This window comes from Lachnellula hyalina, assembly GCF_007821495.1.
Source record: "Lachnellula hyalina strain CBS 185.66 chromosome Unknown contig00135, whole genome shotgun sequence".
In the NCBI taxonomy this organism is placed as follows: Eukaryota; Fungi; Ascomycota; class Leotiomycetes; order Helotiales; family Lachnaceae; genus Lachnellula; species Lachnellula hyalina.
Window position 1 is genome coordinate 1 of NW_022157249.1, and position 69,541 is coordinate 69,541.

Sequence of the window (69,541 nt, forward strand, 5' to 3'; positions counted from 1 at the left end):
GTTGGAGGGGCTGGTGGGGAGGTTGATGCTGGTGAGGTTTCTGGGAGGGAAGTTGGATTTGTGGCATCGGAGACTGAGGAGGAAGAGGGATGGTGTTGGAGAGCTGTCCATGAGCTGTTTTTGTCAGTCGGATTCTCGGATGTTCTGATGTTGCAGGTTTGGGCTTACATGTAATAAAAGAGCAAACACAGACCCATAAGGAGTCCGCCATTCAAAAACATTTGTGTTTTTCTAGACTGCATTGGCCATGGAATTCCTGAGGCTTTGAGCATCTTGGTAAACCACCCGCCGGGACTTTTCAAAATGAAGGGGAAAAGAAAGAGAGAAAGAGAAAGACTGATACAAGGCTGCAAACGCGGCTGGATATTTATATGACGACAAGGGAAAGAGATACTCGTCGAAGGCTAGAGAGTGAAAACATGAGAAAGACAAACAGCAAGAGAAACAATGAGGAAGAGAGAGAGAGAGAGAATATACTCAAGGAAAGGTTACGTGTCGCACCCCTTGCTTCTGCTCCCACAATATTGAAACCCACTTTTTGTAGTGTCGATCCCTCGGGGCTCACGCAAGCATGGCGAGCATGGCCGCCATGGCCTCCGCTCCGCCTCACATGGCTTGGTCACTTGGCAGCTTGGCAGGGCAGGATGGCCCCTGCACGACCCCCTACACTGCGGGGAGACTAAGCTTCCAAACTGATGTCTCGTTTCAAATGACCATTATAGTAGCATATTTATAGCAGAGAAAGCGAAAAGGATTCGAGGAAGAATGATAGGATTATATTGGAATGGAATGCGGGAACGACATCTATATTGTATGATACGAAAGGCTTTCCTTTATTTCTACTGTATTTCTCCGCAGCGCAAGACATTTGTAGATACCAGTAGTGCGCGTCGTAATCTTGTACCTATGTAGGTAATAACCGTCTCTCAATATCTACGGAGTATACGGGTATCTGTGGAAGCAACACGTGATTCTCTTCATGCTTGAGTTATATAGTCAAGTCACATAGAGACGAGGACTTTATACGGATATTCCAAGATAAGATGCAGAGACTTACGCCAAGCAGAAAACAATCCCCAATGGCTTTCGGTTGTGACGCAGATGGAGTATCACGTGTTGCCTATCCTGGCAACCACACGTGATGCGTATTTACATGTAAACAAATCGCATGCCAATCGCGAAGATGGCTTGCGATAATCAACACCTACGACAAACACCACAACATCAGATACAATGTCTGTCACCGAGGACCTCATCGATTTCGATATAATCGAAAGTCAAAAAGAAAATATACAATCATTACCTAGTGGAAGATCCGCGCGAAGTCTCGCCGGCTTATTTTCCCCATCTCCCCTCCACGCCCTCTCAACACCAACACCCTCAGATACGAAGAACCTCAACGATGCAATTAGACAGGAATACGAGATTGAGCTGACCAACATATCTGAGTCCGACGACCCCCTAGACATCTACGACCGCTACGTCCGGTGGACTCTCGATGCGTATCCTTCCGCCCAAGCAACACCTTCATCACAACTCCTTCCCCTCCTCGAGCGCGCAACAAAGGCATTCCTCACTTCGCCTCAGTACAAGAACGATCCACGATACCTAAAATTGTGGATATCATACATTCGCTTCTTCTCAGATACCCCGCGAGAGACATTCGCTTTCTTAGCTCGTCATAACATTGGAGAAGGGCTTGCTTTGTTCTACGAGGAATTCGCTGCATGGCTAGAGGGTGCTGGCCGATGGACACAGGCGGAAGAGGTCTACAAATTAGGCATAGACAGGGAAGCTCTACCGACTCCCCGCTTACTTCGCAAATACAACGAGTTCCAGCAACGTTTCTCCCAAAAACCAGTTGATGCCAATGAACCATCTTCACCGGCGCTGCCAAGTGTACGACCTGCACTCGCTGCAAAAGTCGACCCGTTCGCCGCAGCTGCCCCCAGGGATCCACAAGCGCCACGACCAAACTCTGGAGTTGGAGGTTCGACTACGAAGAGTGGAAAGCAGAAGCTGACCATTTTCTCCGACGGTGATGATGCCGCACCTGCATTGGCATCGGGCGGGACTAAGGGCTGGGAGAGTATTGGAGGACTGGCAGATCGTAAAAAAGAGAACGTGATGGAAGCGAAACCCTGGGTTGGTGAGACTCTAAAGGCGGGAGGAAAGAAAAGCAGCACTAAAATACCGGTATTCAAGGATGAGGTAAGTCACATTTTTCTTCCGTCCCTTTTCATGCACATATTGATTATCACAGGACTAATAATTGTCGGTTACGGCGTTTTGTATTCCAGTCTTTACCTCATTACGAATATGCACAAGTTACCAATCCCAAGCAGGAACAAGTGACTATTAATCAAAAAGGGAGAACTGAACGTATTTTTGTTGACCTTGAAGCTATGTACCATAGCCCAGAAATTCTTGGATCTGAATTGAGTCTTGAGGAACTGCGAGCTGGGCACCGCGGATGGCTATCGAAAGTCTGGGACCCTGAGATTGTTAAGCAGCAGAATAATGAGCCTCTAGTAGAGGTAGTGCAGACAGATGAAGCTGTCGGAACTATCACTAGGGAAGTCCCTGATAAATTCGTTATCTTACGGGATCCGGTCGCGCTGGATGAGAACGGGGTGCAAAAAGAGTCTAGCCGAGAAGGGCGAGGGCGAAGGATGAAAATTAAAGAAGTTAATGAGACCCAAATTAGTAGGTCTCAATGGGCGCTTTCTTTTACTGAAATGCTAATACATCACAGTCAAAGCGAAATTGTCGTCACCGTCTGGTCCGAAAATGACCAAGCGAAAATCGACCAAGGAACAAACTATGACACTTCATACTCGAGCCGCCACTGATGAAATCTTTGACTTATTTAGCCAACCGCTTAACCAGCCAGAAGAAGAGGAGGAGGAAGATGAGAGTGAAGATGATGATGGGGATATGACAGATGGAGATTATACAAGTGGTGGTGAAAGTACTGGAACTGGTCGGCTTACTACAACCAGCGAAGCGGGAGACGATGAAACTGGAACTGGTCAACTCGTCACTACAAGTGAAGCAGGAGATGATGAAACATCAGAAGCCAAGAGTGTTAGCGAATGGTCTGAATTCACGGCTAGGAAACACATTCCTAACATGGACGATGAGGATGAGGATGATGATACTCGGGTTTCGCGCTTCACTGCCGCCGACGATGAAGGATTCGAGGCTATTGAGGTCGAGGTACCCCAAGATACGGAAGAAAATGACTACAGTACGCCAGCATCGCCAGAGCTGCCACCTTTAAGACGAACTATATTTGTTCCTATACCACCCGAGGACTATGAAGCACCACTACGACCCTATCGGGATCCTTCCCAAGCATCCCAAAACCGTCTTCCCTTTATGACACCTATTGCCGAGAAGACTGAATCCTCTCTCGGTGTGCCCACCGCCCGACAAGACAAAAACTACTACAGCTCCAAAACACCTAGCAAAGGGAATAGTTCGAGGCAACCGCAGTCCGTCGAATTCGGAAGTAGTCCGTTCAAAGAGATTGTCAACGGAGCCAGGCCTGTGGAAAAGATTGCCCCGCCACAGCTAGGGAAGATTTCGAAGACCAACAAGACCACTGCTATTGCCGCAAAGGTGCAATCGGGTGGAGGCGCCCTCGCCAAAGAGATCGCTCCCAAGGGACCAATTATTAAGGATGCACAGTGTAACCCTATCGATGATTATATTCGAATTATGATTCTTGAAAATTTACAGCCCCCATTGTCTACCTATGATGGTTTCTTCGAATACAAAGATGAGACACGAGGACGGACGGGAGAGATCAAGAAGTTTGCAAAAGCCATGTCCAAAATGAGCAAGAATGCAAGCGACAGGACAACGACCAATATTTCCATGCCACCCACATTGCGGTTCCCAGGTACCGACAGACAATACATGGTCAAACGCGAACTCGGTGCCGGCGCCTTTGCTCCAGTATACCTCCTCGAGAACGTCGCCGAAGACGAAGAACAGGATGAAAACACCCCTGCTGTAATGGGCAAAGGCGCCTTTGACGCCTACAGCCGCAAAACCCACGAAGCCCTGAAAATGGAAGACCCGCCCACAGCCTGGGAATTCTACATCATGCGACAAGCAAAACGCCGACTCGGAGTCTCCCGAGCTTCGGAATCAGTAATAAATGTCTACGAAATGCACCTCTACGCAGACGAATGCTACCTAATCGAAGAATACCGCGACCAAGGAACCCTCCTGGACGTAATCAATATCGCACGCTCAGAATCCACAGCCGCGGGCCCGGGCGTAATGGACGAGTCCCTCGCCATGTTCTTCGCCATTGAACTCTTCCGCACCGTCGAGTCCCTACACTCCAAAGGCATCTTGCATGGCGATCTCAAAGCAGACAATTGTCTCGTGCGTCTTGACGCTCTTTCAGACACAGACGTCTGGTCTGCCAAATACCGCCGCGATGGCACGGGCGGCTGGAGTAAGAAGGGTGTAGCGCTCATTGATTTCGGACGCGGGATTGACATGAAGGTCTTCCGACCTGATGTGGGCTTTATCGCGGATTGGAAGACGAGCCCACAGGATTGTGCAGAGATGCGGGAATTGAGGCCCTGGACTTATCAAATTGACTACCATGGTCTCGCTGGTATAATCCACAGCATGCTATTCGGTAAATACATCGACACGGTCGCTGATAAAAGCGCTGATATTGGCGCCACGGCGAAGAAAATCTGGAGGATTAGAGAGAGTTTGAAACGGTACTGGCAAGTTGAACTTTGGGGCCTCGCGTTCGACTTGCTGCTTAATCCGGGTATGCATGTTGAGGGCGAGGAATGGGGCAGGATGCCGGTGCTAAAGGGCATGAGGGAGTGTAGGGAGGCCATGGAGGCGTGGTTGGAGGGGAATTGTGAGAAGGGCGTGGGGTTGCAGGCTGGTATTCGGAGGTTGGAGGCGTTGTTGGGGGGATAGGAGGAAGAAGTAACATGGCGTGACGTGACGTGAAATGGGTGTTTTGGTTTCAATATGCATTTTTCTTCTGGTGTTGTGTTGTGTTGGGCGGAGTTGGTGCTTGTGTACGGTGTTTTGTTTTATGATGAATTACGAGACGAATTTGATATTAGACATATTTTCAACGATAATCACTTTACACAACAGTACAGTACTCTCCTAGCTTGTACACTGGTGGGGTGGTATCGTATACAATCTAGATTACTTAAGCGTAAATTCACATGTGGTAGAAATTAAGTTTGAGGTGTTTCGAGAACCCACAGTTGGCGTCTCAAAATGACGATCTTGTCTCGATGATCCATAATTTCAAGGGTAATGGCGAATTTAAAGAAGGTTAATCCTCTTTCTTATTGCTCCTTGGAATTGCGGATTGGCAATTATATGGGCCGCGGCAAATACGATGAGCATCCAACTGGCTCTTACTCGAGTATGATAAGTTAGTGGTCGATCCGAACCTACCGTTGAACCCCCTTTTCCACTATGACACACATAGATCTTCAGGAGTTTCTGTTTCGAAAATCCATAGAGCACAATTATATCATGCCTCACATAGTTAAAGAAACAAATAAATCCCATTGATTGCTTGAAGCATCCGAAGAACGGACGGAGGAATCATACAGTAATTGACCATGTTGCGCGTACAAAAAATAACAGCAGCTGCCATCTTCACAGTAACAATCCTCTACCTACTAGCCTCAGGCAAGGTCAGTCTCGGCCCCCTGTTCAACACCACCGCTGGCGGTCTCTTCACAACAACACCAACATTAAAACCCACCCTCATCGGCGCCCCAGCCCCCCTCTTCCCACGGCCAGGGAAACAAACATACCCACGAGCCATCAAACTACGCTCCGGCGCCCTCCTCGCCTCCCTCACAGTCTACGACCCCGAAAATGCCATCCAGCTCTCCATATCCCACGACGCCGGCACGACGTGGAGCCCGTACGGCACCGTGATTTCCAAGCTGGCCAGCGAGGCTACGGCGCTCGATAATTCCTTCCTGCTCGAGTTACCGTCCGGACGCATCCTGTGCGCCTTCCGCGCGCACACGCAGGAGCCAGAGGCGCTAGGGAAGGAGGAGAAGCCGGGGGGGCTGAATGAGGGGTACCTGTTCTTCCGGCTACTGGTGTTCTGTAGTGATGATGGAGGGAAGACGTGGGTGTACCTGAGTACGGGGGCGCAGGAACCGGGGCCTGCGAATGGGGTTTGGGAACCGTTTTTAAGACTTGTGGGTGGAGGGGAGGAGGAAGGGGGGGAGTTGCAGTTTTTCTTCTCCAGGGAGATGGGGGGTGGGAGGGATCAGGATAATTTGGTGAGGAGTTCGTGGGGATGGGGGGGTTACATGGGGGGATGCGAGGACGGTGTCTGGAGCTGGATTGCAGACTAGGGATGGGATGGTGGGTATTCAGGAGGTTGGGGGGGGTGGGGAGTGGGGTTCTGATGGCTGTTTTTGAGACGGTGGAGGAGAAGGGGGATGGAACGGTTTTTGAGGCAAGGTTTGAGGTGTGGAGTGTGATGTCCAGGGATGGGGGGGTGAGTTGGGGGGAGAGGAGGTTGATATATGATTCTTGGTTTGGGGACAAGGGGGATAAGAATCGACTTAGTATGTATCTTCCTTTCCTCTCTATCATTCATCCATTCCATTCCCATTACTTTCCCTTCCCTTCCCTCACTTTTCCTTTCCCCCCTCTTCAAATATTACCTTCCCCTCCTGGGCAACCACCTAGCTAACCATCCCCCACAGAAAGAAACGCAGGTGCTCCCTCCGTAGCCCTAGTCGGCCAAACCCTAATCGTCAGCTTCATGACCGACGAAGAGAAGCTGGAGGGCATGTGGCACCGCAACGCCTATGTCAAAATCATCACCAGCGACGACGGTGGCGCCACGTGGGGCAACAAGCTTATCATTGCTGAGAAACCAGCTGCATGGGCTGGGTTGTTACCGCTAAACGCTACGAATTTCTTAGTGCTGTGTGAACATGAGGATCGGGTTGAGGCGAGGCAGGTGGCTTTGGTTTGATTTTGATTTGAGCATGGGGGGTTTGTATTTGTACTTGTACTTGTATGGATATTACCTAGCGAAAGAATGTTTTAAGGAAGAATATAGATTTCCTTTAGATTGCTAGAGGATTTAGAAATTCAACAATTATAGTTAATACATCATTAAATGTCAAGAGGCATTTAGTATATTTGTTATTAGTAAGAAGGGGACTCTTGATCTACCTATATACTACGTGCAGAGCTATTCGTTCAAATGTGAGTGTAATTGTCATATAATTACGGGACTCAATATTATGCAAAAGTGTTGGTTACACGTAATGCATTGGGGTATGTCCCAACAAAAAGTGTTAATTATGGCAGGTGGGATACCATAAGAGATCTTCAACTACGCAAAGTTTGTGTAATGCTACCAAAGAGTAATCACTTAAGTAGAAGTACGTGATTATGTAAATATTTTATATTCGTAAACCAGACAGGGCGGAGATACAGAGTACCAGAACATTCGGCGATTTGGCTCTTTCTAGTGGCGTTGATATGTGTTTCTTAGCAGAGAGAGCCGGGATTTGAGTGAGTAAATGGGTAGGTGGATGAGGGGAAGATGGATTGTTACGTTACGTTTGAATTAGATTTGATTGAGTTTGACAGCAAATACTTTCTTGACAGCAAGGAAACCGCTACTATACTGCCTACAGAGTGAAATCCTGGATTAGAGAGACGTGCAGAATGGTTTAGATATATGCGTGGAGTGGATAGTTGGGAACCTGAAACGATGTAACGTCTTGGTTATTGGCGTAGCCTTTCCACGCTGAGAGACTGCAGTGACATTGGAGTTCAAATTATACTGAAGTAGACCCGGAGAGTTTGTAAGTATATAGTTACCCCTTCCAAGCCTTGGTTCAAAAAGAATATTGCCCGTTTTTGGGGTAGGAGTAAGTTGGGTGAGAGGTGAATAAAGGTCATTGCTTCACTTTCAGAAAAACAATAGCTATAGGATGTATAAATATGACATACTGAGGCTGAGGTGTAAGAACAATTATCCTTGATCAAATTATGGGTTGGCAATATAGGCCCCCATACCTCCAAGTGCACGTCTGCGACAAATAGTAATGGAATCTTCCTTGCTTTTATTTGAACTTACATTCGGGGTTATGGAAGACGTTATTGTTATGTTGAATGAATGAAGAAATGAATGAATGAAGAAATGAATGAATGAAGAAATGAATGAATGAATGAATGAATGAATGGATGAATGTGTCGGGGTATTGACAACAAGAGCTGAGTTGACAGCAAAGAATCTGTGAAAGGGCGAATAATGGAGATTTATTGCTTGGAGGAAAAGAGGAAGGAGGACAGCGCGCGACTTCGAGCGCTGAAGCGAAGATGGATTAGACAGAGAGCTGCTCTGCGTGAGGGTGACATTTGCACGATCATTCTCCGACATTTGCGGATGCAGGTAAGGGACGGAGCACCGGGATACTGTATTTATAGGAGGCTGCGTCTCGGAGAGCGAGGACAATGTTAGGGGTTTGGAAATATCTCATGTCTTGCAGGAAGCTGAATGGGAAGCCCTTGCTGCACGACGAGACGACAACAGCGCATTGGGATTCCAAAAGCTGAACGATGATTTGGTTTCGATTGCAACAGAACAGGATGACTAAAATTAAAATCCCTCTAAGGCCCCTCACGCCTAGCCGCAACCCCCTCACGAGCAAGCTCATTCCTCTGCTTTTCACCAACCCCATCATCTATATCCATTTCCCACGCCTGCGACATGGCTGATAACTCCACAGCATGCGGGTTATTCTTATAAACGCTCAGTTCGGCGGGCGGCACGAATAACTCCTGGCTTATGGACCTGGCTTCCGGCGCTTGCGATTGTCCTCGTCCTTGTCCTCCTCTAGAGAAAGGATCAGCATCCAATTCCGACACAGGTAATTTTGGTTGACGACGCCGCCGGCGCTCGATCAAAACGTACCAGGCTAGAACGCCAGCGAGGATTGCAGCGACGCTGACGCTGACTGCGATTCCGGCTTTGGCGCCTGCGGAGAGGAATTCTTGGTGCGACGGCGTGGTGGAGTTTGTGTTTGTGCCGTTGGTGGAGTTGCTGGTTCCTAATGGTAGAGATGAGGGTGTGGATGAGGATGTTACTACCGACGAGGACGAGGCCGAGGGCGACGAACTCGCTGCTGAGGAAGAGCTGGATACAGTCTCACTACTCTCTCCACACTTCCCGAAACCCGCTTTGCATCCATCACCACAATAGTCAGAAGTCCCCCCGCAATAGCCTAATGGCGAACAGCAGTCACCAAACGTACTACCGAGACAAGTAATGTTGGCTGTCGAAGTCGCACCACATGATCCAGATGTGCTTATACTCTGAGATCCCGCCGTGGTTGTACAAGTGCCGAAATCGCTTTGACACCCAGCGCCGCAATAGGCGGAGGTGGAACCGCAGAAGCCTTTTGAAGAACAGCAGTTTCCCCATGTGCTTGTGAGGCAGGTGGAGTTTGTGTCTGAGTTTGAGCCACAGTTGCCATCGATGCTAGTTGGTGATGTGCGTGTGATGAGACTGAAGTTGTTGTCAGTTAGGACCTGCGTAGGGAGTTGAGGGAATCCTACACATTGTATGTTGAAGGAATTAAAGCATTAGTTTGACCTGCTATGAATAAAAGAGTGATCCCGAACTTGAACAGTCCCATCTTGAATATCTACACTCAAAAAAACCAAATCATTAAATTCCCTGAAAGTTTGAACGCAAAACACAAAGCGAAGGAATGTTTGCGCAACAGAAGGTATTTGAAAGGATCCATTAGATCGAGGCTTACTTGGATAGACATGTCAGGCTAATTGATATAGCTCCGCTGCCTATTGTTGCGACCAGCATAACGATCCTCCAAGGACCGTGGAGCCTTTGATTGGCCCAGGTGAACGAGACAAGAAACCTCTGATTGGGCATTTGAAAAATAGGGTTTATATAAGCATGTTATTTAAGGGGTTTTACGTGAAAATCCTGACTAGGCGAGAGGAGCCGCAGTCATGTGGCGATGAATCTGACCAGCTGAAACGTGGATAAAATTGGCAATAACGAAAGTATAGGTCGCGCCCTGAACAGAACAATCGCAGGTACGATCGCAAATTTCTACTTACGACCAGGATATACTCTTAAGAGAAGATTGCATGTTTCTGCTTAGAAAATGAACGAAATACGGTACTGTGACTTCTCGGATACCTCCCCGCCGCACGATCTGTATGCCTTACCTTACTATCTCACCCCTCACTTAAGAAATGTTAATTTATGGATTTTTTCCATAAAACATGAAATCCTATAGAAATGAATGGCTATGGAAGATGACTTGAGTGAGAGGGAGTACAGAGACATAGCAGATATCTGCCCCTGATAGGCTTGTATAAGCTTAAATTTTATTGTTTTTCCTAGCAGAGCTGTATACGTGAAAGGCTAGTAGATAGCTGATGGGTGCCAAGTATCAGGACACTCGCCCCTCGTATTGACGCTGGCGCGAACGATCTAACATTTATCAAAGGGGGAGGGTTTGAAGACCGCCAAGAAGATATTTATATACTCGAATAGGAACTGCTCGATCCCATACAAACCCTGTAAAAGCATAAATTGTGGAAATATAGTGGGTTAACGGACCTTCATTGTCTCCGTGCTCCGCTCTCAATTTCTTTTGGTGACTTGGCAGTTTGAGCCCATGAGCGAGGCTAGACTGGATGTGTTGGTATACAAATAGTGCACTGGTTTGGCCTAGAATCTTTCGTGGTTACGTAGTTGCATTTCTAGGTGTAGAAGAGGTTCTAGCTAAGGTTGCAGCGATAAAGTGAAAGGCCTTATCGCTACTTAGTCATCAAGACGAAGGTCATGTAGCACACGTGATACATATCCCAACAGGATGCGTGATATATATGGTCCAAGCTCACAAAAGAGAAACCATGAAACATGGCGTCGAGGGCGTATACTGTAACACCCATCCAGGCTTAAGCGCTTGCCGCAACCCCTCCCGAATCGTAAAACCATCTAGACATCAATGCGATGGGTTGATGGAGACAAGATCTTCTGCATATACGATCTAAGCAATGCCAGGAAAATAAATATTTTATAAGAATGTCAGTGTAAGATACAGGGTGCTATCAAATGCGCTCAACATATTCCAACAACTAACAAGGACAGAATTTGTGAGAAGTGATAAATATGAATATATGAAGAGGGATGAATTCGACATGATATAAAAAGAGATGTGGATTTCAAAGCACGATCTGCGGTTGTAACTTCAAGCCAGATGCCTCGAGGTTTCAGCAAATGGAGTCACTCTCTAACTTTAGATTCTCAGCCTCGACTTCGGTACCAAGCCTGCGGAGTCCTTAGCGGGTAGTTGTAGATTTATATCCAATATTGCATGGGTAAATGAGTGGTTGTGAGCGAGGTCCGGGAGAGGAATACTATCTTGCAATCATCTCCGATGCTTGGAAATGCCCCATTTGAGATGGAAATGAACCCGCGGTCGTCTCCATCCCACCTCACCAACCATTACTTGCCTGAATATGAGATGCGATGCAATATTGCAAAAAAGAAAGAAATGAAGTGAAAGAAGATGTCATCCTCAGTTATTAATTCTTGTGTTTGGGTTGACTCCGGTCCGGTTCCGGTTATGGGTAATATGCGCCAACGCTAATACCACGCTAGTTCCCAAAGAGGATTGGTGGCAGGTGACCACCTCTTTCTTCAAATCGATTATCATCAACCCCTCCGCCTCTGGTACCATTCATTGCGCATCTGCGACTTCGTATATCCACTCCCCATCACCAAGACCAACATCAACATACAAGTCAGCCAAGCTATGAGTCGAGGCGGCAAGCTTGCACCCGAGGTCAATCGGTACGTTGCGCTCCACGCTTCTTCGTGAGGTCCATGGCTAATCCGTATCCCAGTGTATTGTTCGTCAAGAATCTAAGGTTCGTCCATGCTTTGTGAAACAATCCGGGGATATGAGGAAGGCGATGGCGCTGGGATATGAAACAGCTTACTGACTGGAAACAGCTACAACGTTACTCCAGAGGAGCTCTTCGACCTGTTTGGCAAATTTGGTCCTATTCGGTACGCCCCCATTCACCACCTTCCACGTCCTTTGAGCAACATACTAACCCCGAACCAAGTCAAATCCGCCAAGGCATCGCCAACCAAACCAAAGGAACCGCCTATGTCGTTTACGAGGACGTGATGGATTCCAAGCAAGCTTGCGATAAGTTGAACGGCTTCAACTTCCAAAATCGCTATCTCGTTGGTAAGTCCGGCACATTTCCGAATTTACCTTCCCATTTTAATGACCTTCCAGTGCTCTACCATCAACCAGAGAAGATGGCTCGATCGAAAGAGGACCTAGAATCCCGCAAGGAGAATTTAGAGCAGCTCAAGAAACAGCACGGCATCGAATAACAAATAGACGGGCTTTCGGAAGCAACTGTAGTAGCATGGCCCTCGCGTCCTCGCCGCTCTACTGTTCGACGAACAAGCAACAACCACAAGGCTCCTGTGAGCCCGTCTTCAAAAGTGTCTCCTGGTCGGAAGGGCAGTTTGGGAATACCATCATCGGAACGGCGTCAAAGTTCTACTGCTACCCCGGGCTTAGGAGCTTCTTCTTCTTCTTCGTTCTTTGACTTTATGCGCGGGCTGTTTACCAAGTAGGCGTTGAAGGGAGGTTACGTTCATAACATCTGGTTGTCTATTTTTCGGCCTTGGGCTAGGATGGACTGGATAGGGTAGCTTTTTTCTTTATGGGGTGTTGACTCTCGTTTTGAGGATATAACTGCAACTTGCAAATGATATGCTTGCTGCTCTGGTTGAGCACAGTACTCTTCTCACTCATACCCATACGCTTCTTCACTGTAATACAACTTCTGGTTATTGACATGGTATGCTCATCCGGATCATCGTAATACCGTAAACAGCACGAGCCCCCAATCTTGCCACGTGCAGGCGTAGCATTGGTCCCTGCAACAGGATCATCTACAAATGTAGCCCTGTCGGTTGGTCATACCCCCCCCCCCAAGTAAACCCCTCCATCTTTACAGTACTTCCCTTATCTATCAACAACCCCTCCTCTCCTCCCACTTCTCAACCTCACCACATCACATCAACACAAAGCCAAACAACTACCTTCACCGACCACTCAAACCCCCAAAATCATCTACAAGAAACCAACCAAACAACCAGCCCAACAGCAAACATGCACGGCTCAGCCTGTCCCAAATGCGGCGCCTCGAGCGACGGTGGAAAGACCTGTGGATCGTGCGGCGCTGTATGCCTCCCCCCTACCTTCCCCTCTGCCTCTTCTCCATCTTCTTCCTAATAGAGATTCCTCTTCTTGGTTTATTATTGCTGTCGATTCATGCTAATGATACGACAGAGCTGCCCACAGTAAATCCGTACCCCGCCTCGTCCCGTCACTGGAGTTGAGCGGCGGACGGCAGGCAGATGGATGGATGGCTGATATGTGCGGTTACGCGAGACTGACATAAGATACGGCTGGGTGGATGGATGGGCTGGAGGGTTCTTGCGTGTTATTATTAGGTGGGGTGGGTTGGGAGTGGGGGGTTCTCTGGTGCATAGCGAGCATGGGTTCGTAGGACTGGGTATGGGTGTGGTGATGGGAACGGGAGATGGATGGATGGATGATGAATAAATGAATGAATGCATTGGTTTCTTTCTCCATACTTGATGTCTATCTATACATGCCCTGGTGACACCATACTACACTACACTACACTACACCACTCACTCCTTCCCAAGCTGCTATAGATATAGCAGAGCCGTAAAATGTATGGAATACGGAGTAAGCAAGCGAGAATGATGTTCTATCAAGGTCGCCGACGAATTTCAGTTTTGCGGTCGAGGAGAGGAAAGGAAGTTTATGGGTCAGCCCATTCATTTTCTCGGTGACTTGCAATATCCCAATTATGTTCTTCCTATCACAGTGCTGATATTAGTAATTAGACTCCAAGGTCAACGTAAGCTCCCACAGGTCAAGTAAGCAATTTCTTGCATTCTAATCAATTCAACGACTGGAAAACGAAGTTCGGTCTACGATGTTGTGTGTGTTGGTTTCCGGACCCGTTTTCATTTCCGCAGGTATATATCGAGATGAGTCCACTGAACTCTCTTTTTGGCATTGCAGTCTCTTGTGTGTAAGAAGCCTCCTACTAGCCAGCCATTCAGTCAGCGAATATGCAATTCTCAAACCTATTCGGCATCGCTGCTCTCATCCTCCCTGTCTACATCTGGGGTGCACCAGCAATAGCCTAAGACGGCTCCGGCGTAGTTAATGATCTGGGCGATATACTTGACGACCTACTGGCGGAAAACGGGGGCTTGGGTCATCTACTGGGCGACATACTTCGTAGACAGACAGAAGACCAGAACGTGCAGCCTGCACCCGTCGATGACATTACTGCCAGCGTACTTGATCGAGATACAGCTCAGCCTCTTTCCGTGGTTGAGAGACATGACAAGACGCCGTCTCTTTCCGGCTAGTCTCATCAACAGCACTGCGCGGGATGTCAAATACTGTGGGGGTTTAGATATAATACAGGATGACCTCTTGGCTGAGGTCCGAGGGCTGGGTCTGTGATAGAATGATGACTTCGGGGATCTAGGACATGCGACTCAGGTCGACACGAATGGCGCCGTCCTGTCCTTCACAGCTCGATCCGATTAACGTTTTGGACCTCTGTCTTTGTGATTTCTGCTATACTTCCACATGTCTTGGGTGGTACGTTTTGGTGTGGTTACTGATGGGGGAAGAGTTTGGTGGTCTGCCTTTGTATTGATAATGTAATATTACTATACATGGGTAGGAAAAAAAGTATGTCTCATGTCGAATGAATAACTGAGGTGCTAAAGGACAAAAGGACACGAGGGTGACGCGCCGCTCCATTGAAGCGCTGGCTACAAGTGGGGTGCTTTGAGTACATCCTCCCTCATGCGAGTATCTACGTGCCACCTGTGATAGATATTGCATTGTTGAAGGTGATTTCGCCAGAACAGAAAAGCGCTTTTCAACTTTGAACTTCGGTCGACTTGTGCAAAGGAGAGGTAGAATTCTGTTTCGTATTTGACCCGTTTTCGACGGGAAGAACAAAGGAAGCGGCTTGAGAGACGATGGTCTACAAAAAAAGAACCGAAATCTCAAAGCCTTACCGAATGGGCTATTCTTCCAATTTAGGTAGATTGGTAGAAGAACGAAGATCTTGAGGACGTCGAAATATGCAGATATCCATTTAACCTTAAGACCCGTAATACCTGTACCTTTCATTGGAGGACAGAAAGAAACATCGCATTAAAGTGGCGTTTGGGTCACAAGCCACTATCTAACCTAACCTAACCTCAACACAGCCACATCCTTGTAAGGAAGGATCATGATGGCTTCACTTCTTCCTTGATATCTCGATAACATACCTGTTCTGTTTCTAAATTCTTCACTTCAGCCTTGTATCTGTGTTAAACAATAATCCTGCGCATTCTTGTATCATACAGTAACTGCTTGCGTCACATACAGGGCCTTTGATCCACCATCTCTCGGGCAGGCTGCACTTCACCACCAGTCAGATCAACCCTCTCGACAACTCCCACGAACTGTTGGGTGGAGAATCATACTTTATTCTTACCACCTTCCTCTAGACATATACAAATCCAACGCCCCGTCTCTCCACACCCAAGCTCATGCTCCCTCCACCGGGCTTAGAGCCCTCACTCTCCTCCCTCCTCGAAAATGCCACACCCACAAGCATCCTCTCCTCTACGATAGCAACACTCTCCTCCATCCTCCCTATAGGCGTTGATATGCCTTCCCCCACCAGCATCGCTGCGTTCGCATCAGCGACCGCCACCGCCCTCTCAGACTCCATATCCTTCGAAGACAAGCCTAAACCACCTCCCGACAACGGCGAATGCAGCCTTCTAGGTCCCTTTGCAATACTCGTACAAGCCGCGTTGGGATGCCTGGCATTACTGGCACTGGTGTACAAGAGATGGAGAGAACGGCCTCAACGACCCCTCAAGATCTGGTCCTTTGATGTCTCGAAACAGGTCGTCGGCAGCGTGCTGGTGCATATTTCGAATCTACTCATGAGCATGATGTCTTCTGGGCAGTTCAGTATTAAAGTCGATGCGACGAGCGTTGCCCATAGACGGATGGTGGATGAGAATGGGAAATACAGGCCAAATCCATGTTCGTTCTATTTGCTGAACTTAGCGATCGATGTAAGTTGCTTTCCACTGGCCCTTTTGAGAGAACAGGAGAATATTAATGCCTGTGATAGACTACGATAGGGATACCGATCCTTATTGTCCTCTTGAGAATCCTCACAGCTCTTTTCGCCATGACGCCCCTAGGCAACCCCCGCGAATCAATAGAATCAGGCAACTACGGCTCACCCCCGCGGGCCTGGTGGTGGTGCAAGCAATCCATCATCTACTTTATAGGACTTATGGGCATGAAGATTTGCGTCCTAATCATCTTTCTTGTACTGCCATGGATATCACGCATTGGAGATTGGGCACTACGCTGGACGGAAGGAGACGAGGCGCTGCAAGTTATCTTCGTGATGCTGGTATTCCCCGTCATCATGAACGCGACGCAGTATTATATCATTGATTCGTTTATCAAGAAGCAGGGTCAGGAGCAAGGGCATGAGAGGATTCCGGAGGACGATACGGATAGTGAGAGGGATGGAGAGATGGATGACGAGGAGGTACATTCGGATGAAGAGGATCCCGAGGTGTTGGCAAAGGCAAACAAAGCCAACAAGGACTCAGTCACTACGAAGACATCGAGCGAAAGTGGAACCAAGAAGCCTCGCAGACTGCAAACGGGGAGCAAAGACTACGATCCTCAGTATGACGGCGAGAACAGTCCCACAGTAGTGGGAAGTGCTAGCACCACCGAGCGAGACAGACTCGTGCGGAAGGAGAGTGGTGATGAGGACACAACATCCAACAAGTAGAGAGGTCATGAATGGGAGTCTCATTACAAACATGTATTTACCACACAGAGTGTGCTGGATTGATTATATTATGGAAACGAATGGCGTGGCGCTGGGGCGTTGGTATCGATATACGGAGTACATTGCATTTGCATAAACATAGCGAATTGGTCAAATTCGAGATTCAAATCTTCGTTCCATGAATCATTTCAATGTGTGACAATTCATGCATGCGAAATTCAGGGAAGAATCCATCCAAGTGGATATTAATACATACGTCACCGTTTTCCATCCATACTGTACCTTCATCTCTTATCTACCCAAATTGAAGACATTTCTTCGAGACTCAAGTGCTCGCTCGCTCGCTGGTAGACAGTCCGAACGAAGCATATGGGCTCGTCTGCTATGGTATTAGTGGCATAGCTATATACGCTGCTGCTGTGCTTTTGTTTGTCGGGATTGCTAATGAAGCTGTTTTACACATGTCGCTGGATTGGATTGAGTTGAGTTGAGGTAATTTCTGGCAATGAATGAAAACAGGAGGGAAGTGTTGGAAGATCATTCCCTCTCAAACTTCTACACTCTTGAATTATATGTGCCAGTGGCTAAGTACCAGTAGGAAATCCGTCTTCATTTCGAGAGCGAGATTTCTCCCGCATCAGTTAGCTACATCGGACGCGCGTTTTCGTAGGTTGACTTGTTTCATTCGGATTTGGTGTTACTGTTCTACTCCAAGCGTTGAAAAGAGCTGATTGGACGAGGAGGATCCCAGAGGAAGGAATCTCGTCGAGGCACTGGCGGAGATGGATGGGTATTTTCCACGGGTCTTTCCACAGTCGCAGATATATGGAGTAAGTCTTATACGAAGTGTTTACCGTCTTCTGTATGAAATGTCGCTACTCGAAGCACTTTTAATGTCTCAACCTGCCTGGCACTTCATAAATCGGTCGTAAAGATTTTGGGGGTTTATACCCGTGAAGCACTATACGAGAAGCAGCTTTTGATCTAAGTTCGAGATACAGAATATAGAATATATATTAGGGAACTTTCAATGGTTTTTTTGATGATTCGAGTTCTAGCTAGTCCCTAAAGTCATTTTTCTGTCATATTTGTGCACTTTGTTCCAGTATAATTGAAATTGTGACAGGTGTTTTTATTCTTACGCGAGGCCCCTGATTCTCAACCGAGACCCTCTCTTCATCAACTCCAAACGCAGCCCAGTGTTTCAGCGTCGAGTCGCTTTCCACAATACATTTCCGGTGATTAAGCGTTCCACAACTATTCAGTCAGTAGACTTGGTACCCAAAGACCAGCTCGGGTTCTTGCATGGACCGCCTGGCCATAAAGATCTGACATTTATTGCTAGATTTAAGATTTCTCCGCGCTTCTGTTATAAGAATGTTTAATAATTCCCGTTTTCTTCTGACTTCCAATCCAGCTACATCCTCGTAAACAACTCAAACCATCCATCAATCAATCAATCATCACCGTGAACATGCGCTGCAACATATTCCTCACCATCCTGACGGCCAGCTCGCTGGCTGCAGCAACACTCGACCCCGCCACATCAAACACCCAAGGGAAATGCCCCGCCACATACAACTGCTCTGGTATGATATAACGCCCCTGAGCTTTATTTGCCCCATGACTTGCTTGCCTCTCTAACACACACACTCGACACAGCCACGAAAGTGTCCAAAGCCATCCAAGCAGCGGAATGCTCCCACAACACCCGCACATCTTCCACCCAAACCTTCGCCGTCTTCGTCACAGATCACCAATATGACAGCTCTCATGGCGCTCCCTATGGAACATGTAGCGCGTATACATGTACTGCGCCCACGACTGCGCAAATGACGGACGTTGATACGGATTGCTGGACCTTTTTCTGGAGGTGAGTTTCTTTTCATTTTACTTCCGCTTGTCCTGTGATACTGTAGCACGGGGGAAAGATAGATCGATGGATGCTGATTCCAGGACTGTGTAGCGGCACGGGCGCATCAAGTGGATATGGAACGAATTGTATCGAGAGTCCGACGACGGGGGAGTGCGGATGTGAGAATTCGGATGGGACGTTCGTTGCGGGGAGTAGCTCATGCACTTAAGTGGTGGTTGGACTGGGTGATGTTGGGAGTCTTTCCCCGTCTGCCTCAGCATTTGAACCATCTCGGCCGTGTTGTCTCAGACAGGCGATCCGAATTTCTTTTTCAACTTCCTTGAAGGGTTCTGCTTCCCATTTTTTCTCTTTGTTCCGTTGGTCGAAATATTCTTGGCTCGCTATAAGTAGTGAATCTTATCCTAGTGTCACGTGGGGTGAGCAATTGTACAACAAAAGTTCTTCTCCATCCACCACTGCAACCCTTGACCCTGGGACTCAAAAATGTTAACCTCTGTTCATTAAGTTTGTCCTCAAGCGTGAGAGCTTCAAATCCAGGGAGTCCATCCTGGGTTAGAGGAGAGACGATAGTGGTTTTTATGCGTAATGACTCCGAAGGCGTGAAATATGGGCCGCTGATATACAATTTGTCGATCGTGCAGAGGGTATGCGCTTCGGCTGTGCGATCCTTGGTGATGTTGCGGAGATCGTAGAGGATGCAGACTCTGTAGCAGAGGTCCAGGTTTGATTGAAGGTCTGATAGTGTTGCGTTCATCTCATTATGTGGTGTGTTTTCTGCATGTCTAGCGGGTTTTGTGGGAGTGCGAGTTGGCGTTGTTTTTGGCCATCTTGATTGATTTGATGTTTGGAACCGTGGTATTAGATTGTCTTAGTGATTTGGGATGATGTTTTGCTTGCGTGGAAAGGTTTGTTTGGTTTTAAGTAAGGAATAAGTGCTTGTAAAACATATCGACGATAGTTATTTTCAAGTAGAACTAGAAATAAAGTTACAGTTACTGTTTTCAAGTCGCTTTAGGGTCTACACTTTTTGAGTCAGTGCGCCAAGTCGTGGTGCCAGGAAAATTGCCTTGCAAACCTTTTGAACTCGTTTGAAGGTATGGTAAACTGTTGTGATATTTTCACAAGTTCATATTTTAATTACTAGTTCCCACTTGGTCCTTGGACACTATATACCGCGAGAAAAGGATCGTCCTATTTGATTGGATTCCGAACATTTCTTCTTCTGTATCTCATGACAGCCCCAGATTCTTTCAAATTCCTATTATCCTTCGCGCGTGACTAAACATTAGTACAATATTACCTGCATTTTGTTGAAACACTTCATAGCTGGGTCGTATGACTGCAAAATGCATGCAAATGAATGATTATTATTTTCAGATTTAGTGAGGGTATATAGAGTCCTTATGAAGAATGTGCGGAGATGATGAAGTGTTCGCGAGCCTGGTGAGGCTCACTAATCTCCCTTCTTTTTGCCTTTCTACTAACGAACCCAAATCAATGACCCAATCCTGATATGAACGTCCCAAGCATGCCTTCAGTTCCCAGCTCCATCAAAGTCCCAACAACGATCGTGATCATTAATTGAAGGAAACCATCCCGTCGCCAACCGCCCCCTTGTTTCACCCATATGTCCGAGTCCTCACTCCGGTTTTGGTTCTTCGTCGCCCGTAAGGCCAACTTCCGGATCCGAGATATTCTTCTTAGATAGTGCATCCAACTCCCTTGACTCCTCGCGAATGGAGGTGTATAGATACCAGGAATCGACGACAAGCTGAAGACAGAATGTGACTCCTGGAACCCAGAACGTCATGGCACCATTGTAGGCGGTTGCCCCTCTATAGGAGCAGTGTATGCCGACCGCAGGTGTGAAGAGAATTGGGGTGACGATGTTAACAATAGCAAGCTCCTTTGGAAACAATGGCTTCTTGCGGTCATCGACGATAATGGCATATGAGAAGGCAAAGTTCTGCGCTATGAATGTTGGCCAAGGCATGAAGGCACAGATCCAGAAAAAGTCGTTGAACATCTGGGTTGTCTCCACTGGTCGGTAAGGTCGGTAGGATGTAGCAGCAAGAATAATACCAGGCAAGATGAAAGTCCAGATACCTGCAGCAGCAGAAGCAAGTTGCAACTGATGGACCAGGTAGTGGAGATTGGGAATGCGTTTCATTTGGTAGGAGATGACGGCTGAGAATGGCAGATAGAACATGCCGGACACGACCAGAATTGCGGCACCCGCTCGAACTCGAGTTGTGTTTACTTGGTAGTGATGTGCCGTCCGTTCAGCATCCCACCACGGCTTGATTGGGGAGATGAAGTCTGCAGCAACGAAGGCCAAACAGAACATGATGGAGCAAATCACTCCACAGAATGCACAGTAATATTGAATGGCGATGTGTGAGAGCCATCTCGACTTGGCTAGGTTTGCTGTCTTCTCATCGAGCCATCGACTCGGGCGGGCGATTGTCTCCATTGCTGTATTCTTTTGAGGAGGCGATTCAGTGAAGTCAAGAAGAGGAAGAGAGTTTTGATATTGATGGTTAGGTATCTTCACATAGAGAGAAATGCCTGATATATATACTATACTACAACCCTGTACTTCTCGCAGCAAGTCCGGGGTAATTAGCTGTATATGGTACTTCGTCCCAGACTCCTAGGCTTAATATTCCACCAAGAAGACCAGGGCAAGGGGGCCTGAATTTCCCTCGCCTTGGCCTTAGTGCGTTTACCACTGTTCTTTACCCCCTGCTATAGAATTCTTGATGGAAGCATTTGGCCTGGGACGAAGTATAATCATCCAATCTCTATGGTGCCATGATATAATCCTTTACTAGAGTTAGATTTAACTAGAGTTATAAGAACTTTGGTACCGTAAATGTTCCTATTCTAGTATATAGACAGTCTGTTGGCAATTTCATGTCCAACTAAAGCATTAGTGGTGATAGATAATAAAGTATTCAGCCAATAACTACCTTACTGTAACCATGTAGATCCTTGTAATGTAGGTTTTGCTGATAACACGTTATATGAATTTGCATTCTAGACACGCGGCAGTTGAGCAACGAGGTTAAACGAAGTATCTTCGGCAGGTATACGCTTGAATCGTACGAGGTTGCATTTTTATATCTTTAGTGTCTGACCTTGACAGTACTTGCAGTGGGCTGCAAGAAGTTTGAACACCCCCCCTTCCCCCCCAGCTAGCGCCCGCTAGCTCATATGTGCTCAGGGCATTTTAAAGCGTACTTTAAATCATGACACACCGAAAGTACGTGTTTGACAGCACGCTAGCGGGCGCTGCAGGGGAGGGGGTGTTTGAACTTTTTGCACCCCACTATACAGCATGTCAGCATGCCATTTCAACGCGGCACTTGCCTGTTATGAAGATAGGTCTGCGGCAGCTGTGCGGGGTATTCGCCTTGATCGTACTCGCACTTGCATTTGGAAGTTTATGTAGCCGTTCCGTCCCGCTATTGTTGCTCCAGCTCCATAAAAGAATATCTTGCACCACTTAAAGAGCTTGGATCTGACGACTACATTGTAAATTTACTCGCTTTTCTTTCAAGTCTAATCACGGAGACAGTTTTTACTTCACAGCTTTATACTCCCCGCTAATAGAAAGCTTAATCCACAAACTGAGGCTCTAAATAAGAGGCTTCATTTTACCAGTGCCTTGGCTATTATCTTTCTTGTAGTTCTGCGGATCTATACTAGGGTAAAGATCTAGTTAAGATTTAGACGATCGTATCTATTCACGGTAAGTTGTGGATTTGCAGTGGGACTATCATGCAAGTATTCTGTTGCGTCTAGCCGTTAGCAGTGCTACTGCGTGCCACGGAAAAGTAATTCAAGCCCGCTTTCTCTACAGTGAGGATTTACGGTGAATAATAGTGATCGGCTGGATGTAAATACCCTTCCGAGCCAATCGATTGGGAAAATAGGATGTGCACTGTGTAAAGCGTATTAATTAGACTCTGAAAGGGAATCAAAATACTTTGGGGGGAGCGGTACGGAGCATACATAGGTCCGGTACTTGACTCGTCTATGAGCTTGTTTTTTCAGTCGTATGTAAAAGTTTCATCGGAGAGAGATACGATGAACTAGATAAGTAGCACCTAGATTAAGTTTTGTGGACCTACCCGTTATTTATGGATTTAAAATCTCTATAGATCACCAGATGAATTAATTATATGGACCGATTTCTGGACTGATGTCGGGGAATATTTTCATGTGACATTCGTAGCCGAAGTCAGTCCGCCCCTCTTCCTCCGCAATATGTGGGGAGACTGCATCACATGTAACATTTACATATTCGCATGCATAGGGTGCTGTAAAGAATCAATAATTAGTTTCATTTCCCATAAGATAGCAGATTAGAATTACAGGGGATTACCATTAAAAATTTGCCTTAGACCACAATGGCTAAACAAGCGCTCCAAGTCATTTTTATTCCCCATCGCCCAGTTCCTGACGATGCAGAAATCAACAAAGATCTCTCGCCAGCTTTTGATATCTTATTGCAGTAAGTTCTCTCAATCCGGGAAAGTCATTGGTGGACGCTGAACGTCTTTCCCAGAGCACCTGGTCTCCAGGCCCTTTGGCGCGGCAAGAAATATGAAGACCGCTTCACTCAAATCGCCATCCTTCTTTGGTCCTCGCAAGACTCCAGCCATGCGTTCTTCACCTCCCCCGCGTATGCTACTTTCCATAAAGTCCTGCAACCAGCGATGAATGGGCGCCACATCACATGGCAAAATCATGCGCTGCTCAACACTACAGGCATCGATGATGTAGCGCACCTGAAAGCAACGCTCAATAGTCCTGCCATTGAAGTTGCACTTACGAAAGTTGTCGAGGGTGGTGTAGCGGGATATTATGAGAATTTTAGCAAGGTGGTAGTTGGGATTCTGAATGAGGACCCAGGTTGCGACGGGCATTTCATAAGCCCGTTGATAGAGAATCCGCAAGACCAATTATTGTTGATCAATTGGAAGAGTGTAGATGTAAGTTCCTTTCCCCTAAGCTCTCATCTTGTGCTTTATGAAAGACGGAAAAGAATGTGCTTGTACAGGAACTCTGCTGACTTATTAGGCACATCATGAGGAATTTGAGAAGAGGCCTGGCTTTAAGGCGTGCATTGATGCGCTTTTTACGTATTATAAGGAGTTTGTGGTGCCGTGGCACATTGTAGAGCTTAAGCTAGTTTATGGATCGCTATAATAGTGTCCTCAAGTGAAATTTGAATGGAAGACACTTAACAATATAACAACCTTGATATAAATTTTTAATGTGTTGTGAGTCGAGCGCCATAGCTTTATCTGAATTGCAGAGGCTCCACCTGCTACCACAAGACTAAAAGATTGGTGACATGAATATGATACCTTTTTGTGAAGAGGTACAAGTGGCATAGTAATTGGCATGAGACTCAAATATTGGTCAAATCAAAGGTGAACGATTCACATTTTGAAGTTGCTCCGTCAAGTAAACCTCGAATAAGAAGCGTTGTTCAGCTGAGAGCCTTAGCTAGCGTACAATTTACAGGAGCTAAAGCTCCCTCAATTACCCCGCCGAGTACCATCTTCCCCAGAATCCCCACAAACCATCACCTACATTAAGGATCAGGGTCATATGTTCGAGCTACAACAAGATTTCGACAGCCTTTCGGGCGAATGTGAAGCGGTAACGTCCCGGGGTGGAGTCTAATTGGCCAAAGAGCACGCATTATGAGATCTCAAAGATCTCTAGGAGCGAAATTGGCCCGAGAAAGTTCGCCCCATTAGGATCCCATCTTTGAAGCTACACCCGAACCTGATCGATCTACTAGCTAGGATACTAGTTGAGCCCTACATCATCTATCCATATCAACTGCAATAAGTAATTTTTTCTTTTCGATTGTGTTCCCAAATCAAAAATTAATAAATCATTGTCCAGAGTCAAGTATCATCCAGATCTACTAGACACGAAATCAAGCACAATGGCAGCCTGGACTCACTTGGTACGCTTCATTGCTGAAGAGGATGCGCAAATACACTTCGGCAACGTTGACGCCTCCAAATACCCTGATGTGGGATTGTCACTTTTTAAGGGAGAAAAGGTTGCCGCCAACCTGATAAACGGTTCTGCTTTTTCAGGAACAGTCACTGAGAAAGTCGTGCACATCAAGCAGGTAAGCCATTACCATTCGTCTTTCAAATATCTCTTGATGATGGCTTTGTTTGGGTACGTACTGACGCCTCAGGAAGCTCCTCTCACCTCTTGCCGCAAGTGATGTTCCAATAATCCGATGCATGGGCCTCAATTATCGAGACCACGCAAAAGAGGCCAACATGGCCATTCCAAACGACCCCGTCCTGTTCATCAAGCCTAGAACGGCGATTGCAGGACCTTTCCCCGGAAAGATTGCGGTCCCCAAGTTTGCACAGGATGGCAGTAGCGATTACGAAGCGGAACTCAGCCTTGTGATTAGCAAGGATGGAAGAGACATCAAGGTAGAGGATGCGCTGGACTACGTTCTCGGCTATACGTGCAGCAACGACGTGAGCGCGAGGAATGCACAGTTTTTAAACAGCCAGTGGTGTTTTAGCAAAGGTGAGCATCAGTACCTCGCTCGAGGATGTAAGACTAATGCTGATTTTCTAGGCCTGGATGGCTCAGCACCAATCGGACCAGTACTTGTGTCACCCGCTGCCATTGGAGATGCGGGGAAGTTAGCAATCAAGGCGATTCATAATTCTAGTGTGGTGCAGGATTCAAACACCAAGGAGATGATTTTTGACATTGCAACCACGATTTCATATCTCTCGAAAGGTACGACACTGGAGAGGGGTACGATTATCATGACTGGAACGGGGCCAGGCATCGGTTGCATGCGGAGTCCAAAGGTAGTGTTGAACCATGGTGATGATATGAGGGTCGAGATTGAGAAGATTGGGACACTGATCAATGAGATCTATTATGAGTAGTTATGCCGTGTATAAGTTCTGCTGCTATCTAGACCGCATAACAAATTATACATACGTATTATCAACGGATCCTGTATGTTTCCTTTTCAACCAAGTGACCTGCCTCATGTGATTTGACATTGGGGACGACTTTCCTGAACAGCCTCAGTTTTAGATCTTCTAGCATATTAATGAGCTCCAGATTTCTAGTTTCATTGTAAATCTGGCCTGCCGTATGAATACAGTACGAATGGTGGTAACCCACTTTCGGATAGTTGGCGCGGCCGTGCCGTGGAGGAATATGTGTCGAAGATAGACCGAAATTCGTCCATGCGGAGTATGCGTTAGTGGAGGATTCCCGGCCAATGCAAATCACAAGCTGCTTATCACTGGGGTTTCGGTGGCGTCGATGACAGTCCGGGGTATGGTCACGGGGCGTCAAGGTTCTTCTACGGAGCACGAAGTAGCTTCTACTTCGTATACTCCGTACAAAGTAATTTCAACGTTTTTCTTCTGATTCCGAAGTAGCCGGGCCCAGAGGATGGATCCTTAAATCTGATGTGCCAAATAAAGTATTGAGAATCAGGATGGGTATAATTGATTGTTAAGTAGCGCATGACCAGCCAAATACGACTTTGCCATTGGTTAGCAGAATGATGATCGACGCTTGTGCTTACTACTGTAGATGTGGCAGGTTTCCGGTTGAGCTATCCGAGTTCCTCATTTATCTAACTAACTTTTCTTCTAGTCATCAAGCATTAAGACCCGCTTCTTATACCAACCACAGTCTTTAGTTATGCCGTTTGGAAGAGCTCTGGAGTACAGGTAGTCAGAAGCGTAGATACCATCCCCGGAAACGGATCTGCAATCTCCAGACTCGAATTTTATGGCTTTAGTATAACGTAATGCTCGCCTTCAACCCTTTTGGAAACGTGAAGACGTCTTAGCCTCTATATCGCGAAAGGACGGCCCAAATCATACTCGGCATCGTTTTATCAAAAGAGGAAGGAAGGCTTTGGAGCTTGTACTGTACGAATAATCAGGTTCGGTTTTTCTGTGAGGACCCACTTGGCTTGACTCGACCTTGACTATATCGCTGGTCGCTAGCCCCTTTTCAGACCAGCGTTCTGTCCGAGCCCTGGAGTCTGTTGTTTCTGGGGACCTGCCCCGCTGACTGATAGGTTCAGGATTCGTGAGTACGTCTCCATGCAGCGAGCTGAAGTCGTAGTGGCATTTGGAATGTGGGGAATGCGTCAAGAATAACACCTTCAACCCGGGGCCCCGCAGTATCTCGATTCTGAACTTCTCAATCACGCTTCAACGTAACCATTTACACTCCTCACCCCGCAGTAGCAATCAACATCAACGGCTTCAATACCTCCCAGTATTGTACTTACGTGCGTGCGCATCATGTCGACCATTGACGATGACAGCTCCAGTTCGAGGGAGGAGGAAATTCGCCTGTCACACATTGCCTGTCACATGTGTCGGAGGTATGTTCAGTACAGTATGATTAGATGTATATTACTCGACTGACATTGATTTCTGACTTTGTAGGCGCAAAATTCGATGGTGAGTCAGATGCTACAGTTAGAAATGATCCTGTGTTAACGATGTGCCATAGTGGTCGAGAACTACCCTGCTGTGAAGTGTGTGAGCGAACATCGCAAGTCTGCGAATACCCGGCTCAAGTATTGAAGCCAGGCCCTAAAATAGGTATATTACTGTCTGTACACAGGACAAGTCCTGTAATTGACGTTGCGCAGGCTCGACGCAACGGAGTCGCAAGAGGCGGCGTACGCATCGAGACAGCGACGATGGACCAGCCATACCCCCCCATGCGAATTTGAGTGTGGAGCCGAATACCATATTTGAGGGAGAAGTAGCAAGCACGGTAGCAGCTCGTAAAAATAAAAGAAAACCTGCACCAAAAGAAGATGAAGGCAACAATGCGCAGGCGGGTGTTCCTACCACTGGAAGTAGTCAAGGTCAGCGGCAGACTTTGTCGAATAGAGAAGTTGAGAGCCAAGAGAGTGCGAATGCACGCCGTAGCTCGATAAATATTCAAGATCTCTCCTTCATATTACATCCAGCACACGAAGCATCCACGCCGGAGGAGAAGAACACGACGCCACGATCTGCAGGCGATGGTCTTGACAACGAAAGGACCTTCATGGTCAATCGTGCTTCGTATGCGCTAAGTGTGAGACCAGATACACTGGAGAGAATGTAAGCCCAAAGCAAGGTGGAAAAGTCGAGAAAAAAAGCTAAATTTCGGTCTAGGATCCACATCTACTTTGAAAATATGACCGCAATAAGCATTTTGCATGAGCCAACTTTTGAGGCAAAGATCCAAAATATTGGCACTAGCTCTGTAGCTCAGGTGCATGCTCTTTTGGCAGCTGTGTTGGCATTTTCGGCGAGATTCTACCCTCAAGAAGACCATGGCGGGCATAGGTACGACTTTAGTGGTCCCGCGGAAACAATCCACCAACCTGCCTTCTTCCTCGACCTGGCTTCGAAGTTTGCCGATGAGGCTCTCAAGGAGTGTGATGAAGAAGCACCCCCTCTTTGTGTCGTCCAAGCACTGGTCCTCATTGCACATGGTCAGCTCACCCAGGGTGTACGTGGCAAGGCATGGAGGTCTCTTGGGACGTGTGTGCGCCTCGCATACGAATTAAATTTGCATCTCGTGGACGCTGCACATCCACAAGAAACCGTAGACGTACAACAGTGGTGCGACCTCGAGGAGGAGCGCCGGGTATGGTGGGCTATCTGGGAAATGGATGTCTTCGCCAGTACAGTCCGGCGATGCCCAACAGCTGTGAACTGGTCCCAGATTGAAACATTGCTTCCTGTTGAAGATGAGCATGTAATCAACACCTTTCATTGTTATTCCTCTCTTAATTCGCTTCGTCGAGCCTCTGAAGAGCGCTTCATATTATCGACTCTTGCTCTTTACATGAAACAATACTAATTCATCATAGTGGTACACACGCAAACCTCAGGCAAGTTGCTTTTTGGAACCAGATCCAGTTCGCCGATGGAAAGTGCTACAGGATTCTGGGAATCAGTCCCCTAAAGCATGGTACATTATTATCAATTCCCTGATGAAGGATGCGCAGTCTATATCAAGTCCGAGAGGTGTTCCGAACCTGTCCTCGCCGGCTGCACATCGTCTGTCCCCCAAATCTACCAAGGACCAGAAGCAAAATGCTAGAATAACGGAACAGGCAAAGGAGAAGATGGAAACGCTTACCAACTCCGTCTACTGCTTTACTATGGCGCTACCATCACATTTGAAGTACCGAAACCAGTACCTAGGGTTTGATGCTCCACAGCCCGGCCAGCCATCTTCCTTACGACAATCTCATTGCGGGTTATATAACATCCATATGATGACCCAACTCGCAAGACTCATGATACACCACTACGACATATTCAGTGAATCCGCTCGGGAGGGTCGTATAATCCAAGACCAACGAAAAGAAAATTCGGGCGGGTGCTCAACACCAAGTTCCATGAACAGCAGTGACAATATTGCCGAGAATCAGTACTTTGAGGCCGCCGATGAGGTCCTGAATATCATCCGTCGCAGCAGTGAGAACCATATCCAGTGGATCAACAATTTTCTTGCCAGCACAATATGGCTTGCTTCGGCAGTACAGCTAGTTCGTAAAGAATTTGGCCCACCGGGAACAAATATATCCCTTATCAAGTCTAAGTTCGAAGTACTGAATATCACATACAAGAAATGTGTTTCGTTCTGGAATATCCAGACCGCGATGCAGCGGAACCTTGAAACCTTGGAGTCACAACTGGAGCAGATATGCGTTTCAATCCCAAAGAAACCAAACAATTTTCAGCCGAAAGTGCGTCGTAGACAACGGATATGCAAGGATGACACGCATACTCTAGAAAAGGAAAACGACTTACAATCTGAAAATAGTAAATCAAGTCTCACTTTAAATATGAAGTTTACGTACTAATATACACTTGTCGCAGGACAGTCCCTTCAATCCGAGAACCTCAATGATCGCACTCCCCGCGGGTCTAGCAATTTATGCAGTCAACAAACGCCTCCACTTACAAACAGCTCAAATTCTAGCAGTAATGCTGCGATAAATCTGGGGCCAAGGTGTCAACAATCCCGAGACGAACGATTTCAAAGTCACGAGCAGCTACAGGCGTTGCCACAGCACAATTCACACCATCAGCCTCAAGTTTCCCGGGACTACCTAGCACCGCTGTCTCCCGCACTTTCTACTCTTGATTTTATGCACTTTTCGTCACAAATGGACAAAGATGCGCACCAGCAGGCGCAGTACTCAGACGGTGGAGCGTCGGTCTCGCCACAATACTCGAACGACCAGGGAGAAGCTTTATTTTCGGGGCTACACGAGGGCCAGTTTCTCGGCTTGGGACAAGATCCGCTACAAGGCCAGGCGTTTGGGAAGCATATGGATGGGTGGAATTCAGAGCTGCCGAATTATATCGACGAATTGCTAAGTGGAGCCTATATGTACTAAACCGTGTAACGAGTCACTGCTTCATTGTGCATCACGACTTGGGCGCTTGCCATGTATATAGACACTTAACGCTATTCGGTGATTCTCTTGCTATACATTGATTAATGATAAAATAAGGTGCTTTTTTGCCCTCCTTGCTCACTTAGCCTCTCATGTCAAGAACGACTCTGGGAGATCTGGACCTGTAGTGTGATGAACCGTTAGCCGAAAAATTCAAATCATCTATCGAAATCAGAGCCGGAAGAGTTTGAGACTACTCACCCCACACGGCCAAATCATCATGGCTTGCCACACCAACGTTAGTCGGTACTTTGTTGTTCATCAGGTCGCCATCAACATAGTGCTCCAGGATGAATTTCGACGGGTCAAACCAGTAGTCGAAGATTTGACTCCCCATGATATGTCTTCCCACACCCCAGCATATCTCATACTCTTTATGGCGCAACCAGTCATGGCCGAGTACTTGAGTGTCAAAGTCGTGTGTTTCGAAGGAAGCGTGGTGTACGTGGCTAGCGGGCCCTTCGAAGAAGAAGAAAGTGTGGTGGTCGACAAGGGTATCAGGGCCTCGATCAATGCGGTTAAAGGCTGTGACATTGTGGCCCGTGGGAGTATGAAGGAGCTGAAGGATATCGTGTTAGATTTGATTCATGGTGGCTTGAATGTAGACCCCGGAGACTTACATCGCTAGCTATGAGATTGAAACGGGATTGATAGAACTCGTATGTCTTGGCAAAGTTTGTCACTACCATTCCAAAATGGCCAAGTTTGTGGACTGGAGCCGGTCCTTTGGAACAGAAAATGGTCAGTCATCTTGTCAAATTAAGTCTATGACAGCCTTACTCTTCTCAAATCGTTGGAATTTATTTGCTGCTCTCGTCTTCACCCGAGGCTACACAAAGATAAACATAGTAAGTAAATAAAGAGGTGACACAGCAGCTCTTCAAGATAGATAAACTTACGAAATTGAAATCTAACTTTGGAAATGAAAGTTGCTCATCTGAATCCGGGGTCCTCTCCTCCTGACCCCACACCAAATGCATTGGGAACCCATCTACCGGATCCTTGAACGTCAAACCTTTCCCCCCGCCTGGGGAATCTTTCAAGTCATAAATAGGCGTTGCTTCTGGCAGCGTCTTTGCAGCATACTCTAAATCGTCCAGGCTCTCGACAACAAAGCCCGCACCCCCGAATTTGTTCTCTTCGCCGGAGCTTAAGCAGTATACCCAAGGATCGATGCCATAGCCGCGATAGTAGGTCTTGTCGGCGCTGGGAGAGGGAGACGTGCATTCGAAGAGGCCGAAATCAGCGAGAAACTCCTTCTGCTTGGCGATGGAGCTTGCGGCATGTGTATAGTAGACATGAGAAATACGTTTAAGTTGGATTTTTCGTAATTCTGGCTCGGCGGTGACCATGTTTGCGAAAATATATGTTGATAACTACCGACCTGGAATAAAACTTGATAGATAGGATGCTAGGCTGGTGAGTCGAAACGTAGCAGACAATGTTCAAAACCTCGGTGGCACTAGATATAGTCACGGTAGGCTTTCAATTTTCAACCAAGATGAACCGTTGATTACCAGTTTCTTACAAAATATTATTTACTGTTTGTCATGTATGTTCGGATGAATAGGCCATGCGGTATCGCCCCATATTGCATGGCGGGGAACGGGCGAATTGCCGAATCTGTCTCCACATGACTTGACAACGACGACCTCCGGACCAACTTCGCTACAATCCAAATATCCAAAATAATTATTCTCACTCTTGGACGACGATTTTCTGCTGCGGATTCTGATCACGGAGAGACGTCTGGCTGGATCTTCGTAACTTCGGAACTATCCCGCCCTCTGCATATTTTACCGGCCCCGGCCGATCCAACCCCATACGGAGCTATGTTTTGTTTACTGGGGAAAAACATGTCATTCTTCTGGAACTCGAGTAGTTCTTATAGTTCTTATAGTTTCTGTCATCCTACTACTATGAGGAAGCAACGCGGAAGATGAGTTCTTTACCACCCACTGTAAATGGCACTGCTGCCCATAGCGAAAACGGACAATCAGAAATACCCCCCCAGGGTGCGAATAGCAATACAATCCATAGCCAAAACGGAGAGTTAGAGACACCTTCCCCGGCTGTCAACAACTTTCTACCAAACGGCCTCCCAGGCGGTGCCTCACAAACACATCAACCCGCTGTCAATGGTTCCTCGCCACAGGAACTGCCAGGCGATGTCCCTACGAAATACGACGTACTCATCATTGGTACGGGGCCAGCAGGAGCCTCTTTAGCTTCCTTTCTCACTTCTCATGGAATCACTGGTCTCATGATCAGCTCTGCCGCCACCAGCGCAGATACACCCCGCGCTCATATTACCAACATTGCTGCCCTGGAAGCACTCCGAGATGTGGGCCTGGATGAGGAATGTGTGAGGCTGGGGAGTTTGGGAGACTGCATGATGCACACGAGGTGGTGCCATAGCATGGCTGGCGAGGAATACGCTCGCATCTACTCTTGGGGGAATGATCCCCAACGAAAAGGCGATTATGAAGCTGCCAGCCCGTGTGCACCATGTGACTTGCCTCAAACGTTGCTGGAGCCAGCGCTTATTAAATATGCAACAACACATGGCTTCAAGTGCCGTTTCGATACCTCCTTTGTCTCGTACCAGGATAACGGACCATCTGGTGTTGTCACAACACTTGTGGACAACTTGACTGGAAAAGAGTTCAAGATCCAGTCAAAATATCTCTTTGGGGCCGATGGAGCGCGTTCTCGAGTTATGAAGCAGCTGGCATTGCCTCTCATTGCCAAGCCTGGTTCAGGGGTAGCAATCAATGTGCTCGTGAAAGCGGATCTGTCACATTTGATCGAGCATCGGCAAGGAAATTTGCACTGGGTTATGCAGCCCGACCGGCCACATTGTGATTTGGGATGGATGGCAATTGTTCGAATGGTAAAGCCCTGGACTGAATGGATGTTCATCTTGTTTCCTAAACCTGGAGTTGAACGGCCCGAGCCATCTAGAGAAGAATACCAAGCCCAAGTCAAGAACCTGATCGGCGACGACTCAATTCCAGTAGAAATTGTGAATATATCTCGATGGACGATTAATGACATTGTGGCATCACAGTACTCTCAAGACAACGTCTTCTGTCTTGGTGATGCGGTACATCGCCATCCTCCTTTCAACGGCCTTGGCTCGAATACCTGCATTCAAGACGCTTTCAATCTCGCCTGGAAAATTGCCTACGTCCTCAAGGGTTACGCATCACCGAACCTTCTGTCAACTTACAGTGTGGAGCGGCAACCCGTTGGCCAATCCATCATCAGCCGTGCCAATACGTCTTTCCACGAGCATGCACGCATCTGGAAGGTGTTGGGAATGTTTCCAGAAGAGCTTTCAGAGCGTGTGGCCATGCTGAACGAACTCTCAGCTGCGACTCCTGAAGGACAGAGCCGCCGGAAAGAACTCCAAGCCGCGATCAAGGGAACATCTCACGAGTTCCATGGATTGGGAATCGAGATGAATCAGTTTTACTCAGGCCCCGGCATCTACGTAGCCGATGAGCCAGTACCATTCGCGTTGGAGGGTCGTGCCGCCGAGGATCCAGTGCTTTACTACATGCCGAGCACATACCCCGGCAAACGCCTTCCTCACGTTTGGCTCAACCAAAAAACCCCAGGTACTCCTATATCGACGGTAGATCTCGCTGGGAAGGGAAAGTTCACTCTCCTCACTGGTATCGGCGGCGAGGCTTGGAAATCGGCAGCGGCTGTAGTTGAGAAGGAGTTGAACATCGAGATCAGCGCTTACTCTATTGGTTTCGGACAAGACTGGGTAGATGTGTATTCGGATTGGGACAGCGTGAGGGGGGTGAACGAGTCAGGTGTCCTTCTAGTGAGACCCGACCGTTTTGTGGCCTGGAGATCTAGCGATGTCTTAAGCGGTGAAACGGCATGCGCAGATAAGTTGGTACAAGTGATGAGGAGTATTCTAAAGAATTAGTTTCAGCTGTATGGAGGATGTTACTATGTGTTAAACTAGCGAAGTTTAAATATGTTTCTGGAGTTTCAATGGAGTTTCTATCGACTTTTTATGTTTCGCTATGAGTTATTAGAATGCTCGAATTAGAGGACGTCTTAAGAAACATATTACATTGCTGCTACAGTCCCAACATCGTGCTTATAATAGAGAAATGTCAACATAAACGCTATTGGGAACTCCAATTTGTAATCCTAGTGTGCAACAAATTGAACTTTGTGCACAGGACTCATATTTGGCGTTTTCACCTCAAAGACGGAAACTGGCTAGATGGCTTCATATCTCGGTAGATCTCAAGCTATACCTATTTGTGGCGTCGTATTGAATCCGATAAAACTCTCCGAGGCGGCAGATCTCGATTTAGATCTTGCCGTATAACTAAGTATGAGCCTTCTACTTTTTAAAGGAGGTACCCTGAAAATAAAGGTAAAACCTTCTGAGGCTCGTATGTGCTAATCATACTTTGAAGATCCAAAGCCCATAGGCTATAAGACCGAGTTGGACAACCGAACGCTAGCGAATGGGCATATATGTGATGACCTTCTTAGTAGACAAGACAGGGTAATATATTTTAATCGGAATCATTCGGTAGCACAAGTTATATTCATCCGAATCTGTGACTGTTGTTTCATAATACTACTTGTGCCTACTACTGAGCAGCAAGACCAAACTCCGCAATGGCCTCCATGTCCTTTCCGGTTGCGTTCTTTACTATATACTGCACATGATCCAGACAGCTACTGGCGGCATAGGGCTCGTCTCCTACTCCAAAGACTTTATTCCAATCACTCAACCAGCCTTCAGTAGTTGCTGCATTGCTTCCCGGGTAAGTTGCGAACGTCTCCCTCGCGGCCCTTCCGGCAGAGACGGTGAACATCTCCCCAGAAACCGGACATTCATCACTCGCGAGCAATACAACAAAGGGGCTGATCTTTGCCGGATCAAAATACGTCCTCGTGACCAGCTTTGTCCCTTCGCTCATATCACCCATTCTCGACCATCCACTTGGTAATATTCCATTGATCTTGATCCCATCTCTCTCGGAAAATCGTCCTAGATCTCTGGTCAACGCATAGATCGCCCCCTTCGAAGCGGCGTATGCACAGTCGCCCCCAGCACCAAATCCGTATATTGAATTGGAAGAGACGTTGATGACACGTCCGTGGCCCTGTTTTCGCATAAGCGCGTAGGCGGCGCTGGTCATGAGTGTCGTGCCCAGGACACCGATTTCAAGAACCCGCATAAATGCCTCACCGTCTACATCGTCGTGCGAGGAGGGCTTTCCCGCGATACCAGCGTTGTTGACTAGTATATCGACAGTGCCATAGGTTTTGACCGCATCTGCAATGATTTCTTTGGCATCTTTTGAGACATCGTGACTATCCGCAACGGCGGTGCCTCCAGCTGTTGTAATTTCATCGACGACGGCTTGGGCCCGTTCCGAGGTACCAGGACGACCATCCAGGGTCCCACCATAGTCATTCACGACGACCTTTGCGCCAGCGGCTGCCAATGAAATGGCGTATTCTCGTCCCAGACCCCCACCGGCTCCGGTCACGATTGCCACTCGACCTTTGACTGACATGGCGAGAGAGATGATCCTAGGACTCTGACTGTGCTACTAGTGATTCTGAAGTTGGTGGTTGTCTAGTGTATGTATCTTAAAGTTCCAAGGACGAGGCTATATCTATACGATAGTGAGAGGAATTGTGAGCGGGGGTGGCAAGATTGTTATTATCTCTCACGAACCGTACACGCTCTGTCTTTTTTTCCGTGAAGGTGACCGAGGTCAGTTCTATCAAGGGTTAGAGAAAGTACCCATCACCAGTAATTCTACTAAAAGAAGACTCGCTTACGTCTTGAGATGCGGATCAGTTTCGGTGTTGGAAGCCGTTTTACTCTTTCTCTATATTGAGCACGGAGCGAAACTTATCCATGGGCCGTGCCGTGGGCTCGGTACTATACGTAGATGGGATGGATGCAGGGGGGTGCGAAATCTGTGCGATGATGCAGCGCTGTTTTACGGCACTGCATTCAACTTCTTTATGCAACTTCCTTATTTGGCTTCCCTCCTTGATCTGTTTGACGATCTCATGTATCTTTTGCAAAGTACGGAGTAGCGTTCCCAGATACGATGTTTCTGGGTTTCGCTAGCGCTGATCTGCACGTGTCTGGCGCCACTTATTTAGAGCGTAAACAGCTACCAAACCAGATTCGCATATAAAATCGGGTTGAAACTTAATAGAAGGTCATTTTGATAAACTTTCAATTAGGGCCTTAAGTGATGTTGGATGTTTGAAGCCCTGTGTATGTCAAGATCTCATTATTCGCTAGCAAATATATATCAACAAGCTAAATAGAAGTATAATAAGACTAGTGCTCTCTATAGAGGGGATATACTGTACAGGCGGGGCATAGTTCGTTGCAGAAAGGTTGCATAGCCACTGTAATGGTTTCGATTCCCCATGTGAATAGCGACCTTGTCTATCACTCTTAAGTCTATTGCTTAGGTTTCCGAAGTGAGTCCGGAAATCCTTTGGCTCACTCCGTAACAACTAGTGACCCCACACCCCGCTCCCCACAATCCCAAAAGTATTTGGAACGTGCACCCTGGTATTGGTTGATAAAGAGTTCCGGTGACCCAGCATACCTCTCCAGCTTCTTTCACACCAGAATTGGCTTTGTGATTGATTTGGCTACCTTTGAACAAGAATTATCTTTCAAATATGTCTATTCCAATTCCGTTCTACGTTCCGTACATAGTCGTGTCGCTTATAGCGATTTCTATCTACCGCGTATTACGGATTGGTCGGCGTGATTCTCGCATGCCACCAGGCCCACCAACGGTCCCATTTTTCGGCAACGCGCTCCAGATTCCAACCACTGGTTTGGGCAAAAAGTAAGAGAAAGAAAACAATGAAGTATAGTATCCTAATCTAACTTTTAAAATTTAGATTCCATGCCTGGTCCAAGGAGTATGGCTCGGTTTTCTCACTCAAGGTTGGCGGGTCCAACATCATTGTTCTGTGCGATCGCAAGTCCGTTCACGACTTGCTTGATAAGAAGGGCAGCATCTACTCCGACAGACCTCCCCAATATGTGGCCAATTACATTACTCATGGAGACCACTTAACGCTCCAAAATCAAACTCCATCCTGGAGAGAGAAACGATCAGTCGTAACCCGCAACCTCAACCCAAAAATGCTCGACGAAAAGCACTGGCGTGTTCAAGAGGCTGAGTAAGGGAATCCGTTACCTTTTTGTAGTTGAAGTTCTGAGCTGACGTGGGACTACTTGTGAAGAGCAGTTTTCTTCATGAACAATCTTTTAAAGCGGCCAGATGAGATATTCGAGCTGGCTAAGCTTTACACAGCTTCGGTAGCAGCCACCCTTCTGTATGGACAGAGAGCTACTGATATCGACTCATTCTGGTACAAGGATCTCTATGAGTTGATGGAACAGGTAAAAACCTCTAGAAAATGGTCATCGTTTTCACAATCAGTTTACTTACACATTTATAGTGGCTTACTGCACAAGAACCCGGAGCAAATCCTCCAGTTGATGAGATTCCCATCCTCCAATTGTTCCCTGGGCACTGGAAGAAACGGGCGGTGAAGACACGGAAGACTATGGACGATATGTGGACCAAAGCCAGGGAAATTGTTGACGCACGCAGGGCCAGAGGAGACAAACGTGACTGTTTCATCGACTCCAAACTTGATGAATTTGAGAAGAGTGGCTTTCCCATGTCTCAACACTCATTCAACAACCTCTTCGGGGAGCTTCTTGAAGCTGGAGCCGACACTACTGCAAATTCTATATTGACTTTGATCCTGGCATTTGCCAAGTATCCGGAAGTGCAGCGGAGAGCCCGGGAGGAAATCGATAAAGTTTGTGGTACAGAGAGGGCTCCATTATTCTCGGACTTCAAGAATCTTCCATATATCAATGCCTGTGTCAAGGAAGGAATGAGGTGGCGGCCGACGTAAGTTTCCAACAACAGCTTGGTTTTAGTGTGTTATTCTGACTTTGAATAGAGCTCCTGCGGGTCTACCCCACATGTCTAACAAAGGTAAGCAGAGATCCTATACTATTCTTCATGAGAGATATAAAGCTAAACTATTATCAGACGACGTGTATGAGGGCATGTTAATCCCCAAAGGAAGTATGATTTTTGTTGGTATCTGGGCCATCCATCAGAACGACAAGATTTACCCGGATTGTGACAAGTTTGATCCTGACCGGTACCTTGGGCATCCTGGACTTGCAGCCGAATATGCAGTAGGGTCAGATTATAATAGACGAGATAAGTTTACCTCTCTAGATGCCTTTTCTTAGGCTAACATTGGTTTCACATCATTATGGATATGGAGCAGGCAGACGCATGTGTCCTGGCATGCATCTTGCGGAACGGAATATGTGGCGAATTGCTGCGAAACTGCTCTGGGCATTTGACATCTCAGAGCCTGTGGATAGTGAGGGAAATGTGGTGCCCTTAGATCCTAATGGGTATAACTCGGCCATATTAGTCAGTCCGCTACCTTTTAAGGTGAGAGTGGTTCCGCGAAGTAAAGAGCATCTTGTAGCTATAGAAAGGGAGTTGGCTGGGGCCAAGGAGTTTATGTCGCAGTGGGAATAGAGATGTTATAATTTTGCACAACTTTAACCAGGTTCCCTTAATATAGTGAATATACCTTTAGCGCAGCAAATCAATATATCACGCGGTCAATAATAAGAGCAAGATAGAGATTATCTGTGTTGTTATAAAATATACGGTATACGCAGAAAAGCTTTCAAGTGCAACTATGAAATCCTCAACTTTTGATAGTGTCTGTACTGATGCAAACATGGTTCCAAGGTTCCTCAAGAAAGAGCAGCTGGTATTATTGACCCATTGCTGCATTTGTAAATCGCAAAGCCAAAGCTGTAGCAGCAACCGAACTTGTTGCAAGAAATTTAATTTCTTGTTATGAAACAAAATTGAAGCCTCTTATGCGTTTATGCGTTTGAAAGGAATCGACCCGCATTTTGAGAACTTGAGAGATGACTACTTTATTCCATGATCTTTGTTGCACATCTTCACATGCATGCGTATTAAGAATGTATTAGACGTATGACATTGAATAATGCAATTCTTATTGGGATTACTTTTTCAAATCATTATAATGGTATGCCTACGGTGAAGCCTCCATCAACCGCAATATTCTGACCAGTCACCCACTGTGCTTCATCTGTAAGCAGGAAGACCACGACATTCGCAATGTCGTTTGGCTCTCCAAGCCTAGGCCATGGAGTTCCCTTTTTCATTTCTGCGATAATTAAAGGATCGTTGAAGTTCGTACTTGACATTGCTGTCCGGACGACTCCAGGACAGACTGCATTCACGTTGATGGCGTCCTTAGCATGATCCAATGCGACATTTTTGGTAAGCATAGACACAGCTGCCTTGCTTGCTGCATACGTTGCTTCTCGTCGGATGGCGACGATTCCCGCACTTGAGGAGATGTTTACAATGCGACCTCGACATCCAGACTTGGGATCCACGGGCTGGCGAAGAAACTGCTTGATGGCTTGGCGCATGGATGTGGCACATCCTTTTCCGTTTATCCCCATCATAGCGTCCCACATCTCATCGGTCTCTTCGACGAAGTCACGGAGCGGTAACCATAGTCCCGCATTATTTACGAGGATGTCCAATTTGCCGAATTCCTAAGCACGGGTTAGATTATTCCCATTTTTCGAGGGTGATTGATGCTGACCTTGACCGCAAAGTCAATCAAAGACCAGATTTCTTCCGTCTTCCCCATATCACACTTTTGGAAGGCTGATTTCCCCCCATTGTTGGCGATGACGGTGTGTGTTGGTATGGCCCGGTCATGCTCGAAGCCATGCTGTGCCGCTTCGGCCTTCAAGTCTGAACAAACGACGTGTGCGCCTTCTCGCCCAATTGCGAGTGCGATTGCTCGACCCATGCCGGATGACGATCCGGTTACCACTGCAACTCGTCCATGGAGTCGACCGGATCCATCTAACTTGTACGGCAGTTCCTGCGACATGGTTGTTGTGGGAATGAGGAATATGGGTTACTAGATTAGAATGAGAAGTTGAGATTACTAGATTTCTTGTTCTTGAGCAGCGCAAGCGTTAAGACACTTTTAATAAACGGGAAAATAATATACAGACTACAATGACATCAATTACCAATAACATAGTTCAGGGGTTCCGAGGGGTAAGATACGCTAGGGCGACGGTGCATATTCGGTCGGTATGTCTATACTAGTATACCATACACCGCTCCCTCGGGAATTATCTCCTTTCAAATTCTCCTTCATAAACATGTGATAATTAGGTGGGACTTGGTAAATCGGTACAACATTCCGCAGTAGTTAAGCAATATAATTTAGAGATAGATGGATAAATAGATCGCAGTGAGCATTAGCCCTTTACGCCCGTAATCATCTACAGTTAAATTTGTAATTATAGATATGTAATGGATTTGCTACTATAAACGCTTAGCAAGATGATCAAAATCAGTTTAGCATTCTAAATATTGCGTAGAAAAGTTACATTATAATTCTCTATGTTAGTAATGTGTAATTTAATATAGGGTGAAGATAGTGCTATCATGTTAAGTTAGTCCGGAGACATTCCGGGGCCGCGGGGGCGGGGTTGGGGTTGGGGCGGGGTTGTGGGGAGTGGGATTAAGTGGGACGGGGACGGAACATGAACAATACATTTGACCTAACTAGATGGATAACGCCGTTACTTCAAATCCCATCCATTCTAGGGGAGTGGTCTGAGGCACGGTCCTGATTACCTTTCGTTTCAAACTTCGGCCAACTGTATAAATAAAAATATCAACCTCCTCTGGACTCTTATACTAGTACCTACCAAATTTCTAGTACGCAACAGAAGAGCTCCAAATATGGCAATCTCAATCTATGGGCTCGGCATCGCCGCCGCTGTAATCTTGATCGGAATTTACCGACTGTTGCAGGTTGGGAAACGCGACAAACGCATGCCACCTGGACCGCCAACACTGCCTATTCTTGGGAATATCCATCAGATCCCAACTACAGGTCTTTTCAAACAGTACGTCTATCTCTAAGACCCCCCACCCCCCGATAAACAGACTATGATACAGGTATACTAATCTCCATGCTCAGGTTCCGAGAATGGTCAAAACAATACGGTTCTGTTTTCAGTCTCAAGCTCGGATCAGCAAATATCGTAGTTCTTTGTGATCGGAAAGCAATCCACAAGCTTCTCGTCGAGAAAGGGGCAAACTTCTCGGATCGACCAGAAAGCTACGTTGGTAATCTTTTGACTCAGGGTGACCATGTTGCGTTGCAGCAAATGGATACGACCTGGAGAGAAAAGCGGAAAGTCATTTCGCACACCTTCTCGCCCAAGCAACTGGATGAGAACCACTACAAGGTGCAAGAGGCCGAGTGCGTGACTTTTTACTTTCCGCCCTTCTTTCTTCCTGTAAAAATGAGTTTCAGACCAAACTAGTCCGTAAGCAGAGTGCTTCTTACTAATAGTTTTCTATGTAGGTCTACTGTTCTCATGGCAAACTTGCTGGAGACGCCAGAAGATTTCTATGATCAGATTAAACGGTACACTGCTTCCGTAGCTGCCTCGATCACATATGGTCAACGTGGAGCTACTCCGGATAATTTCTGGGCAAAGGTAAGTTGTTCCATTCCAAGATAAATATTTATCGTTTCCATTTGCTGACACATATGCAAAAGGGAGTATACGATGTTATGGGAAGGGCAAGTTTCTCCAATCCTATCAAATTAATACGCAGAGGTTGTGAACTTAATAGCTAATACTGTTATAATAGTGGACCGAGGCCATGGAACCAGGTGCAAATCCTCCTGTCGACGAATTTCCGTTCTTGAAGTTGATACCAGCTTCCATGGCCGCCTGGAAACGCCGCGGAATCTCAGCCGGTAAGGTTATGGATGGAGTTTGGGGAAATGCCCGACAAATCATCAACGATCGACGAGCTCGTGGAGAGAGACGTAACTGTATTATTGATAACCTGCTGGATGAATATGAGAAGAAAGGGTCGCCTTTCACTGATCATAGTTTTAACAACCTCATGGGCGAAGTGGTTGAAGGTGGTGCCGATACTACCGCAGCCCAACTCCTGACCCTCGTTCTAGCGTTTGCGGCGAACCCACGGGTCCAAGAACGAGCACGTCAAGAGATTGATGCCTGCTGTGGCTCCGATCGAAGTCCTACCTGGTCTGATTTCGCCTCCCTGCCATATATCAATTGCATCATCAAGGAAGGCATGAGATGGAGACCAGTCGCAGTCACAGCGCTGCCACATCGGGCGCGTGCAGATGATGAATACGACGGAATGTTCATTCCCAAAGATACCACCATTTTCATCGCCACTTGGGCCATCCATCATCTCGACAGCATCTACGAAGACTCTGAGCAGTTCAACCCCGATCGATATCTTGATCATCCAAAACTCGCAAACGACTACGCTGGTACATCGGACTATTTAAAGAGAGGTAAGCTGCCACTAAAAAGCTCTAAAATCCGTTATTATACGCTAGTTTCCTAACATATCTGCAGACCACTATAACTATGGCGCGGGACGTCGTATCTGTCCTGGAATTCATTTGGCAGAGCGTAATATGTGGCGTATCGCGGCAAAATTACTCTGGGCATATGAATTTTCCCCGCCAATCAATGCCGTTACAGGCAAGGAACAGCCATTGGATACCGAGGCTTACAACCCGGGCATTTTGCAAGCACCATTACCTTTCAACGTGCGAATTAAGCCCAGAAGTAAGGAGCATATTGCTACGATAATAAAGGAACGAAGCGAGGCAGATGGATTCATGGAGCAGTATCGGTAGTTAAGACATCTAGAACAAATGCGCATTTCAGACCATCTTTCCTGCTGTAATTTCTGGCAGGCGTGAAAGGGGTGTGTGGCACGTGACGTTTTTCTTTTGAACACCTATTTAGGTAGACATGTACTGTATAGATGGTATTACCATTTTATTGCCCTAATTTTGACCTCGTACTTAATCGATTGAGCATGCTGCATGCATCTGGTGGATATTATATAAACACTTTTAAGATGAAAACAGGCTAAGGCACCCGGCGTATCCCCGTAATGAGGAAGGCTATCTTGATAATAATTGCAGCAGGAAATCCACAATCAGGATAATTGCAAGAATTTAAACAAGCATGCTAGGTAAGGCTTTGAATTTTGCGGCTTAGCATCCGCTTGGGCCTATATTTTAATCCAGATAAGCGAGAAAGGGGGGCTTGGCACATATCCATGGCGAACCTTTCATTGCTCAACTTCCTGGCTTTTGTTTAACCCCATCGCAGTGCGACGTTACCTCTGCTTTTTTGTTCTCTGCTGAAATGCGACATAGGTGCGGCTGGGTGACAGAAATACCATACCGCCTGCAAGGACCCCGCTTTGTCCATGCGGCGTGACACACAGCCTCAAATCTCGACACCCTCGGATCATGAGCTACGTACGAGGTGAGGCTCTAGAAAAACTAAACAGCAAGTTTACAAGACAGTGCCCCCAAAAATTTCCATTCGTCGATTGTTCTCATTTTTCTACCAGCCAGGCTGAGAAATCTTTGGGGGTTAGCCTGCAGGGTCTAGTTGTTGTCACTTTAAACTTTCGATATAATAATTTGACTACACATACAAGACATGTGGCATTTTTGCTTTTAAAATGTAGGCTGCTCAATTTCCAAGCCTCACAATCAGTGTTAAGGCTCTCGCGGCGGATTTCATGTCCTTCGTGGTGGGGGCTGTGAACTGGAACCCCAGCCTCTCTATACTCTCCCCCTTTAATAAAGTTTAATGATCCTCGCCCCACCGTATAAAAAGGGGATTTAAGCAAATGATATCACTGCATCTTAGGCCTAGTGGGACCTTATAAGGACTTTACAATTACCCTGCGCCGTGAATAGTGGGCCACTTGCTATAGCATCTAGCTATTCAGTTCTATGGGATTCTACGTTCTATGGAGATTTTACGTGTTTCAACCTTTAAGGAGAGGAGGGGGGAGGGGTGGGAGAGTAAATCTCGAAATCCTAATCGTAAGATCAGAGCCTCAAATCAATGTACAGCTTCTCCCACCCTAAAAGACGTTGAATCAGTAACAGTGGTACAAGATCCTTTTCTCTGTGCAAGTACTCGGGTAAAATGATAGCCATTGTTAAAATCCAGTTTCTCATGCCCACCCGTAGCATGAGGCTATGGGATCCAACCCCTCTTACACGTCACAAAACTAAAATCTCAATCCCACGCTTTGGATGAGGCTCGGGGATTCGAATCCCTGTCTACCGCCCCCAAAGTCCCGATGTAACCGTGACGGATAAGCACACCATGAGGGAAACAGTCCTGGATAAACGTACATCCCCTGGTTGTATCACGCAAACTGTTGACCGGTACTCTATGTAGGTAAGCATTCCCTAGTATGTGCGGCACGGTTGCTTAGAGGCATGTTGAAGGTACGAGAGATCGGGCTTAGAGGTAGCATTGCCCTTCTAAAAATACAACCAAAAGATTTTGGGCTGAATCTAGGATATGGATATTTGGAGTTTACAATTGCCAACCTAACCAGTTTCTCTTATAAGAAGACGCATATATCTGTCGAGTAACAAAATCGGGACAATTCTATCTCTTCTTATTTTACCACTTTTATTTCTGCTTTACACGCTTGCAACATGCTAGTTAAAAAGTGCGTAGTGGCCCTCACTTGGGCTATAGGTATTAGCATTTCTACTGCTAGTATCGCTCCACTGAACAACAACATCCATGTTACTCGCGATGGCACTGCCGCTTCGCCAGACCCTGTGCTCGCTCTCCGACGAGCTATTGCGTCAACTGCGCAGTCCAAGCGGGACACCGTCAATTCAAATACCACTTTACTAGATAATAACTGGAATGATGTAGTACTGTTTGACTTGTAGGAATATCTCCTCTTAATATCAGTCAACTAGCAGCTATTAGTACATCAGCTTATTTGCATATTTGTAGTGACGAGACAGTACAGAAAGACAACACTACTGGAATCAAACTCATCTGCCAGGACTGCTATGTTAAGGGCACAGCTACTGCCCAATTTACCGTTCAGGGGAACTTCAATGCCAGCCAGGCAATTCACAACGTCACATCGGAAGTGAAATCCGACACGGACAACATTTGGAACACTTTTGTCGATGCCACCGAGAATTATACGAAGACTTTAGCTTCTGACATATTTTCTGGCAGTTTTGAGATCGACGACTTCGATTTTCCTAGTATGCCTTTCGATCTACCTCATTCTAAGTGCAGAGCTCGGGATGGATATCAGCAGTGGCTTTCATATCAAGCTTCATGATGGTGCTGCTATCAATATTGCTATGTTTAGCAAAAATGTCTCAAGCATCACATCGTAAGTCAATACCTTCCCACTGCCGTTTTTCCAACATCTGCTAATTACTTCCAGCAACGGCGGCGACTTCGAATTCTTGCCGGTAACAGTACAAGGTGCTGGCGTCGTGCTCACAGCTCTCCTTCGAGTCGGAGTACATGCTGGATTCCATGTCGCGACACCTTCCGATTTGACCATCCCGGGGATTAAAATTGGTGATGTTAGTGCTGGAGTTGAGGTTGGTGTCTGGATCGACGTTGCCGAATTTGTCACCAACGTCACAGAGACTCCTAAAGGAGACACAAGCGGATGCGAACTCCGCGTCGTGGAAGCCTATTCACTAGCACTCGGTGCTAATTCTGGTGCGACTGTATCTGTTGGGCTCCATCACTGGGGACCGGCGCCAAGTACAAGAATACCCATCTTCTACACGACGCTCACGGATGCTTGTGCTATCTCAAAAACTGCTACCACGGTAGGGACTACAGCAACAGCCATAGGGGCCGTGGAAAGACGAGATGCAAGTTCTACGACATCTACCGTTACTTATACTGCTACGTCTTGCATGACCACGGGCCTTGTAGATTGCCCTGCATCGCTGCAGAGCACTTCTATGTATTCTACCGTAACATCAGTCTTGAAATCTGAAGCAGCTTCTACCCCTTCAACACAGGTAACGGTGACTAGTACAGTGGCCTTTGGGACGAATGCCAAAGCCATGACATCCTCAGATGGAACTCCTGTATCATACATTCCGCCGCCAGCCTCAACTAGCAGTCATGGCCACGGGATTGATTCTTCTGGGGATGATAACAAAGGAGGACATCATAGAAAGGTCATTATTGGCATATGTGTAGGCCTCGTAATGCCAATATTGATTGCTATCATTGCTGGTGCCGTGTAAGTTTCAGATTCCTGATAACTTCGTACAAAGACATACTGATCTTCTTGTTTCCAATAGTTACTTCTTCTATAAACGCAAGAGATATAGTGCCGTTTCCAGAGGGGAGACGGTATACTCTGATCAGCAAGGGTCCGAAATGTCCGGATCAGGCGCCCCTGGTATTCAAATTCGACGTAAAGAAGTACCCCAAGTAGCTACGGTGGAAAGTCCGCAATTCCCCGAGCGAAGCATCTCCAAATTTTACGTCCCACGGAAGAAGCTTCCGCAACAGGGTACAAAGTAAATCGAACGCTTATAGCGCTCACGAAACTCTAGTGTGGTAATCAGGAATAGCAACAAATTGAATAGATGGAAGCACTTTGATGATTTAGTTTAAAGCCTTTTAAAGATTTTCAACTTGTTGCAAGGTAGAGATGGATGCCCCTGGATGGGGTGAAGCGAGTGGATTACATGGTGCAGTTCGACATATTTAGCTTCAGATAAGCAACATCATAGAGTCTGGTGACATAGCAAGTACCTAAGTATTGTGAATTCAGGTATGCAACGGTTTGTTTTGAGTTCCCAAATTCAAGAATAAGTAGTAGTCATGTGACATGTCATAAAACTTACCAAGTCTCTCTCCTCACAAATTCTTGCCTTTTGGTACTGACACTTAGTTCAAGAACATATAGAAGAACGTCAGATTTGTGGTTGAATCATTTACTAATGTTCAGAGTTCCGATAAAACAAAAATAGGCAAGCCCCCTGGTCATGTGACTACCGTGGTATTTCACGGATGTTTTTATTTTCTGCATAATATTGATTTACATTCTTATGGATATACTCTACACCCAAATGAATAAATATATCTTTCCACGTCGTACTGTTTGTATATTTGTGCGTTTAGTGGCTTTTAAGTGATCTGCGATTCTGCGGCGCTGGATGAATGATTGATAGTGGCATATAAGTTTTGAAACTACCTACTAATTGAATAGAAAGCAGGTGACTACCATCTAATGAATCCAAAATCCTCCGGAAGACTCATCATACCCGCTGCAGAAAATATATATGTTATGGCGGAGTTGATTCCGAATAGAAATTCACATTTATTGACAAGATCATTCCAAAAAGCCCAAAAGAACTCAGTCGATCCAATCCAGCATCTTGACCCGTGATTTTAGAGTTATCATCGACCACCGAGGCCTAGCTTGTAGCCTATGCCACTTGTTGGCGTGATTCAATTCCTGAAAGTAAATCGCCATTTGTTCGATTAATAAAACCCCCAAGACCTTTTCTTCCAACAACATCAAGATCAACTTCAACATCAACTTTTCAACACCAACAATCTTTGGCAAATACCGTGAATATGGTTAGCTTTACAACAAAGCTCAACGATGCCGTCGCAGGTAGCATTGTAGGACGACGATTTCGCCTACAAGGCTCAGGACATATCAAGACTCGCAAGAATGCGCGCTTCTTGACCGAGATTCGCGCTGGTCTTGCGACATTCTTTGCAATGGCCTACATCATCTCCGTATGCCTGCCTCTCTCTGATCTCGCAAAGGGAAAGCTCTAACAGTCACAGGTCAACGCAACCATCCTGACTGACAGCGGAGGAATTTGTGTCTGTACCGACGCCAAGGATCCGACTTGCGCAACTGATGTCGACTACACTCTCTGTCTCGAGGGCATCCACCGAGACTACATTACAGGTACTGCAGCTATCGCAGGCTTCACCTCTTTCTGTATGGGCCTTTTTGCTAATATGCCAATCGCTTTGGCGCCGGGAATGGGCTTGAATGCGTACTTTACATACACGGTCGTTGGCTTTCACGGAACAGGTCCGGTCACCTACGAGTTGGCTCTTACTGCTGTGTTTGTGGAAGGGTTTATCTTCGTAGCATTATCACTTCTTGGAATGAGACAATGGCTTGCTCGCGTTATCCCAACTTCTATCAAATTAGCCTCATCAGTTGGTATTGGGCTTTATCTGAGTAGGTTCTTTTGTCTCCTTGGGTGAATTGAAAATGCTGACAGATGTTTAGCTATTATTGGTATGACTTACAGTGCTGGAATTGGCATCATTACCGGAAACACCTCTACCCCGCTTACACTTGCGGGATGTCGAATCGAGGAACAAGTTCAAGGAGTTTGTCCTGGATCCACCAAGATGCGGAATCCGACTATGTGGCTTGGCATCTTTGGCGGAGGCTTCTTGACTGCTGTTCTCTTGGCGTACAAAATCAAAGGAGCGATTATCGCTGGTATCCTGTTGGTATCCGTAGTCTCTTGGCCTCGATCAACAACCGTCACCTACTTCCCTCACACTGCCGTTGGCAATGATAGCTTCGACTTCTTCAAGAAAGTGGTCACGTTCCACCCTATTACAAAGACGCTCGCTGCTCAGGATTGGAACATTGCTGGTATCACTGGACAATTTTGGTTGGCGTTGGTTACTTTCTTGTATGTTGATATCTTAGATTGCACTGGTACACTTTACTCCATGGCTCGCTTCGCTGGAGCAATCAATCCAGAGACTCAAGATTTCGAAGGCTCTGCAATTGCTTATCTGGTCGACGGTACGTTCATCTCCTCATCTCATTAACGCATACTAAGTTTGAACCACAGCATTTGGAATTTCCATCGGCTCTCTCTTCGGACTCTCTCCCGTCACTACTTTCGTCGAATCAGGAGCTGGTATCTCCGAAGGTGGCAAGACAGGCATCACAGCAATGGTCACCGGCATCTGCTTCTTCATCTCCATCTTCTTCGCACCGATATTTGCTTCTATTCCCCCCTGGGCTACCGGCTGCACGTTAATCATTGTTGGCGCGATGATGGCCTCTGTTGCTAGGAGCATCAACTGGAAATACATCGGAGACTCGCTACCAGCCTTCATCACGCTGGCTGTGATGCCATTCACATACTCCATTGCCTACGGTCTCATTGCCGGTATTGTCTCATACATCATAATAAACACCACTGTCTGGTTCATCGAGGTCGTTTCCTTTGGTCGCATTGTGGCGCCAGACAAGGAGTTCAAGGAAGCGTGGACGTGGAAGGTCAAGGGCGGTTTCCTCCCAGCTTGGCTGGTGAGGGCTACTAAAGGGTAAGTCATTTCCTTTCCTGGTACGGATTTACAATTCTAACCCTTTGATCTTACAGAAAGAAGGACTTCTGGCACGAAGAGCCATCTAGTGGCCTTTATGAGCTAGACAGTCGTAGTCCTTCAGCCGACGGAAACATCAATGACTGGCCATTGTCCATTTACGATGCTTTGTCCAAGGCTCGGATTGAGAGAGAGAGCTGTGTGCACCAGCTCAGTTCACAAGCGGAGCCGATTTAAGAATAGCATCATGGCATGCATGGTGTTTTCAAACAATTTGTTTGGCGTTCTGGTCGGAGCTTGTATATGGCCTGGGTGGCGAACCATTCCTAAATGGACATGATGGATGTTTTTATAATAGTCTGAGATGATATGATTTTGCTGCATGGTGCATACAAATGGCAACTAGTTTTGAAGAAAAGCATCGGTGCTGAATATAGCTTTAGTATAATAAGACTGACTATTTCGACCAAGATCTTTACCTTGGGTGATTTATGTCCGCAATAGGCTTAGTGCCACCTCTCGGCTAACCATCACACTGAAGACCCTTCGTGGATTGGATGATCTTGAAATCCTTCCCACAGCATCGTCTTCAGCTGCATCTGTGTCACATCAAGCGCTCCTTTTTCCCACCAACCATCCCTCTTCATTAGCTGCTCGTCCGTCTGCTTGATGTGACTATTGTAGACATAGGTTCCAAACTAAACAAAGCTTAATCAGTTGAGAGTGTACGTCGCAACGCTGAGAATTCTGTTGCTATAGTCTAGAATAGAAGTACGCGTAGTGTGAACTGCCTGCATCGCATTTTTGAAAAACACTCCTAATGCCTATATAAAGTAAGGATCCTCTGACATATGATAGAAATTCTACTTCATCGTGTAGATATTTCAAGAGACCTTCAGATCTAGAGTCCTTAATAAAACTGTCTTTAACGTATAAACGGGATACAAGCTTTTAGATTCTATCCGAGATACAGTAGTACTAGTATGGAGCATAAGAGATGTAGTTTTGGGTATTACCTAATATATTACTATTAGGCTAAAGTAGGAAGGTAGGAACTAAACTCTAGTGTAAAGTATGGAGTTGTCCACATTATGCTTAGTAAGCAATGCAAGAGGAGGTCGATATGTACTAGGTCAGTCTTAGCGTTTATCTCTCTGCACCTCGCAATGCAAACCAATACGTAGAGTTATTCACAATTCCGTACTTATTAAACTCCCGCAGAGTTATCGCATCCTACCTCCGAGTTCGGGGTAATAGCTTGCTTGTTGCCTCTAAATGTTAATCATTATACCTACTATAACAGCCAATTTATGAATATCGGAGGTCCGAGGACCGGCGCTGAGTTATTATACAGCGGTAGGTATATAATGCATTCTTTCTCCTTCGTTTGATTATATTGTACCTGCGTTTGCAAACAGTACACTACCTACCTGAACACTATAAATAAGATTAAGATTAACTCTATAGAGCGTACCTAGGCAGGTATGGACGGGACCTTCCAGATTCTGTACTCGATGACTAAGGGGCGTCAGAGGATATCCAGAATGCCTGAATAGGCAAAGCGCCCTTCCAATCTGCGGCTCGCAACAATCCCCAACCAGCTTCCTGTTCGATTATCTTGAACTTCCTTATCCGTACACGAATTTTCAAAAGGCAAGGTTTCTATTTCAGGAAGGCAAAATTTTAGGGGATAGATAAATTATATGAACTTTTTGTGCATACTACGGAGACGATATCAGGTTGAATCGCGTGGGGCGAATCTTTGCGCGAATCTTTGCGGCGCTTGCCGTACTTCGTACTCGTAAGGTAGGGACGGGCCGCTAGTAGGGTCGTTAACTTTTGGAGGGAAGGGTTCCGATTGGCTGATTGGAAATTTAAAGGTTAGTATGTAGGTAGGTATACAAGTAGAGGTGTAGAGTACAGGGACTTTAATTGCGCCGCAATAAACGTGCATATATAGCGCTATCGATTACATGCAGGACTCTTTTTCTAGAAGGCCACATTTCTTCTAGCCAGATGCAAAATAAATCCCACAGGCGCGGAACAAATATAGCGATCTTATACCTCGAATCTGCAACGATTAAATATGTCTAGGAGATCTATTTTGGTTGTGAAAATTTCGCTTAGAAACGATTTAGGAACTACCTACCTTAGTCTCGAAGAGAGATTATTTTGTTCGGACAGCGTGCTAGGGCTTTGGAGAACGGATATCTCGGTTTATCGGGATGCAGGTAATATATCATATGCATTGGGAACTGCATCAGCGCCCGTACCATGTGCAGACGTGCGCCGTCATGGCTGGTCGTAAGACCAAGTACAGCCTGGTTTGCAGAGGCGAGAAGGTGATTCATGGTCTAGATGTGGCTCCGAACACGAGATACTTAGATTTTTATTGTCTTTCTAGGAACCTTCGATTTGCAATGAAGCCACGCCGGTGCTCCCACGAGACTTGTGGTACTACGAAGTATAATTAATCACACTTGCAATTGCATGCGCCGGGTCTGCTAGCTGTTCTGCTGCTCGTATGTAATATATTCGGCTTGGATATTGCAATTCTGAAGAATAGGAAAGAAGTTCGGGAAGTGGCGAATGATGGCTTGAGATAAGAGTCATCAGTTGGTGGTCTGAGGTTAGAACTATTGGATGAGATGGACGCGGAGCAGATGGACGCACTGACGGGGGTTACTGAACGAGGCTACCAGCCTGGCTCAGGTACTGGGCTTTAGAATATAAGTAGAGGCGATATCCTAGATGTTCGATTATTTCGCACTCCACATTCCTCTTCAGTCAATTATAAGTTGCAATATCTTCCACAAAAGTTCACCCACGCATCCTTCCTCACAAGCCAAACCCCCTTCAGCCTTTAACTTCATTCATAATGATCTATCCAACCCTGCCCACCGCCATCCTTACCATCCTCCTACTCCCCACTCTCCTCTCAGCATCGCCTCTCCACAAACGTGACACAGCCGAACAATACAAATTCGCCAACTGCATCAACAACGTAACCCTGGCCGCCTACTCCGCAATCTTCTATTACTATCCAGATTTCCTACCCGGTAACCTTTGCCTCCCCCCCTCCCCCCATATCCCAACCCCAAACCACAAGCCCAACCCTAACCCCCACAGACTTCCCCTCCCCCCAAGCCACCGCCTCCGTCAACGCCCTCTCCGCCTCGCCCTTCTACGGGCAGACAACGACAGTCAGCACGCCCTTCACCCTCAAGGCCACGATCCCAGCCAACGCATCCACAGCCGCAGTCGGCACGCTAGTGTCCACGGACGCGAGTGCGAGTTCGTATGCGGGACCTATGGCTGTGATTAAGGGGAGTGGACTGGTGTTCTATTCTCCAGAGGACAATGTGAATTGCTACGAGGAATATTGGCAGCGAGATGTGAGTTATGGTTTGCGTTGATGTTTTAGAGGTTACTGTGCTGTGATGGGTGCTGATTATGTGGTGGTAGAATGAGAGTGTTGATAATTAGGGATTCGTGGTGTTGGATAGACGTTGAGGGAGCATATTTGTAAGTATTCGCGGGTCTATGTTTTGGGCCTGATTTGTTAACATGCTCGGAATCTAGGGATTTCGATTGCATAGATCAAAAGCGAAGTGATAGGACGAGGTCACGTAGGGAGAAGGGGGCATCTGAATAATAAGAAGGCGCTATAAATCCCTTATAACACTATCTCTAAAAAGAAAATACGCGTAATCAAATTTAATGAAAAGAAGGGCTCATGCTATAAGCCAAATAGAAAGTGATCATGTGGGTATTCATCATCATCATCTGCTATTTTATTAAGCGAGCCCCTAAACCCCCTTCCCCGCTTCCATCACATCACTTCGCATCTTCACAACAACGTTGATCAATCAATCACTACGATAAATACTTCACATAAATATAACTAGACCTTCCCTCCCTCTTTATTATTTTCATTCCCCTCGCTTGTAGCTAGATGCAGGTAAATCTTACTATGTCTACCTATATGTTGACTTAAAACTTCTTTACCGGAAGCATTAATTGTCTACTTATATTAGTTCACGTCAAGCTAGCACTATAACTGTTTACTGAAAGCAATGCTTAAATTCTTAGAGGTATGTCTATTCTATTTACCATTTTTACCATCTCCAAACTGTTCGTATGGGGATCCTCCAATCAAAACCTCCTAATGCCCCCCCCCCCCACCCCTCAATTTCCCACACCAAAGGGCACCAAATCTCAAATCCGCCAAAGATACAGAGTAACCAGTCTTCCAATTCTCCTATCATCTGATTGACCATATGTAGAAAACGCCAAACACCACAACCAATATGCCTGAGTCTTCCGCAGGGTGTCCTACGATTCTGCCAGATGGTGTCAAGCAATCCCTCAAGCAGAGAATCTGCGCGCTAGAGGCGAAGGCTCGTTGGGACCGTTTTTATAAACTTCAAGGTCATTAACCAAACCATCAATGTACTCCTCCTCGTTCCGAGCAGCCATTTTCTTCGCCTGCATTCTACGCGTAATAGCCAAAAGCTCCTCCATGGTATTGCCAGTTATTTGCTCATATTCGAGCATCTGCTGCTGCAATTTGGCGTTTAAGCTAGAACTGACGTCCAGAGAGTCCTTTAAAAACACTATCTCCCCTTCATTCGAAGCCTCCTTTACCATCAAATGGCGGCACTTCATGGAATCTACTTCGAGATTGTGCATAGTGGCTTTGAGTTGATCATTCTCTTCAAGGAGCATGCCATAGTATTTTTCTTCGTTTTCGAAGATGTCGATTGTGTTATTGCGAGCTTGGAGTGTCTCTTCCAGAGCAGCGATTTCCTTGTTCTGGGCTTCGATTCTCTTCTCTCTGAGATTCATTGTGACTTGGTTCCTATCCAAATCCTTCTTGCTTAATGCAGCATCTTCTTTAGCAGCTTTGGCTTCTTGAGTCAGTTGCTCGAACTTTTCGGTAATTGTTGGGTCGTAGTGCTTCGTGGTCACTATATCCCTCGCTACCAACATCTTGTTTCGTTCGAGATATCCATCAAGGACCCCAACTAGGCGATTAATCTCATCGTTCTCTTCGGGGTGCCTGTCGGAGATTTTCTTGAGGCTCCTGGTAACGAAGTTCTTGATCTCGTCCTTCAAGCCGTCGGCACTCAGACCATTTGAGAGATCTGGGGCTGGAACTGAAATATTGGCATTGGGATATCGCATCTCCCAAATATGTTGTGCAGTCGACCGGGGGTTTTTTTGAGTCGAATTCGGATGCTGGAGGAGGGAAAAGGTGCCGAGCTCGGCTCCTGGAGAGAGACGCACAGTTTCGCAGTTCATGTTGGCAATGTTGTACGAGATGCTCTTAGCAATGCGCTTTGGGTTCTGACGAGATGGTGTGGAAAATGTCTTTGTGACATTGGTTCGGCGGTTTGGCTGTGTGATGTTGGCAAGACTTTTTGGGGAAGGCTTCAGCTGGCGGGGTGGGTGGGTTCTTGGAGGCATTGTTGGCTCGGGCTCAGTTGATTGTGCTAGTTCGGACTCAGTAGACAGCTGCTCAGCCTGTTTCAATGGACTCTGAGTGGACCAAGTTGTCAAAACCGGCCCCTTATTAAGAGGACTTGGCGTGTTGGTGGTTATTGGTGCATTCAACAACTGACTATTCAGTGGAGATGTGGAGTTTGAGGAGAAGTCGCCGATTCCATTGGTCTGGCTCATCTTGCTGGTGGGAGGAGAATGTTGAGAAAATCTCACACTCCGTGCCGATGCAAAGCGAACTGCCTGTTTTCTCTTATTCGGTGGTGTAATAGGTTCTGTATCTGCCCTGCGCTTTGCAGGATTGGCTACTGCAGTCAGATTGACATCTTTCGCAAGTGAATTTGGAGACTCCTCGCCGATGAACCTGAACTTGGCGTTGTCCAAGCCCTTGGTTTTGTATTCCTTCTCAATCCCCAGCCGCACAGCCCGCAGATGTTCAGTTTTTACCTTGAAGAGCGATCGTAAGTGGTCGTATTGACGGGTCTGATGAGCAGCGAGTTCTTTCAGATCGTTAATGTCCATGACCGCGACTTCTCGCTCGTTGACTTTGCTTAACAGTTCAGAGATCATATCCTCAGATGAAGCAAATTCTTCGGTAGCTGGAGCATCTCTGATGATATACAGAGTGATCTCGGGGTGGTTTTCGTATTTAGCCTTAAGGAGGGTGAGATCGGAGTCGAGGGCATTGAAGTCGCTGCGGAGCTCCGCGACCTCGAACGAGGTGATGAACATTGTTAAGTCGCTTTCGTATGCTTGAACGGCGCGACTGATCAATGTGGGCTTTGTGATAGTGTGTGATTGTGGAAGAAGAAGGTACAAATGATATATGAAAGTGCAAGGTTGCGAATATTGTATTTTGTGGTTATGTTATGTTGTCTTGTGAGGTTGGACGAAGAACAGAGTTGTGCGCGTAGAAACAAAGTTGGGCCGTCCAAAATTGAATTTGCACTGAATAGAAAAATTGTTTTATTCACTTGGTGGGAGGAAAGCGCGACAGGAAGTCGCGTGGTCGGTACCAGACTGTGAATTCAAAGTCCAGGACTATGAAGTCATTTGAAAATATCTGTATTGTTTTCAAGTATGGATAAATAATCAGGTACAAGTCGTTTTATAGTCAGCCTACAATCGTGACTATTATAGTAGGTGTAGCATTAGAACAACAGACAAACCTATGATACAACTCATTTGGTACCTAGCTAGACTCCTCTAACTCTTGACCTACCCAGAAATCACAAGCAAGACAAAGCACCCAATTCCATCGAGTTGGTTCAAAACTTCAATAATTAAAAACAATTACTGATATACTAACTAGCGAGCAAAGTAACCATAACTTCAAAGAAACAAATTTTCCGTGTAATACAATCCAGAAAGCGATACAAACAGTAAGCCGCGCCTGCCCAAACCAAAGTGATCTAGGTTCGCATTACATACCGTGCGTACCTTACCACTCCCTGTTCCACAAACAACAATGCTGCAAATCAACCATTCTGGTAAGAAACAAGAGAAACATATGTTGAAACCCAAATCCATCCCATTTTCTACGGATGAAAGGGAGGGGGGCAAAATTACCGCAGAGAATCCTTAGCCTTCTGCGCCTTTTCAATATCCTTCTTGAGAGCATCCAGTATCCTGGCCGACTCATCAGCAGCCCTCTTATTGTCCCGTTCCTGCTTCCTATACATTTCTGCATTCTGCTTATGCATCTCGGCCTGGTTCTTCTCGATCTCCTGCGTGTGGAGGATACCTTTCATCTTATCGCTTGCTTCGTTGATGGCGGGGGCAAGAGATGCTTTGCCCTGGGGACGAGAGCTGCGGTGACGGCTTGCGAGGAAGTCAGGTTGGGCAGTGTGTGTACTGGACCCATGGCTGCAGGGGGATGCGTCGTTGGTAGAGGGTCCATCGTCCTCGAGATATGGGAAGATCTGACTCAGGCTCTGTGGAGGTGGTTTGGGTTTGCGGTAAGATCCGTCGTACTTCATGCCTCTCTTGGATGGATAGCTCGGGGTGGTATCAAACTCGTTATCGCTGTCTTCACCCTTGCGTTTCGCAGAACTAGGTTCGGTCTTCACGCTCCGGCGACGGTGTGACTTCGCATTTGGGGGGATGTTTTGGTTGCCAATAATCTGATACTTGATATCGAGATTATATACGTAGTACTTCTTTATCCCAACCCAACCGAGCTTCTCGAGTTCTATTCTCAGATTGGTGATCTTTTGCTTCTTTTCCTCGAAGTGCGCATTCTCCCGTCTCAATACCCGTGTCTCCAGGCCCATCGCGCTTCCCCGAATTTGCTCTGGAGTAAGTTTATTGCTCGCACGATCCATGCGGAAGGTCTTCATATACCGCTCTAGCTTCTTCAACTCCTCATCGATGGTAAACTGGGTGTGGAAGTTTTCGAGTCCACTCTTGCGGAATTCAATGCTGTATCTGTGGTTTGGGTCGCTCTCGAACTCGGTCTTGCGGAATTCACCGCGGAGAATGGAGAAGTCGCTCATGAGCATGTAATCACTAGTTCGAAGGTCGGTGATTTGCGCAAGAAGATCGGCCTCCATCGGAGTGATGATCTCTTCGGCAGCATTGGAGGCCTCATCGCTGATGGTGTCTTGGGTAGCAGCTCGTCCTTTTCCCTTGGAATTGGGTGCTTGAGCTTGCTGCGGAGTAGTGTCTTCGGTAGCATTGGAGGATTCATCACTGCTGTTGCCTTGGAAATAGGCTCTTCCTTTTCCCTCTGATCTTTGTGTTTTCTGAGGGGTGATGACGGTTTTAAGGAACTGGTTCGTTGACTGAACGGTCCGTTCAGTGAGTTGCGCCATCGGAGTTGACGCCTGAGGTCTAGTATTGGCAGACAGAGAAGCGGGCGTAGTCGTAAGTGCAGGGCGACTGTGAGAAGTCGGTGGAGGAGTGTGGAATTCCATCTTGGTGCGAGTGTCGGACATGATGAATATCAGACCGTGATGTTTCTCTGAAACGGTGTTCGCGGTTTCGTTTGGATGCTAGCAGGAGGTCCCAAATGTATCTCAACCTGAGGGAGCGGTCTGCCTGGGTTCGCGGAAGGTGAGTAGGAACCCTTATTTAGACAACGTACAGGATCAAACGCCGGAGTAAGCACAGAAGACAAGACCAAGATGTTCAGAGATGTTCAGTTTAGATCGATTGTGCTGAAGGATTTGGTTAGAGGCTGAGGTGGCGGAGAAGTCTGGGGAATTTGGTGGTGGAGAGTTGATGGTTGTGGAAGAACAAAGATTCCGGGGGAGAGGCGGTTACCTTAAATAGTACTTTGGCCAGTGATGCTGCCCGCGCTACCTGCGAAGAGAGCGAAGAGCAATTGAATGTGTACAGATGTGTTGCACCACCTGGTTGGTGTGAATTCAGCTGTTTGGTGTGCGCCTGATATTAGCAACCATTTGCGTCTTCTGAATGTGAAGAAATACAGAACGAGAGGCATAATTGGCCGACTGATATAAAAGCTTTCGCAGAGTTTATTAGCACTAGGCGAATTCACAGTATCCTAAATGAAATGATTGGTTCGCCGTTTCAGAATGCGTTCATGCCCGGTCTGCTGCATCTGAATCATAGACCCTTTCTACAGAAGCTATAACAGAACAGACATAAAACAAGTTTGTTCTTTATAGTGTTTGGAGTATACCACTCCAAATTTTGGTCAGAATTAGAAGAACATGGAGGTCTCAATTGACTCTCAAGTAGTACTAGCCTCTTCTCATATGCTACACTTCTCATATGCAGTATGTCAAACAGGTCAAAGAGTACAAACAGCACGAGCAGGAAAACCTACAGATTCTAGAGTCTTCTGGAACCAACATAGGCCGATTCATAAAAGATCATGCATGCTTGTACCTACTCAGAAGCTCATACCCAATACGTACCCGCAGTATTAGGAACAATTAGTAAAGAGCAGAATAAAGATATGCAATTCACAACCATTCGGGAACAAGATGTCGCAAAGTGAAATCACAAGAAAGGATGCGGAAAAAGAGGGTATTGACAGTTACGCGAGTAAGACTTTGCAATTGTAGCCCAATACCCAACAGGAGAGGATAATTAGAGGGAGTTTGGTAATCACCATTGCCGTGACGTCCATTCTTCAGACGACATGTTCCTGCATCCATCCACCGACTCCTATAATTCCTCCGTCGGCTGCTTTTGGATCAACAGACCACTTTTGGAGAGCCATCATATTCATCTCCGACCTCCACCCCGCTTCATACATCTCCATCCCCGTCCATGCAATCATAGCAGCATTATCTGTGCAAAACTCTAGTGGTGGGAAAACCAACCGAACATCGTTGTGTTTCTGACGATCAAGCGCTTCCCGAAGTACAGTTTTCAGGTACTTGTTACTTGCAACACCGCCAGAGACAACAAGCGCTTTGATATTCTTAAGGTCGTCTTTATTAAGCGCGAGAAGCACTCGAGAAGCCAGATGCTCAAACGCCGCACGCATGGTTTCCATACCTACGACTTGACGCTCTTGTTTATCCATCTCGGGGTTCTTTTGCATGATCCGCTTCACGGTACTGCCAATTCCTGAATATGAAAATTGACCCTTCATGTCAGGAGAAAATGGTGCGACGATTTTCCAGGTATATGGATGTGGTCGTGGGGAGTTGTCATTCAATGCATATTTTTCCAATAGGGGCCCATACATCACATTAGGTGCTGCATCGAGTTCGGCGGCAGGTAAGATATCCCGCGCGCACTTGTCAATCATATCCCCAATAGCTATATCGCTTGTGTCCGCGAGAATCTCGTGGTCGCAAAGAGCTTTGGAGTGTACCAGCATGGTATGTCCTCCAGAGACCAGCAGCGTAAGAAACGGAAAGGAGGGTTCAGACGAGACAGAGCCCTTCTCCATCCACCCCTCCTGCGGACTTGTGATCTCCTCTCCCTTAACTTCTTCACGGGCCTGTGCAGCGAGGGCCGAGCCAAGTCGAGGTGTGAGGGCATGAGCCTGCATGTGGTTGACTCCGAGTATAGGAACCTGCCACGCCACGGCCAATCCCTTCGCTGTGTCTATGCCCGTTGTCAAACACCCTCGCATGCCGGGTCCCCTTGTCACCGTAATGAAGTCTGGCGTTCTCCGAACCATCTTGTCCTTCCCATCATCTGCAAAGGGGAGCTTGCCAATGGCTTCGCTGGCAAGCGCTGCGATGTTGTGCTGATGCGATTTGTACGCCACTAGTGGGTTTACTCCTCGACATGATCGATTGTCCGAGGTGATCTTCTTGTTGAAGTGGAGGGTTGCGGAACCGTTCTGGTGCTTCTCGAGTATTGCAACGCAGGTATCATCGCAGGACGTTTCGATTGCTAGAGTGAGGAGATTTCGCCGTTGATGTATCCGGCGAATCGGGGTGTGGAAGCGCCTGATGAGAAGACATGCTGACTTCATCAAGCTGGATTGTGAAAAGAAAAGATAGCTAAGCAAGGGAAGCAACGGATGGACAGCTTCATGTTCCTGCAGGGAGCTAATGCAATGAGGTTGAAAATAGGTTTTGATTGACAGGGATCAGCCACAGTTGAGCCACCGCTCCAATACTCCGTACACTCACCTAAGCTCCACAGATCTGTCTCCACAGTACAAACCACACCGCATAGAGCGTTCCATCAAGTATACATAGGAGACTCTCAGACTTCAACATACTCAAACTAGCTAACAACTTCTATCATTTCCGCTCTCCCGCTACATCTTTCGCAGTACTTGTTCTACTGGAACGGTTTTCCTAATTTGCGCTATCGGCGAAGAGTTCTGGCCAGAATTTGAGTTGGGATCATTAATCCAACTTGTGGACGACAAAGGTCTGGACGACAAAGATCTGAAAACGGACCGCTTGCGATTTCCGTATTCGTATCTTGAAAAGCATCTCTCTGTTCCAAGTCTGGTCTTTGATACAATTCCTAGCAATCGATGATCCTGTCGAACAACCGCCCATTGCAGCCGTGAACTTTGATATTGTCGAATGATTCAAGGGACTTGCATCTTGACGGAAATCTACAAGCATTTAGATGCCGTCCAAATGGACTTGTGCATCAGATCTGTACGACAAACGGTAGACGAAAGAAAGGCTCAGATGCAAGTTGACAGACCGACCCTATGAAGTTCTAATACTTTCCGCTCGTTTCCCAGTGGAACATAAAAGCTTTACCAAGTAGGTGATTTTGAAGATGAACGCCCGCCGCTGTCATTCCCTGTCATAGCATATGCATTGATCTCCTTTAGGCTAGGCTAGCGTTTCTACCCAAGGCAGCAAGGCAGACCCGTGATTCTGATCTTGATCACCTGAGTGAGGCTGTGAAGTATGTCCTGCTATGGCAAGGCTGTGGAACTTCATCAAAATATCATCTCCATTCCATACCAGTTTTTTTCTCATGTCCCGGAGTTGAGGCCTTTATTGAGATCGGAACTTGAGTTAACAGAAGACGCTGTTTGCTTTGCGCGAAGCAAAAAGCCCTCGACCCGACCCAAAAGCTCATGGCAAGTTGCAGGCTGATTATTCAGTAAAACCGAGGAAAGTTTTGATGTAAGCATGCCTCTCTTCCCATGTAAAGAATTCGGAATAGCGGTGGGTTGAATTGGTGAGTATGGTTAACGTACTTCCAGCTCCAGTAAGCTGATTTGCTCCAGAAATGTATTCCCCCGGCGGATCCCATGGAAGGGGCAAGGACGGTATACGCCAAGGAGCAACAGCACTTCCATCTTTGGCGTCACCTGATGAAATCAAAGGATCTGAAAATATTTCGGGCTCCAATCGGCTTGATATCCCCGAGAAACATGCAAAGCATACGGGACCCAGGCGTATATACTCTTTGCTGCGAAATAACAATGGCGAGAAACGTTTTCGCCTCGTAGCAAAGCCAGATGATGCAGCTGAAGGAGGCAAAGCCAACGAAACAACCCTGGCTAACAAGCTTGGTCTTGGTGATTATTTCATAAATTCAGTAAATTTCGACACCTTTTCGAACGCTACCACCATGGTCAATCCATCCGTCTCTTCACATCCTACACCTCTGCTATCGCGGCAGAAAAACTCCGTCAACCCGGTCCTAAAATTGTCATCGAATTCAAACAGCCACAACTTAGATCATGCGGTCGAGGAAGCAGGAGAAGAATGGTCCGTCGTTGAGCTCGATACGGACGAATTTATACCAAAGGTTTTCTCTTCACGGCTCAAAGATCTCCCTAGAGCTGTCACCACCAGAGCTCGCATCAAAAGGACTGGAAAGGGATTCATCATAAGGCTCCTTCAACATTTGACTTCTGGGGAAGACGATGTTACAGATATCAGTATGGAGGGAACCACTGACCATCAAAGATGGGTGAGCGACTGGATTAGAGCAACGCCAAATGACGTGGCCAGATCAGCGTCATTTGTCGACTCACAAGTACACGAGATGATGGACACCTCAATGCGATGTGAACTGATGGACACCTCACTGCCATGTGAACTGCCTGGCGCTGGATTTGCTCCATCCCCGTCCTCCCCGAGACCTGAAACAAGAAATTTAGATGCCGACGCGCGTTTGTACATATCCAACCGGGCAGTCGGTCAGTCTTCTACAAATTATGACATTCCAGGGGGTATTGCTCGCGATATCAGCAACATTAGTGCTGTGGGCCGAGATACACAACTGAAGACGGGTTTTGACGTTCCTAACGCAATCATACCTTCGTCTCCACGAACTCAGGATAATTCTTCCGTAGAAGAATTTGCAGGGGGCGCCTCATGCAATGGAAACACTGCTCATACTAGTACGTTTGCTCAAGGTACACTAGATCGCCTTCCCTCGCAGGTGCAGCCTTTAGCAAGAGAATTTTCATTTGCTTCTTCGGAACGCCCTTCAATGCTGCGGCAATTCTCATCAGAGAACACCCCTAATTCGAATTTACAACTGGCAAGGGCGTCTTCTGGTAGTATTTCGAGCTTTAACTCTAGTCCGTGCAATTCCGTTCGATATAGTTTCACTCTGGATCGTGGGCTAGAGATGGCAGAAAGGAGCCCACCAGCAGAAATAGCCAGCGTTGGGGACCGAGACCAGGATCTATTCAACTTTCCCCATGTCTCTAATTTCGATATGTCAACAAATTCACCCGTGGATCAACACCAGGCTATTGTTCCTCCAGGAGAAGACGCGCTTACTCAAAAGGTATACAACTCTCCAAGCTTGGATCTGGAGACCGATCTGAGCCATAGCTTTTCAGATGTTGGCCAAACTTCATTGGCCATAACGAGCCGAAATTATCGCAATCAACTTGTACAATTTGTAACGTTGGCCATGCAATCAATGTTGGAGTGGTCCTTGAGATCTGTCAGGTCAATAGTAGACAGCTACGATGGAAGCGCCCCGATACCCCGAGATCATGTGAGAATCAGATGGACATGTGTAAGAATTTTGTGCGGCTCACAAAAAACATGCTTACGTTTATCACAAGTGCGGGAAGCAACTATTCGATGATTTCATCGAGAAGCGGCCTGGCGCAGCCCGCTTGCTAGAACAACATCTCAATCGGCCGAAAGAAGCTCCTGGTGGCGCAGGAACTGGAAGTAGCTCATCCTCTCATCCTTCAATTCCAGGTCGATCTTCTCTGCACTCTCAGCCTACTCCCGCAACATCCATTGCGACTGAAGAGATACCCAAATCCAGAAGAATGAAACGAGGGACCCGATACACACCAGCCCTTAACGGGAATGGGCCTCCGAGCACCATGAATATGAGCCCCTTGCTTGAGCAATTGTAGGTGCTTGCCTGTGCAGAGAGACAGAAATTCACGACAAAACTTGTACATTTCGACGCAGACTCTCAAAAGATCAGATCTGACATGGACCTAGCCCACTTGCTGAAGCGTCAGTATGCGGAGTTACGCCCAAGTTGGAAACAATATCTGCGCCTTCGCGGGCTAAACACTATACAATTCGTTCAGGTAAGATATTATATCATCTCCCATTCAAAGATTATTTCTCACTAGCCAATATACTAAATCACCGCTGCAGTTTGAACTTCACCGTTCTCAGGTCGTCGATATCCGGAAGTGTCCTGACATGCCAGACAAGGCTGACATGACATATCTCTATCTTCCTACCGATTTGATCCCTCCGGTCGGTGAGCACTACCTGATGCATTTGTTTCACCACCCCGAAGATTATGAAGATGAAACAATAACCTACAATCGCATACCAAAGAAGAGAGGAGCAAAGTTGCGAGTTAGCCAGCATGACGATGTTGGGGTTGGATGGGGCATTCATTTGGTGGAAGGATTTCTACCCTATAAAGTCTGGACTTTTTTCACCAGCTTTTTTGTCTCAATTAGCATTGTTTTTGGTGTAACTTGGGCTATCAAAAAAGGGGACTTACAGGGTGCTTTTGGGGTTGCCGCGTATATGTCTTTACTAATTACCCTTTCGCAGAACACGGCCTCCACCGCAGAGCCACGCCGCCATTCGAGAGCAGGCAATGCGGCTGGCGTCCACAAGACAGTCCCTGTCAAAGCTGTAAGTTGCTGAATACAGCCTGATAATTTCACTTTGCTAATAAAATTCGGAAGCATTACCGACGCGCTCCCCAGAAGAAGGAAGCGGCCGTTCCTGTCGTTTGAACAATGGCATTATATGTACCAAGAATGGAGAGTAACGGAATGGCTCGGACACGACGACTGGATGCTGCATGCGGCCACTCGACGAATTAATGGGATGGGGTGAGGAAATTGATATGGGAGAACAAGGATGTGAGCTTATGGACAGTGCCGCAATACCTTTAGGAGCAAAGGTCTTTTTTGACTGTGCTGGAAGGGGTTATCTGAGGGCCAAAATGTCTCAATTTCTAAAAGATCACTTTTCTTTACTTTAATCAAAATGAAACGGGCAGTTTAAGGATAATATTTCGCATCTCCATTGAATCGTGATTCTTACAATGGAGACTAATGAGCATAGCGTTGCTCCTACTCCCATAGTTGATTCGTAAATGAATAAATTTCCGTGCCATATTCACTTTGCTCGGAACTGTTTCAAGTCATATTCACTTCGGATCTGAACGCGGATCTCGTATATATTTTAGCATCATCTTCCTGATCTTCAGCTTCTCTTTGCTACAACCTTCAACCTCAATACCTCAAGTCAAAATGGGTTCATCAAACTATGCCAAGATGGACAAAGCTCTCCTTGACAAGCACATCGACAGGCTCAATGAGGACAAGTACGCACAGAATTCCAAGCTGGACCTCCTCCATGGCCGAGCCAGCAAATCAATCTCCGGCTTGAAGACCTTCGATTACCTAGAGAATCAGTTCATCAAATTGACCCACCGACTACGTTCCCTAGAAATAAACAACAAGAAAAGGGACCAGTCGTTCGAGGAGGATGGTGTCGATAACAATGAGGAGTCTGATGATGAGGACATCAAGGAGGAGTATGATGAGGAGGACATCGAGGAAGACAAACAGACTCGTGATGACCTTAAAGCTTCTTTTAGACTATTGGCGTTTTCTAAGAGTCTCAGCGAGGACCTGACCAGATTCAAGATCATTCTCCAGCAGGAACGCAAAGTAGCGGTCACCCACAATTCAGCCAAACGGGCGCGAGCTGCTACATCGATCGACAATGAATCGCCTTTCAAGAAGCACAGGACGCAAAGCCCGAGGATCAAGGAGGAGGCAGAGGCCAAGCATGCAATTCCTCCGGGAAGCCATTGGGTTCGAGGTGTATGTCCTTCATTCTTTGAATCAAGTTCAGACATCGCTAATATGTTAGGCAGCATGTACGTCGGAATCCTGTCAGGAAACAGTGGTATTAATTATGGCCTTTGGTATCACCGAAGATGTTCATAGCATGGCTGGATAGATGGCATGAGTTTATCCGTGGACACGATTTGTGGAGAGCCATTGATGAATAGGATTAGCATGGGATGGGACGTTCTTTGGGGGGAGAGAGTCAGAGAAGCCGCGTTAACGAAGAATATCTGTACCATTCACTCTACCAACAACACAATGTACTTTGCTTTTGAACCCTGAATTTTCAAGTGACGCATAAGTTGTTAACCCTAGCCGTCTTTACGGCTCACCCCTAACAAGTAAAACTTCCAGACTAACTAAAGCTTAAGGGGCTACGTCTACGATCTTATGTAACGCCGATGAGGAATCCACATATGAACTCTTCATCAAATGCATTCAAGGCACAAATATTTCAAGTGATTTTCTGGCGCACGTGACACGCACCTCCTTTTCTCGAACGTTAGCCGTGTCGTGCGAATCCCCAGCTTCAATTTCTCTGTGAAAAATACAAGCTTTAAACTTATTGTTATTCAATGTTAGATGGAGATACTTTTGAGTTCTATTTCATCTGAGGATAGAAAGCTTTTACGGTTTTACCTGGAATCCATTTGCCAGTTTGTATGAATTAATAGATGAAGACAGTTTAGATGAACTCCTATGTTATTTACCTCTTTTGCTTTCAAGATACAATCATAAGACCGAGCAATTTATAGCAATGTACCACCAAATGCGAAAGTCGAAACGAATTTATATATTTCCCTTTCCATTTCCTGGCAAATGTTCCGCATGCTTCAAGGAACTACTCTTAGGTCCTAAACCTTCCTTCTATCTAGACTTGCATATCGAGTGATGTAGCAATGTTAGGTGCAGAATGAAAATGCATATATGCTGGAAACCGAAACAAGTACTCTAGAGCTTCATAGTTGTAGATTCACCCACTCGCTTCCATTGAACCCTATCACGAGATACACACATTATAGAACATGTTTTTTCTTCTTCTTCCTTTATCAACAAATTCATTTTGAACTCGGCCACACCCACCACAGCAAACGCTCCCATCATGTCAGAAGCTCCTCCTTGCCTGGACGCTAGCAAGCCTTGGCTAGAATACGATCTTGTGCTCGAAGAGCAGGAATTGGCGCGAGACTTGAAGCACAAGGCTGCGACACTTCTATGCCATGAACGAATTCATGAGGATTTACAAGCCAAAGAACTGGTAAATAAATTCCACAAAGAAATCTTATCGTCTTCTTCGGAGCTTGAGAGCTTGGAGTGGTGCGTGAAAGAACGAAATGCGCCGATTGTCAAGGATGGCAAGCCAGTTGAGGCGACGCCAGCTCTGCCATACAATGATCACCAGAAATCTCAAGCCGAGCATCTCATTTATGAGACCCACATGAAGTTGCTTTTGTCCATGAATGAGAAGATCCACGACTTCCAATCGGTCCTCAGTCCTCCGCATGTGGCATTCGCCAGCTTAAGAGCAGCACACGAATCCTACAAGTCAAACATCAAATACCTTGAAGGCAGACTAAGCGCATTAACGAAGGCTCAACAACTGGAGAGTAGGGAGAATATGGAGCATATTTCACGGCTGGAAGGTGAATGGGCGGCCCAGAAGTCCGAGATGCAGAAACGCAACGAGAGAGAACTTTCTACACACGAGAGAAAAGCCTCTGCCCTGCAGGTCCAATTAGCAGAGGCACAGGATTTGCAGAATGACTTGCAGACGCAGCAGAAGAATCTGGAGAGCAAATTGGCAGACGCAGAAAAAGAACGCGACGGATACCAAACGAAATACGAAAACATAAGCGGCGAGCTTTCATCTCTAAAAGTGCAATACATCGATGAACTAGGAAGGAAGCGAATGGAGCTTGAAGAAAAGCAAAAGAAGATGGAACAAGCTCGCAAAAGTCACAAAGACCTGTGGAACTACTATTCTACCACAAAAGGAGAATCCGAAGCGAGGGTCGCTGCATTGGAAGCTAGTCTTGCTTTGCAGAAGACAAGTCTCGAGGCCATCAAGGAGGAGATCGCCCAGAAAGTGTTAAGGATTCAAGAGTTGGGACGGGTTTTGAAGGCTAAGGATCAGTGTATTGATGGCTTGCGTAAGTTGGTCTCTAAGACTGAGAGGAAGGGCGAGGCTGCGCTACGAGACCAAGACCGCTACCACCAAGAGGAGACGAAGAAGACCTCCACATGTTTAGAAGAAAGGATCAAGTCCACCAAAGCCATGCTAGAAGCCGCGCATTTGAAGGACAAGGAATTGCCTGGTCTCAAGAGTCGAGTCAAGTTTCTGGAAGCTCAACTCAAGGAGACAGAGGGAGATAGGGACTGCTTCAAGGTCAAGGCAGAGAACCGTCTTAAGCTGGCAAATGCAGCTGAGAAAAGGCTGGAGGAGGCGAAGCAGGCAAACATACAATTGGCATCCAAATGCCAGGTCTCGGAGGCAGCAATAACAAATATGAACCAACAGTTTTCTCAATTCGCAGCAGCATTCCGTGGTCCGGTAAACGACGTTTGTTCAGATACACCCACACAATCACAAGGGACGTGCCCGCAAAGTCAATCTATGGGTGGACAGGGTGTCAAGCGCGGCAGGAGTGAAATGGAGAGTTCTGGTGGCGCGAGCAATACAAACCCACCAAGAACGCCAGGAGCTAAAAGGGCTCCGTTGTCTCCTGATCTCAACAGGCCTGCGACCCCACCAGCACAAGAGCCTGAGACGCCAAAGCCATTCGGTCGTCACACGGTGGTGAAAGCAGTAAGTAGCAGCTATCTATCGGATTTAGTGCGTAGACTAATATCACTTCCTAGCATCACAGAAGATTGAAGGTTAAAGGATGAGAACTGTATATGGGATCTGTTTACTGGGTTTGGATCTCCTGTGAAAAGCGAGAGCCGTGTTGAAGCATCGCCAATGGGGGCGTACCAACAGCACTACGTCAGATTTGCATTGGGAATGCCCATTTAGGATGCTATTCGTGTAGAGAAAAGGGGTCTCGGAGAGTTATATGTGCCGTGGAGCTTTTGTTGATGTATAATAACTATTAAAGCAGAAGCACTTCAAACATGTTTGACAAAATAAACAAATTCTCCTTGAAATTCCTAGTAATCATGCCTCCCTCTGCAGTGGCAACCACGGGGTTGATCTCATTCTACTAGCTTGGTCTGCAGGAGCCTTTTCAACGGGGAGACGACGATGATGCTATAAATAAATCAGTTCCCAGCAGTAAAGATTATGGATGAATGGGACTTCTTACACCTCTAACTTTATAGAATCCATTCCTATCTACCAACTGCTGTTTGTGCATTGACGGTGGTGGTCTTAGCGCATTGTGGTCAAACATGCTTCTTTCGCCAGTATTTCTGTGAGATTATCCCCAATTATCACGACCTCATCGTTGCTACTGGCAGAATCTTCCTCGTTCTCTGAATCATTCTCCTCCA

The 69,541-nt window shown here is 46.7% G+C and overlaps 17 protein-coding genes across 17 annotated transcripts; 13 read left to right on the forward strand and 4 right to left on the reverse strand.

The window, feature by feature from the left end:
* Positions 1-1,233: 1,233 nt before the first annotated feature.
* Positions 1,234-4,962, forward strand: bub1 (Checkpoint serine/threonine-protein kinase; the record flags this gene model as incomplete). Its single annotated transcript, XM_031152515.1, has 3 exons — positions 1,234-2,211; positions 2,301-2,706; positions 2,756-4,962. The coding sequence occupies 3 exons, from the start codon at positions 1,234-1,236 to the stop codon at positions 4,960-4,962; spliced, it is 3,591 nt and encodes a 1,196-aa protein (XP_031003119.1).
* Positions 4,963-11,855: 6,893 nt separating this feature from the next.
* On the forward strand, positions 11,856-12,451 carry C50D2.5 (Splicing factor 3B subunit 6-like protein; the record flags this gene model as incomplete). Its single annotated transcript, XM_031152516.1, has 4 exons — positions 11,856-11,893; positions 12,056-12,112; positions 12,172-12,299; positions 12,351-12,451. The coding sequence occupies 4 exons, from the start codon at positions 11,856-11,858 to the stop codon at positions 12,449-12,451; spliced, it is 324 nt and encodes a 107-aa protein (XP_031003120.1).
* A 3,282-nt stretch (positions 12,452-15,733) lies between these two features.
* YPL162C (Vacuolar membrane protein) lies at positions 15,734-17,016 on the forward strand (the record flags this gene model as incomplete). Its single annotated transcript, XM_031152517.1, has 2 exons — positions 15,734-16,273; positions 16,333-17,016. 2 exons carry the CDS (start codon positions 15,734-15,736, stop codon positions 17,014-17,016), a joined length of 1,224 nt encoding a protein of 407 aa, XP_031003117.1.
* Positions 17,017-18,490: 1,474 nt separating this feature from the next.
* Positions 18,491-19,100, forward strand: LHYA1_G007589 (uncharacterized protein; the record flags this gene model as incomplete). Its single annotated transcript, XM_031152518.1, has 3 exons — positions 18,491-18,605; positions 18,679-18,889; positions 18,983-19,100. 3 exons carry the CDS (start codon positions 18,491-18,493, stop codon positions 19,098-19,100), a joined length of 444 nt encoding a protein of 147 aa, XP_031003118.1.
* Positions 19,101-20,531: 1,431 nt separating this feature from the next.
* On the reverse strand, positions 20,532-21,365 carry LHYA1_G007590 (uncharacterized protein; the record flags this gene model as incomplete). Its single annotated transcript, XM_031152519.1, has 1 exon — positions 20,532-21,365. One exon carries the CDS (start codon positions 21,363-21,365, stop codon positions 20,532-20,534), a length of 834 nt encoding a protein of 277 aa, XP_031003116.1.
* A 1,942-nt stretch (positions 21,366-23,307) lies between these two features.
* LHYA1_G007591 (uncharacterized protein) lies at positions 23,308-24,109 on the forward strand (the record flags this gene model as incomplete). The annotated part of the gene is made up of 3 exons (XM_031152520.1): positions 23,308-23,411; positions 23,436-23,892; positions 23,981-24,109. 3 exons carry the CDS (start codon positions 23,308-23,310, stop codon positions 24,107-24,109), a joined length of 690 nt encoding a protein of 229 aa, XP_031003115.1.
* A 754-nt stretch (positions 24,110-24,863) lies between these two features.
* On the forward strand, positions 24,864-25,851 carry fahd2_1 (Fumarylacetoacetate hydrolase domain-containing protein 2-like protein; the record flags this gene model as incomplete). Its single annotated transcript, XM_031152521.1, has 3 exons — positions 24,864-25,055; positions 25,132-25,504; positions 25,529-25,851. 3 exons carry the CDS (start codon positions 24,864-24,866, stop codon positions 25,849-25,851), a joined length of 888 nt encoding a protein of 295 aa, XP_031003114.1.
* Positions 25,852-27,240: 1,389 nt separating this feature from the next.
* LHYA1_G007593 (uncharacterized protein) lies at positions 27,241-30,359 on the forward strand (the record flags this gene model as incomplete). The annotated part of the gene is made up of 7 exons (XM_031152522.1): positions 27,241-27,323; positions 27,388-27,402; positions 27,455-27,546; positions 27,597-28,059; positions 28,114-28,702; positions 28,818-29,778; positions 29,836-30,359. 7 exons carry the CDS (start codon positions 27,241-27,243, stop codon positions 30,357-30,359), a joined length of 2,727 nt encoding a protein of 908 aa, XP_031003113.1.
* Positions 30,360-30,612: 253 nt separating this feature from the next.
* Positions 30,613-31,771, reverse strand: mcpII (Metapyrocatechase; the record flags this gene model as incomplete). The annotated part of the gene is made up of 4 exons (XM_031152523.1): positions 30,613-30,978; positions 31,040-31,143; positions 31,200-31,248; positions 31,319-31,771. 4 exons carry the CDS (start codon positions 31,769-31,771, stop codon positions 30,613-30,615), a joined length of 972 nt encoding a protein of 323 aa, XP_031003112.1.
* A 587-nt stretch (positions 31,772-32,358) lies between these two features.
* On the forward strand, positions 32,359-34,365 carry tfdB_0 (2,4-dichlorophenol 6-monooxygenase; the record flags this gene model as incomplete). Its single annotated transcript, XM_031152524.1, has 1 exon — positions 32,359-34,365. The coding sequence occupies one exon, from the start codon at positions 32,359-32,361 to the stop codon at positions 34,363-34,365; it is 2,007 nt and encodes a 668-aa protein (XP_031003107.1).
* A 685-nt stretch (positions 34,366-35,050) lies between these two features.
* FOX2 (Peroxisomal hydratase-dehydrogenase-epimerase) lies at positions 35,051-35,986 on the reverse strand (the record flags this gene model as incomplete). Its single annotated transcript, XM_031152525.1, has 1 exon — positions 35,051-35,986. The coding sequence occupies one exon, from the start codon at positions 35,984-35,986 to the stop codon at positions 35,051-35,053; it is 936 nt and encodes a 311-aa protein (XP_031003111.1).
* Positions 35,987-37,127: 1,141 nt separating this feature from the next.
* On the forward strand, positions 37,128-39,040 carry patI_1 (Cytochrome P450 monooxygenase; the record flags this gene model as incomplete). The annotated part of the gene is made up of 7 exons (XM_031152526.1): positions 37,128-37,300; positions 37,356-37,640; positions 37,704-37,863; positions 37,923-38,386; positions 38,439-38,473; positions 38,531-38,687; positions 38,740-39,040. 7 exons carry the CDS (start codon positions 37,128-37,130, stop codon positions 39,038-39,040), a joined length of 1,575 nt encoding a protein of 524 aa, XP_031003110.1.
* A 521-nt stretch (positions 39,041-39,561) lies between these two features.
* On the reverse strand, positions 39,562-40,457 carry LHYA1_G007598 (putative short-chain type dehydrogenase/reductase; the record flags this gene model as incomplete). The annotated part of the gene is made up of 2 exons (XM_031152527.1): positions 39,562-40,110; positions 40,161-40,457. 2 exons carry the CDS (start codon positions 40,455-40,457, stop codon positions 39,562-39,564), a joined length of 846 nt encoding a protein of 281 aa, XP_031003109.1.
* Positions 40,458-41,326: 869 nt separating this feature from the next.
* Positions 41,327-43,286, forward strand: patI_0 (Cytochrome P450 monooxygenase; the record flags this gene model as incomplete). The annotated part of the gene is made up of 5 exons (XM_031152528.1): positions 41,327-41,493; positions 41,568-41,852; positions 41,958-42,093; positions 42,251-42,935; positions 43,000-43,286. The coding sequence occupies 5 exons, from the start codon at positions 41,327-41,329 to the stop codon at positions 43,284-43,286; spliced, it is 1,560 nt and encodes a 519-aa protein (XP_031003108.1).
* A 1,845-nt stretch (positions 43,287-45,131) lies between these two features.
* Positions 45,132-47,007, forward strand: LHYA1_G007600 (uncharacterized protein; the record flags this gene model as incomplete). The annotated part of the gene is made up of 5 exons (XM_031152529.1): positions 45,132-45,373; positions 45,445-45,586; positions 45,657-45,841; positions 45,896-46,720; positions 46,782-47,007. 5 exons carry the CDS (start codon positions 45,132-45,134, stop codon positions 47,005-47,007), a joined length of 1,620 nt encoding a protein of 539 aa, XP_031003124.1.
* A 1,062-nt stretch (positions 47,008-48,069) lies between these two features.
* Positions 48,070-50,049, forward strand: LHYA1_G007601 (putative xanthine/uracil permease; the record flags this gene model as incomplete). Its single annotated transcript, XM_031152530.1, has 5 exons — positions 48,070-48,237; positions 48,289-48,697; positions 48,749-49,282; positions 49,332-49,812; positions 49,869-50,049. 5 exons carry the CDS (start codon positions 48,070-48,072, stop codon positions 50,047-50,049), a joined length of 1,773 nt encoding a protein of 590 aa, XP_031003123.1.
* A 2,641-nt stretch (positions 50,050-52,690) lies between these two features.
* On the forward strand, positions 52,691-53,298 carry LHYA1_G007602 (uncharacterized protein; the record flags this gene model as incomplete). The annotated part of the gene is made up of 3 exons (XM_031152531.1): positions 52,691-52,871; positions 52,942-53,207; positions 53,278-53,298. The coding sequence occupies 3 exons, from the start codon at positions 52,691-52,693 to the stop codon at positions 53,296-53,298; spliced, it is 468 nt and encodes a 155-aa protein (XP_031003122.1).
* Positions 53,299-69,541: the final 16,243 nt, after the last annotated feature.